This window comes from Sorghum bicolor, chromosome 9 (assembly GCF_000003195.3).
Source record: "Sorghum bicolor cultivar BTx623 chromosome 9, Sorghum_bicolor_NCBIv3, whole genome shotgun sequence".
Taxonomy (NCBI): Eukaryota; Viridiplantae; Streptophyta; class Magnoliopsida; order Poales; family Poaceae; genus Sorghum; species Sorghum bicolor.
Window position 1 is genome coordinate 49,179,476 of NC_012878.2, and position 72,089 is coordinate 49,251,564.

Here is a 72,089-nt window from a genome sequence, read left to right on the forward strand (position 1 = left end):
ACACTTCAGTTCAGTTTCGAAAAGAAAGAGCCGTCACTGTAGTGCAGCAAACGAAGGCACACGTTAATGAATTATTCATTAGTTCACCAAACAGTCCATCTGTTCAGCGATATTTCCGGAAGAAGTTCTAGTATGCAGCAGAACAATTCGGAGTGAATTTTCCTTCCTATATGTAGCCTCCGAATTATGGAGAGCAGTTGAGAGTAACTTACTCAGGAAAGATGTTAAACCTTACAGAAAAAGGAGTACCACGTTATAAAGCAAAGGAAATTAAAATTGACAAATGAACCAATATGAATGACTCAAGGAGTAAGTTATCTCAGAGAAGACGAAGGAAAGGGCAGAAAAGGGAGGTAAGGAAGGAACAGTGCGTGACTACTACTGCCATCTTTCATCCGGAGATGTCCATGTCACTTGAATAATCGCATATCTGTACAGATGCGACAAAAACTTGAAGAGCAACATGCATCAGAGAGAAAACAAAATTTCACTCATGCAGTGCTCTCATCAGAGATTAGTTGACTTGAGGTACTAATTTAGATGTAAATTTAGAGGTTACTTTATGTATTTTTCATTATAACAAATGTTGGTGATTCTTTAAAAAAAAATCAGGATATAGAATTAAAAGCAAGATATTTCTGAATTTGTGAGCAATTTTAGTATTTTTTTAATTTTGTGAGCAATTTTAGTATTTTTCTAGCGCGTCTTGTGAGAATTAATATGGAGGCTTCATTGAAAATCTCCAATTATTAATAATTTTTAAAAGATGGTGATGATTTGAGCCTACTAAATTGATGGCTGATTTTTTTCTCTTTAGGGATTCTTTTAATACGCCTCTTGAGGATTAATGTATAGTCTTGTCTAAGCCTCCACTCACTGGTTTTATTTGCTTGCCCACATGGATTGAGATGTTTTCCTTTTTTTTTTTGCGACTTACATAGTACATTCGCCCTGATGTACACTTCTTTTAGGCGAATAGGCCCGACCATATGCAAAGTGCACACCGTACTGTCCGCTCATCACCTCACTGGGCTTTAGTTCAGCTAGTAATACACCTTCCATGCATTTCAGCACCATGCATCGCGAAGAACCTACACAAGCTACTGGCTTTATCATGTCCTTATAGCTTGGATTGGATACACTCACAATGCCACGACATGATGATTGTGCAACACAAATGACGAATCAAATCCTGTCCCTCATCTGCCTCCACCAACCTTTGCTTCGCTCTCTGTTGTCCTTGGTGAACACAACTGATGGACGGGTGGATCGTCTGTTCGTCTCCTTTGCATCTCTGCCTTGCCGCTTTCCGGTTCCGCTGTTTGAGCTCAGGAACACGAGCGCATTTTTGCTGCAACTTTATTCAACTTTGTGGCGAGTCCTAAATAAAAACTTTGTGCTAAAGGATGTCGATCGCCCACATTGTCGTCATGGACGCCTTGATTGCTCGATCGCTCAAGAAGGTAGGCGCCAAAGGTAGCTAGACAGGTAATATTCAGATCCGTGGTCAGAGATTCATCTTTGTCTTGGATCTTTATGCTCAATCAGACGCCCACTCATACTCCAGCTTTCATGGTGCTCTCCCTTTTGTCTAAACTAACTCCATGCACTCTCACTGGCACAGAGACAGCTAGGCAGGAACTGAAAGGAAATAAAATTCCAAGGTTTTGCATGTGCCATTAGCATCCTTGGATTGGATGCATATGCATTCTGAATTCTGAACAGCATTCGCATCGCATCCTCTAGTTTGCTGAACAAGTCTTCAGTTACAACAGCCTCTGAGCTAACCTAGGTCTAATGTCCAAAAAAATTGTAAAAGAAAGGGCTTTATTTTCAGTGGAGCTTGCTTCTTGCTTCGATCAGCAACACCACGGCGGTCCTTATAAAAAAAACCCACAGTGAGTGGTCCATGGATCTACAGGTGCCGGTCCAACACTAGCCAGGCCTAGTAGTAAAGGAAAAGCGTCTGTAGCCCATCAGACAAAAGAAGTGGTAGCCAAAGGGCTCATTGCATTGGCTCCTTTGATTCCATTTGAGATAATCTACTAAGCTAAAACTTTCTTTATTTCCTTGTCATAGAAAAGACTCGTGAATGGCCTTGACTGAAAATGTTTAGTCGTTTGTTGTCAGTAATTATACAAAGTGCAGACAGTGGCATTTGATCAACTTATAAGAATATTTGCCTGCGATATGGACTCAGACTGCCCCTGCATCCTCAGTGTATTGCTGTGGAGCTGCGTTTGGTAGTTGAAGATGAAAGCATGCATGTAACTGCTATATAGAGACGGGGTTGTACTTTTCTTGCAAGCAAATAGTACTCCCTACATTCTAAATTATAAGATATTACAAAAATCTTAGAAAGTCAAAGTATCTCAAGTTTAACTAAAATTATATGATACTCCCTCCGTCCTATAATATAGTTCATTTTAGCATTCAAAATTTGTACTCAAATATAATACATTCTAGAAGATAAAACCTAATTTTACATTAAATATTTTCATTTATCAGCCAATCACCATTAATCAAATTGATTATAGGGTCTTATTAGGAAATAAAGCAAGGTGGCGACGGTTGGGCCATTGTTGGACATCCCCTATCATTAGAACTCATATCCAGAACCTTCAAAGCAGAATTGTTGGGAAGTAGCGCACTGCACTCCCCAGCAACACAGTGAAACGAGAACCTTCTCACTCGGTGCCGTGAGAGGCTGAACAGTAACGAACAGTGAGCTCAACAGTAGGTGGAAATAATGAATGCTCCCTCTCTTTAATGACGGTATCACACCCTTTATATAGGGCTCGAAAACCGACCTAAGACAATTACAGAAATGTCCCGTGACGGTGGGGGAATATCCCAGCATATTCTCAAGTTACAGTCTACTGACCCTAAGTCAATTGTGTAATTTCACACTTCGAACTCTGCGTGTGTCCCCCGTCTAGGGCTTCAGCTGGTCGGAGGCTTGGATCCTCCGCTCGGCCGCCGATCCTTCGACGCTTCATATGTCGGAGGTTCCTCGGCCTGGACGCGTCGGAGGTTCCTCGGCCCGGCTACTCTGGAGGTTCCTCAGCCCGCTCGGCCGCCGATCCTTCGACGCTTCTCCATCGGAGGTTCCTCAGCTTGGACGCATCGGAGGTCCCTCCCCTCCGCCGCGTCCCCAGCCATCCCCAGACTTGGGAGGGTCGGAGGTTCCCCCCTTTCTCTGCTTGCGGGCCTCCGCCGGTGTCTCAGTCCCTGCACACACTTAGCATGACAAGACGAGTCGTCAACGTTAGTCTTTCTCAGGATCCTTCGCATGCATTTGCACGGAGGCTCATTGGGTGAAGGATGTCCTTCGACGCTTCATACGTCGGAGGTTCCTCGGGTGAAGGATATCCTTCGACGCTACCAGGGGGAAGGATGCGGCCATTCCCCAACAGTTCCCCCCTTTTTGGGCTAATGGCACTCCTGCGGTCCATGTGCTCAAAAACATGCCACGCTGCGGAGGCTGCGAGCATGGTTGTTGCCTTCCCCCCTGGTACGCAGGATGTGTTTGTTAGCGGTGTCGGAAAAATGTTTCTTGTACTTAGCCATAAATTTTCTTGGTTTGTTTGTTTTTCCAGGATCCTCCGATCATTGTTGTTCTGGGAGCTTGCTATCCTTCGCGCATTAGATTGCGGAGGATATCGAGTTGTCGTTGAAACTGCGCGTCTAGCCATTGGAGTTAGCCGTTAGTGTTGGGGAATCACAACGGTCAGGCCGAGTCCTCCGCTTTTAGCCGTTGGGCGCGGGGAATCGCAACGGCCGCGCGGCCGTAGGCTCCCTCCCTATAAAAGGGGGTGCGGGGGAGCTCTGGGCTCTCACCCCTGCTGCTTATTGCCTGCATATTTTCCTTCGCCACATCTCACTTGCTCTCTGAGCTGCTCGTGTGCGTTCTCGTTGTGTTTAGTTCCTAAGTGTTTGCGGAGGATCTAAGGTGGCTCATTTTCCTTCGCCCCGTCCTTCGAGGTCAGATTTTTCTGGTCCTTTGCGTAATTTGCTTAGCGTGAGGTTCGGAGGTTGGCTGCGGAGGTTTGAAGATTGGATGCTTGAGGTGGCCGCAGCTCAAGATCTGGAGGAGACGCTGTCTGACGTCGAAGCTTCCGTTGGGGATCTTATCAGCGCGAAGGAGTTTGACTCAATGGCGGGGATTACCTTTGAGTTTGGGGAGTCGACTGTTAGGCCGGAGGATATCGCCGATATGGTTGAGGTTGGGTTCTTCAAGGATGGTCGCGCGAAGGCTCCTCCTGCTGGCCAAACAGTTCCTGCGCCTGAGGAGGGGTATGCGGTGGTTTTCAAGGATTTTTTCACCTGCGGACTCCGGATGCCTCCGTATCACTTCCTCCGCGAGGTGATGGAGACTTTTAATGTGGAGCTACAGCAGTTTAGCCCTAATGGGATTCTGACCCTTAGCAAATTTGCGTGGGCATGCGAATCCTATGGAGCCGTGCCCCACATCGACACTTTCTGCTCCTACTTTGAGCTCCAGCGTCAGCCTAAGAAGGTGAAGGATGCCGAAGGAGTGGAGTGCATTGCGCAGTTTGGAAGCTGCGCGTTCATGCCGCGCCGCACGATGCTTGGAGCAAGGTGCGAGATCTCCTTTTGCCAAAAGGGCAAGTGGGAGAAGGATTGGATGAAGGCTTGGTTCTATGTGAGGACCCCCGCTGCGTCGAAGACTATGGATGATGGTCGGGTTGACAAGCTTTACCCGTACGCATCTAAGATGAAGGAGTTGAAGCCTTTTTCGAAGGTTCATCCTTCGTCGCCGATGTCGGAGGAACGCTTGGCTTGCGACAAGGCCTTCGCGCTGGCCTGCTGCTACTCTAGAGGTCGCGATTTGGTTGAGGAGATGGTCGCTGCCGACTACTGGCCCCTTGGCCGCAGGACCGACGAGTTCACCATTGAAATGGTGCAAGTGCCGGTGTTTGGTCCTTCGGAGGGGTTGTCGTTTCCCCGGTTCCGCGCGGGTTTGCCGGTGGGAGAGACGAAGGAACCCTTTCTTGACCGCGTGGAGGTTTCTGCCCGGAGGATCGTTGGAAAAATTTCGGAGGAGTATCTACAGCGGAAATCTGCGCTGGGGACAATGCCGCATTTCAATCGCGTCTTTGAAGAGTTGGGCATTGAGTACAATGATTATGTCATTCCTCCGAACGTGCTGCTCGGCTTGGAGAAGAAAGACTCTTCGAAGGCTGTTGCTGCGGTCGAGTCGAAGAAGAGGAAGGGGGTGGTGCTGTGAAGGTACTGGCGAAGAAGCGCAAGGCGGAGGTTCTTTTGGAGGCTCCGGTGGAGTCTTCATCCGCCCGATCCTCCGCGGCCGAGTCTAACTCGATGGACTCTGCGCCTGCGGGGGATGCGAAGGCTGTGTCTGCTGCTGGGGGCCTGGCCTCCCGCGCGGTCTCGTCTATGCGTGCGCCTTTTGCGTCGCTTCTTGGGGAGGAGTCTTCCAACGCGGAGGCTTCTAAGGCGAGTCCTGTGCGGGAAGCGAGTCCTGCGCGGGAAGCATCTGCAGGAGGAGGATCTCCGCCGAAGGAGAGGCAGGGGGAGTTCAGCGATGAAGCTGAGTCCGCCTCTGTTCGGAGGATCAAGAGGGCTGATGATCCTCCACAGCCATCCAGCGGTGGGATGAATTCGCTGTACATGTGTAAGAATTTTTCTTTTGTCTTGTTGTGGATTTCATGTATGTCTTGATTGATTGAGTTTTATGTTGTATATATTTTTCAGAGGATGTGATTGGGGGCCTGGCTAGCGCGGAGGAACTCGCTAAGGGGGGCAGCATTGCGCAGGAAGGGCTTGCTGTTCCTCCGCCCCGCTTTCCTGCGCCATCTGCGTTGGCCAGCAGGCCTTCGCCTGCTAATGTTACTGGTCCTGGTGAGTTTTGAAAATCTCATTTTTCTATTCTTGGTTGAGTTGTTTGTCTTTTGTTTGTGTTGACTGTTCCTTGATTGCGCACAGGGGCCTCTGATCCTTCGATCACAGGTTGGGCCGATACCTTGCACGAAGTTCATGCACTTGTCGGAGGTTTGTTTTTGGTCCTCCGTCCGTTATGTTTTTAGTTTTATCTCGTGTTTTCCTTACTTTCCTTTGCTTCTTAGATCGTTTCCGACAAAAATGTCGCGAGATGGATTACGCGACGTTGCTTCGCGTGCAGTTTGAGCATCATAGCCTTGTATGTTTCAAGTTGGTTTTACCTTTCTTCGCCATTTTTTTTATTCGGAGGTTTGATGTATGATGTTTTTGGGCAGGGTCATCATATGGCTGCTGCCTTAGAGGAGTGATGCTCCCGAGAGGTTATTTGCCGTGATGAAGCCATCGAGGCTTTGAAACGGGAAAATAAAACCTTGGAGGCCGAGAAGGCTCGCCTGTCGGAGGAGGTCAAGGGATTTTCTTCCATCCGGCTGGAGGTTGAGTCTTTGAGGAAGGAGAGGGATGATTACAAGTCTGGGTCGGAGGTTCTGAGGAAGGAGAAAGAGGACGCCGAAGCTTCGGCCGCTGTCCTTCGCACGAGTGCCACTGATGCGAGGAGGGCTAGGGACTTAGCCGTGCAGCGGGCTGAGAAAGCCGAGGACATTGCTGACCGCCTCTGCAAGGAGCTTGATGCTGAGCGTGCGTCTGCGGCTGCGATGTAGACTCGTATGCAGAAGGTGGACGCGGAGGCTGCGGCTGTCGTTGGGCTCTACTCTGACTCGCTGGCACAGTTCGGAGGTAGCACCTCTGGTCCTCCGCCCAGCGGCGACGTTAGGGCTAGCCTCGCATGGCTAAAGTCTCATATCCGCATGCTCCCTGACTTTGTCGGGGGTGCTGTTGATTTTGGGGCTTTGGCTGCGGTTAGTTCCTTCGCCAGGCTTTTGCGCCGCGGAGGTTACTCCCACGCCGAGGGTGTTGTGAAGGAGAAGTTTGCCTCGGCGGAGGATGTTGGGGAAGGAACCTCCGGCCTGCGCAAATCTGTCCGGAACTTTATCAGTTCGTTCTGGATTAGGTTTGGGCGGGCTAAGGCGAAGAAAATGGTTGAGGCTCGCCGCGCTGAGGTAAGCATTTTTTCGTTACCCTTTTGGTGTTGTGTTTGTTTTTCATTGTTTTAAGGGTTGGTTTCTGTAGGACCTTGCTAAAAAGAAGGCGAAGGCTGACAAGGCTGGTCCTTCGCGCCCTCCGGCTTGGACTAGCGCGGAGGATCCTGCCAAAGCTCCGGAGGGATCCAGCGCCAAGGCTCCGGAGGAACCCGAAGCTCCTGCCCCTCCTCCGCCCCAGGTGTGAGGGTTTTTAGTTTGTAGGTTTTTCTTAGTTTCTGCGTCCGCTTCCCATGCGACGCATTTTGTAAGATGGCTGGATGTTCTTTTGATTAGCATGTAAAGACTTGTTGGCGGTGTAATATATTGGGTTGGTTTTGGATGAATGTTTGTTTTACACTTTTATCCTGCGCAGGTCTCTAGCGGAGGACCTGTGCAGGATCCTTGCGAGGCTCCGCTTTCAATTTTCTATGATAGAATTTATGTTTCTGGCGAGTTATGGGAATATTGGCGAACTGCCTTCCCTGACATGAGCGTGGTGGATATGTTTAAGTTTGTTGAGTTTGATATTGACGATTTGCAATCTGATTTCCTCCGGTCGCTTGCGTACCGAGGATCTTGGCCTCCGGCTTAGGTAGTTATTTGCTCCTTCGCTTTTTGCATTTGGTTATGTTGCTTTCATGTTCTAATTTGGTTTGTTGTGTTCCTGCAGTCATCGTACCCGATCCTTCGCTATTTGGCGAGGATGATGGTATATGTTGGCTACCGGAGGATCCTGCTGCTATGGCTGAGCGCTATCTTCCTGGGCGCCGGGAGGTTCGAAGGCTAGATCCTATGTCTTAGTCTTATCCTTCACTTGGGCAATGTTAAAAATTGTTTCAACTTTTTGCGCAGGTTGCTAGATCTCCTCTGAGGCATGATGTCCTTCCTTCGAATTTTGTCGAAGGAAGCTACGTTACCCCGGTGACATTCAAGCGCAGGGATCTGTATGCAAGGGGCTGGCTAATTGACTGGTGGCACCATATGTGTCCTACGCGTAACGTTGACGACTTAGTTGATTTTCTTGCTCGTGATTACTGTGATGTGTTTAGGTTTGTACCGGATTCATATTTAAGAATTGTGCGAGAGTCTTAGAACCTTCGACTTTTAGCGGTCGAAGGATGTTTTGTTAGTTCTTTGTTTTCCTTTTTGGCTGTAAACTGTTGTTTTGCAATAATTTTTTTATCATTAATAAAGATCAGAAGTTTGTGTGAAGACTCTTGTTACAACCTTCGCATTCTTAGCGACTTTTTTATTATAACCTTCGCGCTATTCTACGCCGTGATTGTTTTTGTTTGCTGAATACATCGCAACGTCACAGTGGTGTTGATCCTAAGGATCTTTGTGTTGCTGTAGCGCGTGCGTACTTGATGTTCGATGTTGCGAAGGCGTTGGTGGCCGTTTTGCGTGCGCAGGATTGCTGCTCCTTGATCTTAGGGCCTTCGCTTGCCTTGGTGCGAAGGAGCCTCTACTGAATTGTGCTCATATTTGCCTTTGCTCAACTCCCGTGGAGTGTTGTCAAAGGTAACCTTCGGGTATGTGAGTCGGAGGTTCTGAAGGGATGTTACGAGACTTCGTGCGACGCCCTTTAGAAACCTCTGATACTGGCTTGCGGTGCTTTTATTGTGGTTGTACATGACTCTGTGGTCGATGTTCATCACAATGCCGCAGCTGTAGCATTACGAAGCTTCGTGCAATACCAATTTTTTGTGCTGCTATGAGGCTAACCCCTGCCTCCATGGTGGCCTAGGTTTTTTCCTTTGTGAGTGCTAGGCTTGCACTGGCTGTTTGGATCTGTGTGTGTTGGTCCTGACTGAGGGTGGGGGCAAGGTGAGCCTGGTTTTATAGGCTTTCATGCATTTATTGCATGTACTTTGTTAGGTTTGAATTTATTATCAAGTTATTATTGGTTGTTGTGATTGTTGTAGTAGTTGGTCCTGCTTTGCTTGACTGAGGATGATTGTAAGCTTTGCTTTATTTTCACACTTTGTGTGTTAGAGGCCTGCTTGGATTAGCAGGATACCTTCGACCTTATCTTGGCGAAGGTTATATAATTGTTGTTGAGGTTTACCTTGTGAATGTGAAACCTTCGCTGCCTTTTGGCAGAAGTTGTATAGCCCCTGATGCCTGATTGTCTTCAGGTCTTTGTCAGGTTTGAAGATTTTGTCCCTTCTGGCCATGTTGTGATGCCTGAGGAGGACAGGGCTTTTTCACTTTTGGCCATGCTGTTCTTGCTGCCCGGCTCTTGGCTAGGTCTTTTGCTAAGGATTTGGTGTTTTTCCACCATTGAGGACGTTCCGAGCTTTCTTAGCCTTTGATTGAAAGCTGCGAAGGGTCCTTGTAATCACGTGATGTTTTGTCGAATGCTATAGCCTCGTTGCTGGCTGTTTTTTCGACTTTTGAGTTTTGCTTCTGGGGTGGATTCCTCTTTATATCTCAGAGGTTTTTACATAGGTTCTACCTCGTTGAAAACCTCACCTCCTGGTAGGAGTACCCCTATGAGGAAAAGAGTGCAGACCTTGGATTGCAAAAAAGGTAGAGAGAAAAGAAAATAAGTGTATCTAAAGACATGGATGCCGCCGCTTATTTTGCGGGGGTCATCCTTACACTCAAATGTAAAACCTTCGTAGATTGTCGATGTTCCACGTGTGGGTGGAGGTTCTGCCTTCGAGGTCTTTCAGGTAGAAGGATCCCGACCTTCGCGCTTGTATTGCTGTATAAGGTCCTTCCCACTTGGGTTGCAATTTACCAGCGTTTGGGTGATCTCCTTTTTTCCTGAGTACCAGGTCCCCATCTTGTATGTCTTTTCGTACTACCTTGCGGTCTCTCCATTTTTTGGTTTCTTGTTGGTACTTGGTAATGTTCTCCACTGCCTCCAGTCTTATTGATTCCAGAGTTTCCTTGCAGTACTCTTCATCTTCAGTCAACTGCTGCTTCATGGAACGCAGGCTTTGGTGTTTGATTTCTTCGAGCAACATTGCCTCTTCCCCATACAAGAGCTTAAATGGAGTGAACCCAGTTGCTCTTGAGACTGTTGTGTTATGAGACCACACAACTCTGGGTAGCTCGTCAACCCATTTCCCCTTTCGTAGGTTGAGTAAGGTCTTGGAGATTGCAGAGAATATTATTCTGTTTGCTCTCTCCACTGCCTCGTTTGACTCTGGGTGGTAGACAGACGCGAAAGCAATTTTGGTTCCTATGTGATGGCAGAATTCCTTGAACCTGTCTGAATCAAACTGCTTCCTGTTGTCAACTGTGAGTAGGCTTGGAACTCCGAATCTGCAGACTATGTTCTGCCAGAAAAATTTCCTGATTGTTTCAGAGGTTATGGTTGCCAGTGGCTTAGCTTCGATCCATCTTGTGAAGTATTCGATGGCTACGACTGCGAACTTGTTTCCCCCCTGGGCAGTTGGCATCGGCCCTACCAGGTCCATTCCCCATCTTTGCAACAACCATGATGCTGATATGAGCTGAGTTGGTGCTGAAGGTCGTGACTGTATTGGTGAGAAGGTTTGGCAGGCTTTGCATGTCTTCACTATCTCTTCAACATTTTTGATGTGAGTTGGCAAGTAGAAGCCTTGTCTCAATGCTTTGGCGGACAACGCGCGGGGGCCGATGTGTGACCCGCACATCCCAGAATGTATCTCTTGTAGTAGTTCTCTACCCTCGGTTTGTGATATGCATCTCAGCAAAGGTTGGACTACACCTTTCTTGTATAAGTTTCCGTCAATGATGGTGTAATTCCTTGCTCTTGCTTCCATTCTCTTGGTTAATGCTTCGTCATCTATGGTTGCCTTGCCGTTGAGGGAGTCTGCTATCGCCTGTCTCCAATCTTCGCCTTCCGTCAGCAGGACTGAGCGGAAAGCTTTTGGCAACGATTCGGTTGCTGGTGCTTCAATGGTTTGGTAGAAGGTTCCTTCTGGCAGGGTGGTGTTGTTGGCTGCTGCCTTGGCTAGCTCATCTGCCTCGCAGTTTTCAGATCTTGGAGTGTACTGCAGAGTGAACCCCTTGAACCTTCTCTCCATCCCCCTTACGACGGCCAAATATCTTGCCAGCTCGGGGTTGTGTGCCAAGTATTCCTTCTCCACTTGTCCTGCCACCACCTCGGAGTCAGTTTTGATGAGCAGGGTTTTGGCTCCCGAAGCCTTGGCTTTGTTCAGCCCGAGGATGAGTCCTTCATACTCAGCTATGTTGTTTGTTGCTTTGAATTCGAGTCTCGCAGCATATTTTAGCTTGAGACCGGATGGTGCGATCAGAACAGCTGCTGCTCCCGCTCCTGATTGCCCCCAGGCGCCATCTGTATACAGTGTCCATGGCTGGTCGACTACCTTCTCCTCTTCTTTGTTCGAAGGTGTCCAGTCTGCCATGAAGTCAGCCAGGGCCTAAGACTTGATGGAGGTTCTGGGGACATAGGTGATGTCAAACTGTGATAGCTCAGCCGCCCATTTCTCTATACGTCCGGAGGCCTCCTTGTTCCTAAGGATATCACCCAAGGGCTGTGAAGTGGGTACTTTGATCTCATGGCTTTGGAAGTAATGCTTGAGCTTCCTTGATGCGCACAAGACTGCGTACGCAATTTTCTCTATCTCCGTGTAGTTCAACTTTGCTCCTGACAGAGCTTTGGACACATAGTAGACGGGTCTTTGCACTGTTCCATTACTATCGCTTGCCTCGTGCACCAAGATAGCACTGACAGCGTGCTCGGAGGCAGCCACATACAATAGTAGGGGAGTGTCCGGCTCGGGCACAGTTACCACCAGATTCGTCGTAATGTAGCTTTTGAGCTGCCTGAAGGCCTCCGATTGTTCCGGGCCCCATTCTGTTTTGTCTCCTCCTCTTAGCACTTTGAAGAACGGAAGGCTTCGTTCAGCGGACCTTGAAATGAATCTGTTGAGAGCTGCTATTCGACCTGTCAACCTTTGCACTTCTTTCTTGCTCGAAGGTTCTGCCATTGACATGATTGCCTTTGTCTTGTCTGGGTTAGCTCTGATTCCTTCGGAGCTAATGATGTACCCCAACATTTTTCCCTTGCTGAACCCGAACACACATTTTTCTGGGTTAAGTTTCAGCCCGGCAGATCTGAGGTTGGCAAAGGTTTCCTGCAGGTCCCTGATATGATCCTCTTTGCGCCTGCTTATGACGACAACGCCGTCGACGTAGGCTATGATGTTTCTCTGTAGCTGACTTCCTAGAACCTTCCCCATCATTCTGGAGAAGGTTGCTCCAGCGTTCTTGAGACCCTCTGGCATTCTGGTAAAGCAATACGTGCCGCACAGAGTCGTGAAGCTTGCCTTTTCCTCGTCTTCCTTCTTAAGCCAAATTTGGTGGTACCCGGAAAAGCAATCCAGCAGTGAAAATATCTGGCAGCCGGCGGCTTTGTCGACAGAGGTATCTATCCTTGGCAAGGGGAAGGAGTCTTTGACACAAGCTTTGTTGAGATCTGTGAAATCTATGCACATTCTCATTTTGCCATTCTTCTTGGGGACCAGGACCACATTTGCCAGCCATTCTGGGTACATGATCTCTCTGATGACATTTGCATCCAGAAGTCTCTGGACCTCTACCTTCGCCGCTAAGGTTCTTTCTTCAGACATCTTCCTCTGCCTTTGTTTCTTCGGCCTTATTCTTGGGTCGATGTCCAGTGAATGCTCTATGATGTCTCTGCTAACTCCCTGTAGGTCAGTGGCACTCCAGGCAAAGATATCCTGATTCTTCTGTAGCATGTCCAGCAGCTCAAGCTCCTCCTCTATGCTAAGGGTAGCGGATATGGTGACTTTCCTATCTGGTACTGCCTGCTGTAGAGGGACACATTTCGTTACCTCCTGATCGGCCAGGTCTGTCTTCCCCCTTGGCATGTCTGGTGGCTGGCAAGCTTCTTCTTGCGTGGAGTCCACAGAGTTTATGTTCCAGAAAGACTTGTAGATTGCTTTCTCCATGTTCCTTGCCTCTTTCTGACTTCTGTGAAGAGTGATCACCCCGTGCAGAGCCGGTATTTTCATGCACAGGTATCCCATATTAGCAGCCGCATTGAATTTGTTCAAGAACCCCCGCCCGAATATGGCATTGTATGGGTAATGCGGGTCTACCACGTCGAAGGTGATATATTCTGTTCTTGCGTTTTCTGAAGTGCCAAAGGATACAAGTAGGGCAACCTTACCCAAAGCATGTATCTGCTTTCCTTCGAACCCGATGAAAGGTGATTCCGAAGGTTGGAGCTGGCTTCTGCTGAGTTTCATTTGGTCGAAGGTTCTGGCGAATATTATGTCTGCGGAACTTCCTGAGTCTACTAAGATTCTGCTGACTCCCCAACCCGCAACATTCGTTGTTATGACCATTGCATCCATATGTGGGTAGCTTTCTAACCTTAGATCTTCCTCGGTGAAGGTTATTAGGGTTCTGGACCAATTGGTGCAGCGGACCGGTCCCTAAACTGCAACATTGTTGACGAGCCGAAGGTGATCCTTCTTCTGCTTCTTTGTCTGGAACTCCATCGAGGACCCTCCGGCTATTGGCAAGATCATCCCAATCGTGGACAGCGGTGTATGGGGGCCGATCTGATTGTTAGGGTGGGGTTCTGGTTTTGGGGGAGGTGGAGCTTGGATTAGCTGCAGTGGGTTTGGTGGAGGGGGTAGCGATTGCTGGTGGGGCTGCGGGTTTCAATGTATGTAATCTGCGGGGGTCGGGGTGGAGCATAGGTTAGCTGCAGGTTGTGCTCTACGGGCTGCTGTGCTGGGCGCCAAGCTGGTAGGAAGCTGGGATAGTAAGTGGAGGCTAGCGCGCTAGGCTGAATTGGAGCTGGGTGCTGCTGGCCCGATCCTCCGACATATGATTGGTAGAAGGTATGTGGGAATGTGTGATTCACCTCCCGAGGCTGAGCGACCGATAGAGGAGGTTGCGGAGCCGACCTGCTCTTGATCCTCTCCTGAGTTTCTTTTGCGTCCGGGCAATCTCTCGTCGAGTGACCCTTCTCCTCCCTATGGAAGAAACAATATTGCTTCCGCTGCCACTGCTTCTGATTCTTTTGCCATCCTTTGTTCTGACCTCCTCCTTCGGCTTGATTGGGTCCGCGTTCCGAGTTTCGCGGTTCTGCCGGTGGACGGTTATGCTCTGACTTGTCATTCCTTGGTTGCTCAATATTCATCATCTGCCCACCAGCCTCTCGCTGTGGACGGCGCTAATCTTGGCTAAGGTTCTTCTTCTGCGAGTTTCTGTCATTGCCCTGCTTCTTCTGAGAGTTCTGGTCTTCCAACCTCTTGCGGTAGTCGTTGTCCGACCTGCAATACTTTTCGAACTCATGGTACAGCTCGTGCATGGATGCTGGCTTTTCTCTGGCCAAGTGAGCTGCAAAGGGCCCTATGCGAAGGCCTTTGATGGCTGCCTCAATGGCAACCTCCTCCGGCACGCCGGGTGCTCTCGCCTTAGTCTGCACGAACCTTTGGAAGTATTCCCGCAGTGCTTCTCCTTGACTCTGGCGACACTGGATCAGGTCCGTGGAGGTTAGTGACTCAATAGCGAATCCTTGGAAATTTGCCAAAATCTTGTCATGAAGGTTCTCCCATGAATAGATCGACCCGGGCCTGAGCATCGAGTACCATGCCAAGGCATCTCCTTCGGCCGTGATCACAAAGGATTTCGCCATTACAGTTTCATTCCTCCTAGCCGAAGCCACAGCTGCCTCGAAACTCATCAGGAATTGGCAGGGGTCCGTTTTTCCGTTGAACTTGGGGAGCGTGATCGGCTTGTAGGTTGCCGGCCAGGGTGAGGTCTGCAATCCTTCGGACAGAGGGGAACGAAGGTCCAATGTGCTCCGCAGCGTGCCACCGTAGCTTGCCGGCTGCACATTTGCCGTTGGACCGACGCTGAGTGGAACAGCGGGCTGGATCATCGGCTGGGGTGGAGGTTGCATGCTAAGGATCTCTGCTTGCAAGATTGAGAGCTGCTGCCTGATCTCAGTTGCTTGCGCTGCTGCCAGCGCTGCCTCCTGGCTGGCGGCGTAGGCGGCAGCGATCCGGTCTCGCTCTTGCAGAAGGTTCTGCAGCTGCGCTTGCAACAGTTGAAGCTCTTGCATGGCCATGGGTTGCGCCGGCCCCGCGGCGGGAGGAGGCTCCTGGCCGGTCTCTTGCTGCACATTCTCCGGCTGCTCGTCCTCAGGGCCCTCCTCCTCCGCGGTCGCATACGCACTCCGCAAGGCCCTCCTCGGCCTTCCTCTTCTGGAGGACTCCGCCCGAGGTCTTGTGGTGCTTGATCTCTTTCTAGCCATCGTAGGTGATCCTTCGGGCCCCACGGTGGGCGCCAATGTTGGGAAGTAGCGCACTGCACTCCCCAGCAACACAGTAAAACGAGAACCTTCTCACTCGGTGCCGTGAGAGGCTGAACAGTAACGAACAGTGAGCTCAACAGTAGGTGGAAACAATGAATGCTCCCTCTCTTTAATGACGGTATCACACCCCTTATATAGGGCTCGGAAACCGACCTAAGACAATTACAGAAATGCCCTGTGACGGTGGGGGAATATCCCAGCATATTCTCAAGTTACAGTCTACTGACCCTAAATCACTTGTGTAATTTCACACTTCAAACTCTGCATGTGTCCCCCGTCTAGGGCTTCAGCTGGTCGGAGGCTTGGATCCTCCGCTCGGCCGCCGATCCTTCGACGCTTCATATGTCGGAGGTTCCTCGGCCTGGACGCGTCGAAGGTTCATCGGCCCGGCTACTCTGGAGGTTCCTCAGCCCGCTCGGCCGCCGATCCTTCGAAGCTTCTCCATCGGAGGTTCCTCAGCTTGGACGCATCAGAGGTCCCTCCCCTCCGCCGCGTCCCCAGCCATCCTCGGACTTGGGAGGGTCGGAGGTTCCCCCCTTTCTCTGCTTGCGGGCCTCCGCCGGTGTCTCAGTCCCTGCACACACTTAGCATGACAAGACGAGTCGTCAACGTTGGTCTTTCTCAGGATCCTTCGCATGCATTTGCTCGGAGGCTCGTTAGGTGAAGGATGTCCTTTGACGCTTCATACGTCGGAGGTTCCTCGGGTGAAGGATATCCTTCGACGCTACCAGGGGAAGGATGCGGCCATTCCCCAACAAGAATCTCTGTTGCGTGCTTCATCTCCTAGTATTCTCACATATGAAAATAGTAGCTGGCGATCCAATTCCAGCAAACCTTGAGGCGGGATAGGACATAGCAAATATGGAATAAAAGATGTCTATATTTGAAGATCCAATTAATAAAAAGACTGTTAGATGGTATTTTTTTATTCTAAATCTTTATATTCTTATAAATTAGAAATGATATAAAGAGTCTCTTAGAGATACTCTTAGATCTCCAAATATTTTCATCCTCTATTCTGGTTTTCTCGCTGACTAAAGAAGCTGAGCGGGGTTGACTCTCTCAAATAAGATATAGAAAAGTTGTTAGAGGATGAAAAGATATAGAAAATGATTTTTATTCAATTAACTCTCTAAATGATGATTTAGAAGTGAGTTTAATAAAAGACTTTTGGAGATGCTATAAGATGCTGGAATATTGGGAGTTCTGTGATTGGAACATATATGACTATCGTCCGATAAACGTCCGCACATGCTCTTTTTACCTGATACTGATACACGGTGAGGCTATCTCTTAGTGCATCATCTGTCAGCAAAGAGTTCACCACGACAGTTGGGAAAGACCGAAAGAACGGTTGTTCAGTCTGCAAGCTCGACGAGACAGTGACCAATATATGCGATAAAAAGTGACAAACCACAGGAGAGATAAATTTTGGTTAACGAAAACTACATGGCGAAAACCACTCCGTCGATCGATCGATCCTGGAAGCATAATATAAACACGCAATTATACACGCGACTTTTGGCAAAAGAAGTATGGGGAAAAAGCGCAAATAACCCTGAAAAAAGAGAGAAAACGTGCAATTAATAATTGGACGATAGAGAAACAAGTAGACGCATATATATGCATGTATGCATCTTTGTGCTTTCCTACGATGCATATGCAGGCGTACAACAACTGACGACGTCGACCGTGGGTCTTCGTCTTCAGTAAAGGACGACAACCAGGGAGTGCCCAGTGTGTGTCATGTTGGAGTTGGACGACGAACGAGACAGCCCGAGCAGCAGCACGCACGGGCACGGCACCGGTGGACGCGGTGACGCCGGGCCGCCGAAGGACAGGGACGGCACGGCACGGCACTGCTTCTTATCCCGGCATATGCATGTAAAGTGCTGCACTGATGCTGCTGCCATTACCAAAGTGATCAGCGAGTGAAGAGCTTTCTCTGCTTCTCGGGCCGGGGACGGAATAACGACGGATGGTATGTGTGAACCTAGACTCGACTCGAGATGACATCGGGTACCCATCCGACGGGTTTTATCTGATAAAGAGGCGGGTATGGAATATAGCGGGTACGGTTGTGAGTGTTCAATACCCATACCCGTCTACCCGCGGGTAAAAAATACCCGTCAAAATAACTAGTCATCCTTGTCATTTTAGCCTATATAACACATGAATTTGGTCTAAATTCAACTAAACTCTCCTAATATATATGTATATGAATTTAATATTGTCATATGAATATTAGTTTTTAACTTGTTGGAGGCTTAGTATGATTTTCTTCGTGTAAATATATAATATTTATATGTAATTTTCGGGTATACTAGCGGGTGTGGGTTACCCGTCGGGTAGAAATTACCCGCGGGTGCGAGTATGGAATTATTTTCCTACTCGTGTGCGGATACAGGTAACCTGACGGGTAAAATTTAGACTTCGCGGGTGTAGAAATTTAGACTTCGCGGGTGCGGATACGGGTGGCCACTACCCGTCGAGTACATACCCGTTGCCATCTCTAACCTAGACGCTGTTGAGCTCAAGGGAGAGGATGATAAATAGTTAAATACACACTAGCTAGTCTCTGATGTTGCATGGTCAGTACTGCATGAAGGTAGCCAGCCCAGCGGCCAGGCCTAGACCAGCCATAGCCAGGTTAACCCGGTGCAAGCTCCTTGTTTGGTGGTAAAAGTCAATTCCAATAGAGACCGTGTTTGTTTGTTGACCCAAATGGGAGGTGAGAGGATAAGAAGGTTGCCTGTTCCCTCCATCGGGCCACACGACTACTCAATCTAGCCCGGCTTTGGAAAAAAGAATGCCCCTATCACGTTACTAGGGCCTGGCCCAAGTGCTTTAAGCTCCGTGTAGGATGGACTTCAAGGCTGGGCCAGTGACACCAAACACGGGCTGCAGCAGCTGGGGAGCTCGAGCCACCCTCAGCGCCCACTAGCAAACACGCCCACAAAGACTCACACTTTGTTGCCAGCATGGCAGCATCAACGTTTGACGGGATAGGATTTGGACCCTTTAGCACTTTCGTTTGTATTTGACAATTATTTTATCCAATCATAGACTAACTAGGCTTAAAAGATTTGTCTCCCAAGTTACAGATAGCTGTGTAATTAGTTATTTTTATCTATATTGAATACTTTATATATGCATCCAAAGATTTAATGTAACGGAAAATTTTATAATTTTTTGGTATTTTAAAGGCATCTAAATAGGCCCTTTGTCGACGCTGTATTGTTTCTATCTACTATATTTGTACACGTTTCGTTCAATAAAAATGAAACTGGTATGTACATATTATTCCCTTTTTTAGGAGATATACACATTTTTTTTGTGTTATACACGAGTGCTTAGGACGTGTTTGAGATTGCTTCAAGAATTTTGATGCACAAATTTCACCATAGAACAATTAAAAAAACTAAAGTTTATGGAATATCTCTTTAGGTGCTCTTATAACTTCACTTTTTTTCGAATAGAGTGTATAAAGCTAAAGCTATTTGGCTAAAAAAATATAGAGCGAAGCTAAAAAAAATAATGGCCCTGTTTAGTTTACTCCAACAACTAAAAACTTTTTAAGATTTCCCGTCACATCGAATCTTACGACACATGTATGAAGCATTAAATATAGACAAAAACAAAAACTAATTGTACAGTTTGCCTGTAAATCGCGAGATAAATTTTTTGAGCATAGTTAGAGCATCCCCAACCGTTTTGCATAATTGGTTTGGCAAATGAGGGAGTTTGCCAAGTCTTAAAAAAATATGGCAAAGGTAAAAAGAGGCAATCTCCAACGGTTTGGCATTAATCACTTGGCAAAAAAGAAAATTATAGACCCACACAATTTTTTTGCCGAGCTTTTCTCCTCCCCACGCGTCGTGTGAATGTTCGCGGCAAATTTATTCCTGCCGAGGCGCTGAGGTTGCGGCGTTTGTGCATGGCCGCTCGGAGTTTGGCGGCTGGAGTCTTTGTCGGCAAAAACAATCCGAAGGGCATCGATGGAGTACCTAGCGTTGATGGAAGACCGATAGGCAAAAACACAAACAATTGGGAGGGCATCGATGGAGTATCTGGCGTTGATGGAAGACCGATGGGCAGTTCGTAGGAAAGTAGCGGCGGGATGTCGCCAAATTCGCGCGACCTCAACTCGCAGCCGCGCGCGGACTTCATGCCAGTTTCCCAATGCCAAGTGTGAACAGGCTTGGCATATATGCCAATTCTTCCCCTATTTTTGCCAAGTTAACAAAATTGCAAAGTCCAAATGCCAAACCGTTGGATAGGTGTTTTTAAGACTTTTTTGCAAATATATGAATGCAAAGGCTATTTACAAAACGGTTGAGATACTCTTAGTCCACAATTAAATAATAATTATTAAATAAAAATAAAAATATTACAGTACTCAAAACAAAAAAAAAATCATAATTAAACAAGACCGAAGTTTCCAAATTCAGACCACTCAAAATTGGATTGAAAGAGTCCGAAAACTCCGGAGGAACGAACCCCCGGAAGGCAAGAAGACAAACGACCCAACAGGGAAGATAACTCATGTCCAAGCTGTCCAATTTGAGAATTTCAAGGCCTGGCAGACTTAGCAGGCCTCTCCTCTTCTAAAAAAATAGCAGGCCTGAAATCACCAGCCGATAATGGCCCCATGTGAACAGGACCTCCGTTCGAGCGTTCTCAAAGATGAAGATTAGGAGGAAAAAGTCTTTTGTTCCCTTCCCGAAAAAGAGGAAAGAGGGTAGGAGAAGGCTGTCTCTCTATCTCGGTTCCTCCACCATGCAGAGCGTTTTTTGCCCTAGCGCCACCGCCGCAGCTCTTGTCGTCCACCGCCGCTGATCTCCCTCACTTCCTCTTCGGTATCTCGTCGGAGGGTTGAAGAGAGTGAGAATTCATTATTTCTAATAAGTTTTTCTTTAGTAGATCAAGTCTAGGGTTATTGTCTCTTCATATCAAATTTTTTGGTGTTGGAGTTTTATCTTCTCCTTCTCCTCTCCGGCGACCGTGAAAGAGAGAGGTGGAATCGGCTTCTCCATGACGACTCCGTTGAAGATAAGGACGACAGCTTTAGCGTCAGCATCTTCATCGACATGACGACATGGATATTTTTGTTTCCGGACGGCGGCATCAAGACGGAGATGATGTCGTCACCATAGAATAATTTTCTCCAATCTCTTCTCTGTTTTATTGTGGTAGATCTAGCCACAATGAAGGACTAGGGAGAATAATTTTTAGATTAGTCATCCTCACTCTTTGGTGGCAGAAAGAAGAAGGACGACACTAGAAAGAAGAAGTTCCTCAATTTCGCCTACTGAAATGTTGGCCGTCATTCGTTGGACATTTGTTCTCAGGCCATTTGCCAAGTATTTGCCTATGCGGTCATCTATACTGCAAAGCATCTAGCAGGTTAGGTTTTGAGTTGTATTTTACACAGCGTGAGCACTATATTATAATCCAAAGTGTATGTAACGTGTTTGATATAGTCAGTTATCATATAATATAATTCTTTTTTCATCGCAAAAAAGAGGAAAGAGTCTTTTGGCACAGATTTTGGTCCCTTCTTCTCAACTTAAAACCGTTTGTTTTTTTTCACCCTATACGTTTTAGACAGCAGTTTCGTCCAACGGCCATGCTAGCTATGAATAGTTACATACATCAGACTATGTCGATAGTTAAGGGGTGAAATCGGGTTACAAATAAGTTTTCTTCAAAAAATATCTATTCTTTTCTTATAAAGAACTATACAATTAAAAATCTAAATTTTGGTTTAATTTTTAAGTATCTGTTTTAGCATGGAAAAACAAAACAAAACCAGTTTTAGAGTTTTTCTAAAGCAATGCTCTATCTTCTAATGCATAGTTTGAGTTTGAGTCTTTTGTGGCCCTATTTTGGTGTTTGTTTTCGAATAGATGCTCTCATTATCTGTTAGAAATTATGATTAGTAGTTGTGGACGAACCGAAACTATGTAGATGGCCGAGTGACTTCGATCACAATATAAGCTTCTTACAATCTAATCAATCTAAATATGTTTTGAAAGCTTTACACAACAAAAGCATGAGGTACAACTAGCTAGCATGAATGTATTCAGCATTTAAATGTATGTTATCTTTTTGTTGCATCTCATATTTTTGTTATGAAAAATTTTGAAAGTTTATTTAACGGTAATGCTTAGTTACAGACAGGACGGCCGGACCAATCTTTGCGCGGATTACGAGTAATAATTAAAAAAGTAACGTGTATTAGAAATCTGTCCCATCTTCCGTATCAAAGCGCGTGCGTGTGCGTCCACTGGTTCTTTAGGTGTGCATGTGGCGCAGAGTGATCAAGCTACTAGCTACATTACTGTTGGTTGGACCAGCCCACTAGGGCTAGCCGCATATGCCTGCCCTACCTCTCTCCTTTTCCTATTTTCCGCGCCACGCCAAACTGCCTCTGCCACGTTGCTGCTTTGGCTGATCCACTGGCATGCAGATCCACATCTATATGGCAGTTGAGGACGTTTATAATAGTAATTTATAAATAGCTAACTAAATAAGACAAAAAAATAAATAAAATAAAAATACTACAGTGGAACGTTATAGAGGTGTTTCTAGGAGATCATGCTACATTAGCTATTTGGAAGTTCTAGCTATTTGATCTCTCTCTTTGATAGACAACGAAATTCTTTGTATACTAGCTATTTTGGGAAGTATGGGACGCCCTGAGTGTTGTTGCAAATTTTTCCATCCTTCCATAGCATCTAGCATGTCTCCTGCGTTTTAGATGTAGGTACTGTATTTTATTTGGATGTTGTTGTATTTTTTTGCAATGGTAGCTATATACTATGTTGCAAGTGTATGTTTTGAATGTTCCAGCTGGTTCAAATGTATATTATAATTTTGTTATCTGATGTTGCAAGTGTTGCAATGGCTATACATGTCTAGCAAGTGTATGTTTTAATTGTTTTTAAATGTATGTTGTAAGTGTTTCATCTAGATATTATATATGTTGCAGTGGCTATATACGTATGTTGCAACTCTGTATTCGAAATGTTTGAGCCGTTTCATCTGAATGTTGTATGTTTTCATCCGGATGTTGTAGATGTTGCAACAACTATACATGTATGTTGCAAGTGTATATTCTAAATGTTTCACCTATTTCAGAGATATGTTGCAATTATTTCATCTCAATATTAAATATGTTGCAGTAATATTACACATATGTTGCACACATATTTTTTAATTGTTTCATCCGATTTTCAGCATATTTTATTGCAACAAGTGTTGCTCCCCCACGCTCTAGCAGACCAACACCCAACGAAAGTAGAACCAGGCGCCCCTGCACCACTACGATTGGTCCCCACAAGGGTACTGTACACCTCCTGCACCACTAGGTTTGGTCCCCACAGTACACTGTAGCATACAGGAGTCAACATAGATAACGCCTTGTGCTTCTTTTGGGTGAGCCCATGCGCATGCAGGGGTAGCATTAACATCAACACACTTGGGGCACTGGGAGCAACAAGTACAACAGTAGCACGCGCGCAACAGAACAGCGCGGGGCACGAAGCCTACCGGCAACAGCAGCAGCATGCGAGCGAAGTGGCAATTAGCGCGGGGCGCGAAATCTGCTGACAAGAGCAGCGGCGTGCGAGTGGGGCATAAGAATAATTTATGTAAGTTTAAAAAAACTAGGAGAAATAACGTATTAATTAATTTAGATGAAAACGGGAAGCAGGCACCAACGTCGGGACGCGTCTCGCGCGCCGGACGTCTGGGCGTTAGGATAATCATTTATTTAAACATCAATTATAAATGTATGGAAATTTTTAGATTTTTCAAGAGATAAATATAACTTTGAAAGCTAACCAAGATATTTTCATGAACTCTAATTATTTTATTTGGGTTTCCTTGTATCCCAATCTGTCTCAAAGACATTTTTTATGGAATTTTTAGAAGCTTAGAGATTTCTCCAAGTTCAAACCTTGTCATGTATTTTTAACTAAGCAAAGGATTAAACCATCTTAAAAATCACTTTAAACCAGGTAGAGAGTTAATTTCAACAATTTTGAACGTAAACTCTCTGATTTTAGAGTTTGTAAAAAAAAGAAAAAAATACAATAATTTGGAAGGTAAAATAGTTTTTTTTTTCAGTAAAACTCAGGCCTCAAACAGCGAGCGACTCCACGCTCCCAGTCCCAGCCCATGAGCTCAATCTCACAGTCCAGGCCCACTTCTTCTTCGTCGCTAACGCGTAGCTCCCTCCTCCTCCCTGTCCCGCGGCAGGCGACACGGCGGTCCCTGGTGCGTTGCTACTTGCCAGCACCCAGCGGGCAATCGCTAACCGCGCCGGATGCCGGATGCCGCCTGCCCCAGCCACCACGCTTGCCTCCTTCAACTCCCTCCTCGCGTCGCTAGCGCGCTCCGGCCGCCCCGCGCAGGCGCTCTGCACGTTCCGGGACATGCTTGCGCGGGGCGTCCGGCCGGACCAATTCACCTTGCCCCCCGTGCTCCGCTCCTGCACGCTCACAGGCGACGCGGGCCTAGCCTCCACCTCCCACGCGCTCGTCGTCAAGCTCGGCGCCCAGGAAAACCTCTTCGTGGCGTCTGCGCTCGTGCTCTGTTACGCGGGCCTGTCGAACCTCCCGGACGCCCGGAGGCTGTTCGACGGAATGCGCGAGCGGGACGCGGTCCTGTGGACTTCCATGCTGTCCGCCTACGCGCAGGGAGGGGAACCAGACGCGGCGCTGCGGTTCTTTGGTAGCATGGTGGCAGCAGGGATGGAGCTGGACGCGGTGGTCATGGTCAGCCTGCTGCTCGCTTGTGGGCAGCTCGGGTGGCGCCGCCATGGAAGAAGTGTGCACGCCTGCTGTGTTCGGAGGTTCCTAGGGATGCCACTGTCCCTTGGCAACGCACTTGTGGACATGTACGTCAAGTGTGGGGACTTTGCATTCGCCGAGAGGGTGTTTGCTGGGATGCCTAGACGGGATGTTATCTCGTGGAGTGCTCTGATCCTTGGTCATGGTTTGAATGGGCATTCTGATGTTGCATTGAGATTCTTCGATAGAATGGAAGCTGAAGGAATCCGACCGAACTCAGTTACTTTTCTTGGGGCATTGTCAGCTTGTGCACATTCAGGCATGGTGGACAAAGCGTATGCAATCTTAAAGGGGATGAAACTGTGGGGTATTGAGCCTGAACTGAAACACTACTCTTGTATGGCTGACACGCTTGGGAGAGCAGGGCATGTTGTCGAGGCTGTGAAGCTCATAGAGGAAATGCCTTTTGAGCCTGATGAGGCCATTCTTGGAGGTGTACTGGCAGCCTGCCGAGTGCATGGAGAAATGGAGTCTGCTGAATGGGTTTCAAAGAGATTGATGGACATGTCTCCTGGAAAGAGTGGCTACTATATGAGCTTGGCAAACATATATTCAGATGCTGGGAGGTATAGTGATGCAGAGAGAATAAGAGGCTTGATGAAAGAAGTTAAAGTCAACAAGCTTCCTGGACATAGTTCAGTAGAATTAGATGCTGATAGGTTCCATATAATGAGCAATTGAGTCTGAAGTGCTTGAACAAAATCTACTCTGTTGGGGCACACACCTCACTACTGCAGTGTATGCATTAAGTTAAAGGGTAAAGAGAAAAGAGTACGTCATACAATAGTGGAAGAAAGAGGGAATGAGATGCATTGGCAACTCAGTGCGAGTATACACTATACAATAGTTAGGCTCAGTGTTTCGTGTTACTGTATTGTGCTAAAATGTGAGGAAGCCACTTCTTGAGATGATATGGATAGGTTGATAGAGATAAAGCATTATGGTCACAAATTGAAATCACACAATCTTTCAGTGTCTTTAAGAAAGGAGAAAGGGACTGTCCACTATGTGTGGTTTGGAGGTTATCACAGCTTTTGAAACTGACATATGGCCTCCAGGTCTGTGGACACATGAGCAGAAATGTTTGGTCATGAGTCAAGACTCACTCTATGTTCACAAGTGGATGCCACTGTTGTGGGTTTCTTTGCTGATCTGTTCTCTGTCACAAACCTTGTCTTACTATAGGACACGAGATGGTAAAATCTAAAATGATAGCTAAAGAGGGTTCTATTGACTAAGTTCGTCACTTAGTCTTATATGTAGTAGCTAATAGACATCTCAAGCACTTAGTCTTATATTGACTAAGATGGCCTCAATTTTTCTGGTGTATTAAGTTTCTGCATTGATTCTTGAATACTGCACAGTTCCTTGATACAACTATTACATGAACCGAGAAGTATCTGCAATGTGATAATATCTGTACATGAACTCGTGAGGCAAAAGGTATTGACTTTCTTTTTCACAATAGTTTTCTCTGCATTGACACCTTTTGTTTACCCACCTAGAAATGGCTTTTCTTCCATTCATTCACATTAAGCAGAAATAGGGGTGATTACTCAGTTTGAGAACTTTGATGGCAATGCTGGTATAGTAGTCACATGATTTTGAGTAAGTTCATTTGTAATTGGATAAATTCACATTTGAGACTCCCTGCCTAACAGGGAGATATGGCATGATGTTATACTATTTATTTATTCACCTAAAACTGTGTCAACTGCCATCTTGGGGTAAATAGGCTATCAGCATGGCTGCGATCTTCCAAAGATTGCTTGACGAAATAACAAGTTATTTTAAGGGTTTTATTACTTGTGCTAGAAACACAATACAGCTTCCACCCTAATAGTAGACACTCATATAACTACTAACTCAGTCCACCTTTTCTACTTATCCAATTCCCTCATCTTTGCTGAGAAAGTTCAGGTCAATACAACAATGTTTTCTCTAGATGTTCACGATTAAATATTCTCAAGGGCTAGGACTCATATTTCTCTTGAAATTGCATAAGCAATAATGCAGACAACAAGAATTTAGCTTTCTAAATGCCACTATGAAATGTCTGGAAAAGCATGGGAGCATTTGTCAAGAGTTGTCTACCTAGACAATTCACTTTCATATCTTTTCAAATCGTGAATTGTCTACCTAGATGATAATTATGAGACTATATCAAAATAAAGTTGAGCGCTGATATTTCGGGTTTCGGGTACAAGCTGCCAAGCTGATGCATCTTGTGGATGCAACTGAGCTGAGAGGCGAGCATTCGCCTTCACAAACTGTAGAGTGATTTTGTTTCAAGTGCGCTGGTATCATCAAGGTCCCAAGGAGCTACAGAGAGATTATGGAAAATGTGCAAGAAATCATGAACCACAAATATCAGTTCTAACTCGTAGTAACACCAGGATCCAAACAAAATGCAAATATTTTTTTTTTCTGAAGAAACTGGTATTTGTTTATTTTTCTTGTGCTAAATTTGTGAAGTATATTTCTTATTATCCATGCATATCTTATGCTATTGGAAAACAAGCTATGTTCTATGTACTCCCTCTAGGCAGCTTTATAAGGCATAGTCAAAAAAAAAACATGGCACGATCACCCAAATTACAAATGGATCATTCATTTTATTCTATATTATAATTTTTATGATTATAAAATTATGATCATTGGATAGTATATTTGATCATGAATCTAACCATATCAAGTTTGTATTACAATAGTTAAAAATTGTTCACCAAATTATTGGTCAAAGATTGTGAAGTTTGAATTTTGTTTTGCGTATTCGCCTTATAAAGCTGCCTGGAGGAAGTATAATCTAATGTGATAATGTGAAGATTTTTGCTGACAACTTCTAGTCCAAGCAGATGTCTAATATATCTCTGCACACATGTTAGTCCATGTAATTGGGTTGTCATCAAGATCACCAAAACTACACAATGAATATGGCTTGTCAGCACCACCATAAATTGAGGGTCAAAAGTGAATGGTTTTATACTTACAAATTGAAGTCTAGACTCATACCATAGTTGGAGGATGTAAAATGGAATTTTCTCAACAAAGGATATAGTTATTGCATTGTTTAGGATTTCACATTTATTTTTCTACGGACCTATGAACAAACCTAGTAAAGCGATGACATTATTATCTTTTGTGTTCCATCAACATCTTGGGAAGTCTTAATCGATTTGATTAGAGTAAGTAGTTTATCAACTTGGGTTAAGGCTAGGACTTTACAGTATATTTGGTTCATAGGATGAGGTAGGATGTGATCATCCCATTCTAGTTTTCATGTGTGGTTGGTAGATGAGAAGGTATGGAATAACTCCAAAAGAGAATATTTCTATAGATGTTGGATGAAATCATCCTAGAAAGTTTCTAGAATGCTGCCATCCTACTCGTGGCATGAGAATGATAATAGGTCTGATGTCATAAAGTGGGATAGATCCATCCTATTTTAAAAACTAGGATGGAACCATCCCATTCCTAAAAAACAGACTGGAACGGAGCCATCCTATCTCACGTCACTCTTTGACAAGTGTCACCTTAATTTCCCATTATGTGAATCCAAGGAAGGACCTTAGTTCAGCATATTGCAATATCCAAGTCTTAATTAAGGTGCTAACCATGATTGTCATCACCTAATTCACACGTCTTTTGTACTTCCTTAGGTAAGGCTACTAATGCAATGATCTCTTTGCTCTAAATATCATATGTTTAGGTTTTGGTCCTATATCAAACTTTTATAACTTTAACTTTATAGAAAATATACCAATATCTATAATGCCAAATAAATGCACTATCAAATATATTTCATGGTGGATTTAATGAAGCTAACTGATGTGTTTAGATATGGTGAATTTTTATAAACTTGATCAAAGTTTTAGAGAAGGTTAACTTGGAACATACTAAAGCATCTTACATTACGGAATGGAGGGAGCATGTTACTTTCTAACCACACTTTGCTAATGAGGACATGTCTAACCAAGTTATATAACTGCTTGGCTGGTAGCAATATATATGTCAAGTTTCTTTGTAATTTTTCATGAGCTTAATACTGTGTTGTATGAAGATTCTTTGTTCATTCTATAGATTTTGAGAAATTTCCTTCAAAGCCATTCACAACTATAACCATCTCTTGTGTTCCATAAAAACTATGGATTTCCTTGGTTGTCATTGATTTAGATTTTTCTTTCTTATATGCCACTACAGTCAATTTGAACTGTACACAAGCAACCATCCTCACAGAGATGAAACTGGAAGCTCCGGATGATGTCGCCATTGATGTAGCAATAGAACTTGGGTACAGGTACTTGGCAGGCCATGTAGCTGATTTCTTCAGTCTCAAACTCATACTTGAACTAAAATCTTCTTTAATTTTAGATTGAACCTTAGCTTTTGTTTCAAATTTCTTCAATTTCAGTCTCCAATTTGAACTCAAATCGTTTGATATGTCTTTAATGTACAGATCTTTCTCACTTTCCACGTTTGCTTTAGCTCTTCTTGGATTTGTATACATTCTTTGTTCACTTTGTTGGCTGGATGCACTTGAAATATGTTGCTTGATTTAGGATTGACCATGCCCGATGTAGCCATTGCGGTAAACTGCATATGTGATGAGGGTTGTGGATCGGTTGGTTCGGGATCTAGATTGAGGCAGTGAGCCCATGGTTGTGTTGTGGCATTTCTTTTACCCGAGGAGAACCCCATTTCCATTCAACCAGAACATAAATACAAACATCTCAATGAGTTTATAGTGAAGAATAAAGAACAGCTTGACACGAAGGCTATAAGAATCAAAGGAAATACAGGACGTAAATTACTTTGGAGTTCAAATCAGGCAAAGTCCTTACTTACTCTGCTGTTAGGCTACCTACACCTACAACATAATTGCATTGATCAAGTTCAAGACCCCAAAAGTCTTCGTAGACCTCTTTCCGATGAAAAATCTTTTTTATGTAATTCTAAATGTGAAGCAAGTCTCTGTATCTTATTGGTGAAACTGATATCGAAAGAATTTTGAAATCTAACGATTAGAAGAGCGGTGGATAATAAGGATCCACACAAATGAGTTGCATAGCTTAGCCTCTGTCTTACTGTGGCTGTTGGATAGAGTTAGTCGATGCTTATTTCTCAGATACCATCATTGTTTCTTCTCCGAGAAAAGAAGACCAGGAACTCTCAAAATCAAAGGTTGCTACATTACTTATCTAAGTATCGAAGAGGGCGCTTAACCGCTAGCACAAGTGGAAGCCATAGTTCGGCTATCCCTGCCAAAAAAACTAACAAAACCTTGCCCAACGGGCACAACAATAGGATCGTAAACAACCACCACAACAAAAGTTCAACTAGGAAAACTATTGCTAACATGCAGTATTCAAGACTAAAAAAACCAGCAACCAGATGTTGTCACTGCTCTTGCACTCCCCGTCATCTTGTGTTTCTTCATTCACCGTTGAGATGTCCTCCGTCTTGTTGCAACTCTTGGACGTCATAATCTCCATAGCTACCTTCAGCATAGTGTTGACTCCATCAACTAGAGTCTAATTGTCCATTTCCACAAACAAACCTGTCCAATAATGCATCAGCACACATGCATGACATATAATTTCAATAGGATTTTTAATAAGTTTTTTTTGTGAAACAAGCTTCCTGGCTTTCCACATGGCCCAACAAATTATAGCTACCCCCCAAACATGTACTTTCTTTCATTGCGGGAGCCATTTGACACATCATGACCAACAATGAGACAAATCAGAGTGTATCATTGGCCCCCAAACATTTTTGCAATACATGCCAAAGAACTCTTGCTATAGGACAAGAAAAAAAACAAATGCTCAATTGATTCATTACAGTCACGGAAATATCATTCAGGGCTCACAACCCAATTCCTCTTGACCAAGTTATATTTTGTTAGCAAGGCCCCATTTTCCATGAGCCACATAAAGAATTTATGCTTTGTTGGGTTTTTTCCCATTCCAAATGTGTTTAAAATGTAAATCTGTTTCATTCTCAGTTAAGGCATTGTATACAGATTTGACAGAAAATCTTCTATTTTTTCTAGTTTCCATATAGTGCTTATCTGGGTTGTCATTAAACTGAAACAACACTTTTCCCAAATCTTATCCCACATATTCTTGAGGTCATCCACTAACCATCTTTCAAAAGTGAGCAGGACCTCACTAGTTTTAACCTTTGACACACTTACTTCCTACTTATTACATAACTCATAAAACACTAGTATAACTATGCATAGTGGCTCATCATCCACCCAATTGTCCTCCAAAAACCTAGTATGTAGCCCATTTTCCAATCTTAATGCGTCTGCCCTGCAGGTACACTGCTTAACTTTGATTAAGTGATACCACATGGAAGAATCATTCAATTTATGAGTAGCTGTAGGAATAGAGTAATTTGTCATATATCTGGCTTTAGCAATTTCTTGCCATAAACCATCTTCTCATTATAATTTCTACCACCATTTATAGAGCAAGCCTATATTAAGCTTTTTAAGACCCTTTATGTGAACACCTCCTTTCTTCTTGCTTTTTCTAAGCTTAGTCCATTTTACTAGATGATATTTCCTTTTTGTGCCACCTCCTTGTGAAATGAAAGTTCTTCTAATCTTGTCAATTTCCTTTATAGTTGTTTTGGGCAACATATAAACTGACATATGGTAGAAAGGTGAGTAGTTAAGGTTGGCACAAATCGAATCGCAAAAAAAGGTTGGCACAAATCAGGGTAGTCCTCCTAGCCATAGACATGCTTCCCCTATTCCACACATCTAGAATTTTATTGCTAGGGCAATGAATCAGGAATATGTAGTCTACTAGGACTAACTGAAACACCAAGATATTTAACTAGGAGAAACCCACTTGATAGTTGAACAAATCAACATATTTTTTATCCCACTCCTCTTCTTTGGTCATAAAGATGTCACTCTTCTTGAAATTAATTTTCAAACCAGCAAGCAACTCAAACATATGTAAGAGCATCTTCATATTTCTAGACCCATCCAAATTATGTTTCAAACAAATGATTGTATCATCTGCATTGGAATTATGTGGTCCACTAGTGACTAGCCCAGTGATAAGACCATTGCATTGATCTTGATTCACCACTTTAGTCAAATAATCAGCAACAAAATTAAAAAAGAATCGGGGACAAAAGGTCACCATGCTTGATACCTTTGTAACTTTTGATATAAGGCCCAACCTGTTCAATCCAGCTAACCGTTTGGTACTATAACCTCTCATTCTCAAGCATTCAAACAACAACCTCCAATTCACCTTGCCATAAGACATTTCAAAATCAATTTTCAATATAATTCCCATTTTCTTTTGTGCTTTGGTTTCATGAAGATCCCATCAAGACACATAATGCCTGATGTGATGTTTTTCCCTTTCATAAGTTGTGTGGCCAATTGCTTTATAGTTTTTTCTAACTTGAATACAACCAAAAACATTTGTTGGGAAATTTTTCACAACTGGGTGTGTGCCCGTTTTTCATTAAGACCAAGAGAAATTCAAGTACACAACCGAGCGTGAAGGCGAGCAGCCTAGAAGAATACCAAAAGGAGGCCTAACATCTACTGGATCCTTAGCTAAATGATTACATGGCATCGATGTTTTGCGACCGCCAATGGTGCAAACCCAGCTCGCGCCCACTCCTCGCCCTCTGTGAAGAAGTATGTATGACATCCTGGACTATCGATGGTGTCTGTCCAAACACCCGTGCATTCCTCTCCTTCCATAACAACCAGGCTAGGAGCAGCAAGAGGGAGTCGAATAGCGGTCTGCAAGCCCCATCCAACCTCCATCACTGTCGGATCCACCAATCGCCCAGGTCATGGTCACCGACCGGCGCGAGGGCTTGCAAATCCATCCTGGTCAATAACACATACCACACCTGCCGTGACAAAACACATCCAATGATCAAACGTGAACACGTTTCAGTCTCTTGGCTGCATAGGGCGCACGTGTCGTCCTCGTGCAGCACATGGCGCTTGCGACGATCGGTTGTCCATAGTCACCGATAAAGTGCAAGCCAGAAGAACATCTTGACTTTAGGGGGAGCCTTGGTCCGCCATAGCTCCTTGGCTCCGAGTAGCTTGGTCGATCCCACGAAGAAAGCACAATATGTATGAAGTACTTCCTAGACGATGACCACTTCTAGATGAAGCGGTCTGACTGCAGAGGTTGCAGAACGACAAACTGTAGAATCTGCCATACTCGGAGGTTGTCGCAAAGCACCTGCATCGTTAGAGCTCTGGTGATGTCCTGCGCCCAGCGTTTACCCTACAAGGCATCACGCAATAGACACTTTTCCCAGTGTGTCCACAACCTTGCTGATGCCCATCCCCGATGACGACTGATAGGCTTGCCGCCCACATCGTAGCAACACACTTCTCAATTTTAGACGACAAGTTTGTCCATCATTGTCCTGGCTCTGAAAGCGTCAACCGTTCCTAGCGCAGCCGTAGTGCATAACCAAAGAAATGAAGGTCTGTGATGTCGAGGCCGCCTAGGTCCGTAGGCCGGCAGACATGGGCCAGGCCACACGACATTAGCCTTCGGAGCATGATTCCGTCCTCGCCCATATGAAGGCATGCCTCTGTTTGTCAATCTAAGCAATCACCCAACTTGAGAGGCAACAAGCGATGCTAATGTGAACTGGGATGACTGATAGCATTGATTTAGCAAGGGTCGTGCGCCCGACATCGGTGAGTAGGTCGTCCTTCCAGGTAGGGATCCTAGATGCGACCACATCGATCAATGACTGCTTGTCCGCCCGTCTCAGTCCTCTAAGCGATACGGGGATTCCCTGGCGACACAGCGCACGTGAACACCTACTGAACGGCCACGATCGCGTCGTCGTCACAGTGAATGGGCGTGATCAAGCACTTCTCCTGGTTGGTGACAAGGCCCGAGGCACCTACGAAGAGCTCCAAGATCTCGGCCAAGCAATTGAAATCACTTGTTGCTGGCGCCAGCAGAACGACGAGATCGTTCACGTACAACAAAGCACGGGGAACGACAACCTGTACAGGCAGCAACATAAGCACCACCTGATCGATCAACCTCCTTTATGAGAGAGTTGAGGACTTGCATCACCAAGATGAAGAGCATCGGCGAGATGGGGTCGCCCTGTCGTAGCCCCCTGTCGTGTGCAATCCGGCGCCCCGGTCTCCCATTGATGAGGGCCCTTGTGCTCGCCGTCGACAACAAGATAGTGATCCAGTTAGTCCATCAACGCGAGAAGCCGATGTGCTAAAGCACCTCCAATAAGAACGGCCATGCCACTGAATCGAAAGCCTTTGCAATGTCCACCTTAAGAAGCAAGGAGGGGAAATGCTTGGAGTTCAACCATCTTCATGCGTGCTGCATGGTGCTGAAGTTATAGTGTATGGCCCGGCCTTTGATGAAAGTGCTCTGGTTGAGAGCCACCACCTCTGGTAGTCTTGGTGCAAGGCGCCTGGCCAATCACTTGGCAAAAGAGCTTGCTGAAGCAGTGAATGAGCACGATTGGTCATTGCGGTGTTCTTCCTGAGTAGGACCATCAAGTGACCACAACAGTTTAGCGTGTTCATCACATCAGATTTGATGATGGGCCATGCGACCTTATCGAATAGGCCGTTGAATCCATCTAGCCCTGGCGCTCGATCACTAGGCAGTTCCTTACCGTTTCCCAGACCTCTTGCTCAGAGAAGCATGCGTCAAGGCCGGAGAGGTCTAGCTGGGGCAGCAGATCAGTGAGCACGATGCTGTGCTGGCGTTGAAACGGCTTCCGGAGAATCTCATTGAAGTAGTTGTAGATCACCTCTGACTTTGCCTGATTGACAGAGAACCGGATTCCATCGTGCATGATTGGTGGGATGGCTTTCTTGCGGCTCTTGTGACACGCTTGCAAGTGAAAAAAAGGTCGCATGGTTTGTTGGGAAATTACATTGTCCAAGAAGGTCCTAAGAGTATACTTGTCTGAAATCCACCATCATTTCATTTGGCAGAAATGTAACTGATATGCAACTATGGTGGCACATAAGGGACATGTTATAAAATTGAAATTGATGGCTGTGAAGGAAACTGTAATTTTCTCATTGATTTTTTCTCCGGTCATGTCCCACATGTGACTTGACTTAAAAAGGTATAGCCCAATTGGCCAATTCGTCGTTGCTTGCCGGAGGTCTCAATTTTTTTTAATATTTTTTTTGTTACATCAAATCTTTATACGTATATATAGAACATTAAATATAAATAAAAAAGTTAACTAATTGTATGGTTTATTTGTAATTTACGAGATGAATCTTTTGAGTCTAGTAGTTTATAATTAAATAATAATTATCAAATATAAACAAAAATACTATAATAGCCCAACACATGAAAAAATGCTAAAAACAAGGCTGGCTGGCGAGTGGCGTCACCGAAACTGTGGCTGGCGAGTGGCAGACTACTGCAGAGTCTTTCACCGTTTCGGGTCTTGTTTAGTTCACCTAGAAACCAAAAACTTTTTCAAGATTTCTCGTCACATCGAATCTTGCGACACATGCATGGAGCACTAAATATAGACGAAAATAAAAACTATTTGTACAGTTTATCTATAAATTACAAGATGAATCTTTTAAGCCTAGTTACTCCATAATTAAACAATGTTTGTCAAATAAAAACGAAAGTGCTACAAAAAGTTTTTGGAACGGTTTTCGTTCACACTGTCTGCCTGAAACAGAATTGCGCTCTGGCAGTCTGTGCAGTGCACCCACCCTTCGTTGCCGCTTGGCCCGCTTGCCTATATAAAAGCCGAAAGCTCTGCTGGCCCTCTCGCGTCCATCTCCACCTCCCTCATACAACGCCGCGCGCACTTGCCAGAACACGCGTGCCCTAGTGCCAGTGGAGAGATTGCACCAGCGCAGCGAGCCCGCGGTACAACAGTAAGTAATGGCCAATGCCACTGTCCCCGAGTCGCAGCCGCCGGCGCAAGCGGCGGGTGGCCGCCGCAAGGTGGTGGACGAGGTGTCCGGCTGGCTGCGTGTGCTGGACGACGGCAGCGTGGACCGCACGTGGACCGGCCCACCCGAGGTCCTCCCGATGATGCAGCCCGTGCCGCCGTACGCCGTGCCCCGCGACGGGCACACGCTGCACGACCTCCCTGGGGACCCCAGTTTCCGGATCTACCTCCCCGAGCCCGAGGTCGTCGTCGACGGCGACCGCAAGGGCGGGCGCCTGCCCGTCATCGTGCACTTCCACGGCGGCGGCTTCTGCTTCTCCCACCCGTCCTGGGTCATGTACCACCACTTCTACTCGCGCCTCGCGTGCGCCGTCCCCGCCGTCGTCGTCTCTGTCGAGCTCCCGCTCGCGCCCGAGCGCCGCCTGCCTGCGCACATCGACACGGGCGTCGCCGCGCTCCGCCGGCTCCGCTCCATCATCGCGCTGTCGGAGGACGGAGCTCTTGATGACAAGGCAGCTGCTAAGCTCCTCCGTCAGGCCGCAGACATCTCCCGGGTGTTCCTCGTCGGGGACAGCTCTGGCGCTAACATCAGCCACTTCGCCGCCGCGCGTGTGGGCGCCGACGGCGCTGGCATCTGGGCGCCGCTGTGCGTCGCCGGTTGCGTTCTGATCCAGCCAGGATTCATGCGCGCAACAAGGAGCCGATCGGAGCTGGAGGTGGGAGAGTCGGTGTTCTTTACGCTGGACATGCTGGACAAGTGCAACGCCATGGCGCTGCCGGTTGGCGCCACCAAGGAGCACCCGTTCACGTGCCCCATGGGTCCGCAGGCGCCGCCGCTGGAGTCCGTGCCGCTCCCGCCGATGCTGGTGGCCGTCGCCGAAAACGACCTCGTCCGCGACACAGACCTCGAGTACTGCGACGCGCTGCGCGCCGCCGGTAAGGAGGTGGAGGTGCTGCTCAGCCGCGGCATGAGCCATGCATTCTACCTCAACAAGTTCGCCGTTGACATGGACCCCAGCACAGGGGAGCGGACGCAGGGGCTGATTGACGCCATCGTGAGCTTCATCGCTTGCCACTGAACGCTGAAGTGCAAGAACAATGTAATTTGCCTGTGCTACGCGTGTCCACTATAGACTGAAGGTCAACAAATATGTGTCAGCGTCACGTGTCGCCTGCACGTGTAACTTGCGTTTGCCCCCCTTACCCATGTGAATGTTATTGCTCCTTCCAACTACTACAATTCTCATTTTTTTAAATTAAACAATTTAAATTATCTAAATTATATTAAAAATATTAACAATTATAGTACAAAATAAGAACCATTAAATCAATTATGGAATATATTTTTATAGTAAATTTAGTTGGAGATATAAATGATAATGTTGGGCGTATTTGGTTTGGAGGTGAGATAGGGACAAGCTCAATTATCTCAGTTTATCCAGTGTTTAGTCGGTGACATACGGGAACGAGGTCATCCCTAGAGGAATTTTTCCTCTAACATCTTGGTTGGATGTAGTCGGATTAATATCAATCTACATATATTAAAGTGAATTAGAGTGAAACTTGAACTATATTCTAGCTCAATCCACCAATGTATGTTGATTGAGGTGAATCCGATAATGTCCAAACAAAACCTAAATCAGGGACAGCTGGTAACCAAAAATTGAGGGGGTGAAGTGGGACGAGCAGGGACGAGTCGACGGCTAGGGCGCGAGGAAGTCGTAAGCGCGGCGGGCGCGGGGTCGCCGGCTCTGGGCACGGCAGCCTTGGACGTAGCGGCCATGAACTTGACGACTTCGTATGCGATGGTCGCGGGCTTGATGGCTTCAGATGCGGCAATCTCAGGTGCGCGGCCCTAGATGCGGGTGAAAGCCCTAGTTTGGTTTTGGATAATTGATGAAACCCTAGTACTAACCTCTATGCTAAGTGTGTGTAGACTTAATGAGGTCGGTACATGCCAAGTGATGGAGCAAGTGATGATCATGGTGATGATGGTGATGACCACAAGGTGATCAAGTGCTCAACTCGGAAAAGAAGAAAGAGAAAAACAAAACCCTATGGAGATCAAGGCAAAGGTATTGCTTAGGGTTTTGGTTTTGGTGATCAAGACACCATAGAGGGTGTGATCACATTTAGGATAGATAGCCGTACTATAAAGAGGGGAATTCTTTGGCTAAGCGGTTATCAAGTGCCACTAGGTGTCATTGTTCATGTGCATGCATTTAGAACCTAGTGAGCTAACTCAACTCTTTCAAAGAAAATGATTGTGAAAATGCTAACACACGTGCACTTGTTGGTTTACACGTTGTGGTGTTGGCACGCTTTGAGAAGGAGGTGGAGTTTGAAGAGTAGAGAGAGGATGGGTTCCTCTCTCCCTCCCACCGAGCTTGCTAGGCGAGATTCGGCGCTTTTCGAGAAAATGAAGTGCATATTTTCTATTGCGCCGGTGGGAAATTTGGAGAAGTCGCGGGAGTGTTTCTCGCTGAGAAAACACTCACCGGACGCTGGCTTCTGGAGCACCGGACGCTGGTGTTGAGCGTCCGGTGCAGACAGTGCCTGGCCCAGCTAGGGTAAGGCACCGGACGATAGGCACCGGACGCTGGCTTGAGCGTCCGGTGGTGCGCGTCCGGTGTGCGGGCGTTTTGCGACCCTCTCTGCGCATGGGTCCGGTGTGCACCGGACGCTCAGGGTGCGTCCGGTGGCTTGCGTCCGGTGACCCTGCGAGTTTGCGGAGCTCTCTGCGCATGAGTCCGGTGTGCACCGGACGCGTCCGGTGCCAACCTGCTCAGGGTCCGGTGCTCTGCAGGTTACCGTTAGACTCTGACACGCGACTGACGTTGGAGCACCGGACGCAGGTGTTGAGCGTCCGGTGCCCCTTTAAGAGCGTCCGGTGACCCCGTGTTTTGCCCAGTGAAAGAGCCAACGGCTCTATTTGTTTGAGGGGCTATAAATACGTGTTTGGCCGGCTTGGGGCTCAATCTCTTGGCATTCTTGACTACTAGACATCCTTGTGAGCCTAAACAAACACCTCCCACTCATCTCCTTCATAGATTATACATCTTTGTGAGATTGGGAGTGATTCCAAGTGCATTTGCTTGAGTGATTGCATTTAGTGGCACTTGGGGATCGTTCTAGCTGCGGTTTTCTTGTTACTCTTGGTGGTTGCCGCCACCTAGATGGCTTGGAGCAGCGGAGGAGGATTGACACGAGTTGGTGATTGTTCGTGGCCATCTCCCGGTGATTGTGAGAGGTTTGTGCCTACCTCGGCGGAGAGCCAAAGGCAACATTAGTGGATTGCTCGTGTCATTGAGCTACCTCACTTGTGGGTAGGTTCTTGTGGTGTCCTAGTGAGGACGAGGTTCGTGCTACACCTCTTAGCCACCGAACCACCAAGTGTTGGTCGACACAACGGGGACGTAGCGTGCCGGCAAGCACGTGAACCTTGGGAGAAAAATTACTTGTCTCCATTGTGTTTGTTCATTTGATTTCTCCCGGTGATTGGACTTCATTTTATTGATTGGTTCATCCCCTCTACGCGGTGGTATAAAGATCAAACCTTCTCTCTTACATTCCCGCAAACTAGAGTAGCTTACTTACTTATATAAAAACTTTAGGTAGCTCTCTAGTGTAAGTAGTGACATAGCTCTTGTGTGCCTAGTGATCTTAACAACTAGAATTGTTGGATAGGTGGCTTGCAAACACCCCTTTTAGAGCTAGAGCAAAAAGCTTCGCTTTGTTATTTACTAACCTCTTGCTCTAGTGAGTTTGTAGAATTTTTAAATAGGCTATTCACCCCCCCTCTAGCCATATTAGGACCTTTCAAGTGGTATCGGAGCCGTGGTCACCGTTTGTGAAGGCTTAACAACCTCGGTGCTCAAATTATGGCTCAAATAGTGTTCAACCATGTTGGGGGCAAACCACCATTCTTTGATGGGACAAGTTCATTTGACTATTGGAAGAGAAAAATGAAGATGTACCTTGGATCAATAAATGATAGAGTGTGGGAAGTCACCGAAAATGACTTTGTGATTCTTGATCCCGCTAACCCCACCGACAATGAGAGAGCCAACAAGTAATGCAATACTATGGCTCTCAACACAATCTATAATGGCATTGATTCAAAGGTGTTTGAACAAGTCAAAGATCTTGAAAAGGCTAGTGAAGTGTGGACAATACTAGAAGAAACATATGAGGGCACTACAACGGTAAAAAGTGCAAAATTGTATATGCTCAAGGACAAGCTATCCAACTTCAAGATGAAGGATGATGAGTCCATACCGGAGATGTTCTATTGGCTCTAAGTCATCATCAATGATCTCAAGGGCCTTGGTGAGAAAGTAAAAGATGAGGACTTCATTCACAAGTTCTTGATGTGCTTGCCCAAGAGGTTCAAGACATTGAGAACAATCATCTTTAGAGGTGGATTGACGGGAGTATCTCCCAATGAGGTACTTGGAGATGTCATTACCGAAGATCAATATAATGACAATGATGATGATGAGGTCATGAAGAAGGATGATGATGACAAGAAGAAGAAGAGTGTAGCATTCAAAGCTAGCTCTTTATCCAAAAGCAAGAACAAGGGCAAGGCCAAGAAGGAAGAATCAAGTGATGAGGAGTGCTCCAATGATGATAGTGATGATGAAGCACTAGCACTCTTTGTCCGCAAGTTTGGCAAGATGATGAAGAAGAAGGGCTATCACACAAGAAAGAGAAGAGATCACTTCAAGAACAAGGAGCATGTGAGGCTATGCTACAAGTGCAAAAGCCCCGATCATATTGTGGTGGATTGTCCTTACAATAGTGACAATGATGAGCATGACAAGAAGAACAAGAAGGAGAAGAAAGAAAAGAAAGAAAAGAAGATGGTCTTCAAGAAGAAGAAGAAAGGTGGATCCTATGTTGTGACATGGGATAGTGATGCTTCTTCGGATGATGATTCTAGTGATGATGACAAGACATCTAAGAAGAAGGCTCTTGCAAGCATTGCTATCAACAAGCCATCACTCTTCGACACTCCTTCATGCTTCATGGCCAAGGGCCACAAGGTACAATATGGTGAGAGTGAAAGTGAACATGAACATGATAGTGATAGTGATGATGAAAATGAATTCACTAATGAACAACTCATGGACATGTTAGAACAAGCCTACTCTCTTATTCAATCTAAAAACAAGAAGTGCAAAGAATTGGCCAAGAAGTTGAAAGCTCTTGAGCAATCCTTTGATGAGCTCAATGCTAATCATGAGAGGCTAGTGGAAGCCCATGAGAAGCTTGGCAAGGCTCACACCAAGCTTGAGAAAGCTCACTCCTTGTTGTTAGAAGAGAACAAGGAAAAGGTTGTTGTATCATGTGATGTGGGCACAACATGTGACTTAATTAAAGAATCACCCAACCTACCTATTGTTGTTGCCACTAACTCTTCTTGTAGGTCTTCATCCACCACCACCAACCCTACCTCCACTTCTAGTGTTAGTGTCACTTGTGATGCTTCACTAAAGGTTGAGAATGAGACTCTCAAGAGAGAGGTGGATGAGTTCACTCACGCCCTAGGCAAGGCCTATGGTGGTGAGGCCCGCTTGCTAAAGTGCTTGGGTAGCCAAAGGTTTTCTCTCAACAAAGAGGGATTAGGCTATACCCCCAAGAAGGGCAAGAAAGCTTTTGCAACTCACAAGCCTAGCTTTGTGAAGAGCAATGGTCGGTATTGCAACAAATGCAAGCAAGTTGGGCACCTAGAGCTTAATTGCAATAAAATGAACAAGAACAAGAAAAATGCTAATGTACCTTACATTCCTTTTTATTCTTGTTATGTGCTTACCAAGGGTGAGAAGGGTGTGCATGCTAAGTTTGTTGGTACACCAATTGTGGGTCCAAAGAAGAAGGCCATTTGGGTACCAAAGAGCTTAGTCACTAACCTCCAAGGACCCAAGCAAGTATGGGTACCTAAGAAACATTGATTTGTTTTGTAGGTAAACTATAAAGCCGGAGGAAGGCACTGGGTGCTTGATAGTGGGTGCACACAACACATGACCGGTGATTCAAGAATGTTCAATTCAATCAATCTAAATGATGACAATGGTGTTGATAGTATCACATTTGGTGACAATGGCAAAGGCAAGGTCAAAGGGCTTGGTAAAATTGCTATATCCAATGATTTGAGCATTTCCAATGTGCTACTAGTAGAGAGCTTGAACTTCAACTTGCTATCCGTAGCTCAACTTTGTGATCTTGGTTTCAAATGCATATTTAGAGTTGATGATGTAGAGATCATAAGTGTAGATGGCTCAAACTTGATATTCAAAGGCTTTAGATATGAGAATCTATACTTGGTTGATTTCAATGCTAGTGAAGCCCAATTATCAACATGCTTGCTCACTAAGTCTAGCATGGGTTGGTTATGGCATAGAAGGCTTGGTCATGTTAGAATGAAACAATTGAACAAGTTAGTCAAACATGATCTTGTTAGAGGCTTGAAAGATGTCACATTTGAGAAAGACAAGCTTTGTAGTGCATGTCAAGCCGGAAAACAAGTTGGCAACACTCATCCAAAGAAGAGCATCATGAGTACATGCAAGGCATTTGAGTTATTGCACATGGACTTGTTTGGACCAACCACATACACAAGCATTGGTGGAAACAAATATGGATTTGTGATAGTGGATGATTTCACAAGATACACATGGGTATTCTTTCTTAGTGACAAGAGTGATGCTTTTGCAACCTTCAAATCATTTGTCAAGAGAATACACAATGAGTTTGAAACAACCATCAAGAAAGTGAGAAGTGACAATGGAAGTGAATTCAAGAATACAAGAGTTGATGAGCTTTGTGATGAATTTGGCATTAGGCATCAATTCTCGGCCAAGTACACTCCACAATCAAATGGTCTTGTTGAGAGGAAGAATAGAACCTTGATTGACATGGCAAGATCAATGTTGAGTGAGTACAATGTGAGTCATTCTTTTTGGGCCGAAGCAATCAACATGGCTTGCTACTATAGCAATCGACTCTATTGTCACCCAATGATGGAGAAGACACCATATGAGCTCTTGAATGGAAGAAAGCCCAACATTGCATACTTTCGGGTTTTTGGTTGCAAATGCTACATATTGAAGAAAGGCTCTAGATTGAGTAAATTTGAAAAGAAATGTGATGAAGGATTCTTGCTTGGTTACTCTACTACTAGCAAAGCTTATAGAGTGTGGAATTTGGCTTGTGGTACTCTTGAAGAAGTGCATGATGTTGAATTTGATGAAACCAATGGCTCTCAAGAGGAAGATGAGAATCTAGATGATGTGAGAGGCACTCAATTGGCCGATGCAATGAAGAATATGGACATTGGTGATTTAAGGCCTAGAGAGGTGATTGATGTTGAAGATGACAAAGATCAAGTGCTTCCTACCTCTAATGTGCAAGCTAGTGGTTCTCATGATCAAAATAAAGCTAATACAAGTGGTACTCAAGTGCAAGATCAACAAGCCAGTACATCATCTCATGATCAACCAAGTGCAAGCAATCAAGTGCAAATACTCCAACCAACAAACATTGCAAGAGATCATCCATTGGATCATATCATTGGTGATATTCAAAAAGGAGTGCAAACTAGATCAAGATTAGCATCATTTTGTGAGCATTTCTCCTTTGTGTCTCACATTGAGCCAAAGAAGATTGATGAAGCATTGAGAGATGTTGATTGGGTTAATGCTATGCATGAAGAGCTTAACAATTTCAAGAGAAATCAAGTATGGGAATTAGTTGAAAGGCCTAGTGATCACAATGTCATTGGTACTAGATGGGTCTTTCGCAACAAGCAAGATCAAGATGGGATAGTTGTAAGGAACAAAGCAAGATTGGTAGCACAAGGCTATACTCAAGTTGAAGGTCTTGACTTTGGTGAAACATATGCCCCGGTTGCAAGATTGGAAGCAATTAGGATCTTGTTGGCCTATGCTTGTGCCCATAACATCAAGCTATACCAAATGGATGTCAAGAGTGCTTTTCTCAATGGCTATATCAATGAAGAAGTTTATGTTGAGCAACCTCCCGATTTTGAGGATGACAAGAAACCCAACCATGTTTACAAGCTAAGAAAGGCATTGTATGGTTTGAAGCAAGCACCAAGAGCATGGTATGAGAGATTGAGAGATTTCTTACTCTCTAAAGGTTTCAAGATGGGCAAGGTTGACACCACTCTCTTCACCAAGAAGATTGGCAAAGACTTGTTTGTGTTGCAAATATATATTGATGATATCATATTTGGATCAACCACCCAAGAATTTTGTGAGGAGTTTGGAAACATGATGGCTAATGAGTTTGAGATGTCAATGATTGGAGAGCTTAGTTACTTCCTTGGTCTTCAAATCAAGCAATTGAAGAATGGCACTTTTGTGAGTCAAGGCAAGTACATAAAAGACATGCTCAAGAAGTTTGGTATGGATGATGCAAAATCAATTAGCACACCAATGGGAACAAATGGAAGCCTAGATAGTGATACAAGTGGAAATATGGTGGATCAAAAGTTGTATCGGTCTATGATTGGAAGCCTACTCTATGTGACCGCATCAAGACCGGATGTCATGTTTAGTGTATGCATGTGTGCAAGATTCTAAGCCTCACCAAGAGAAAGTCATTTAAAGGCAACAAAGAGAATATTGAGGTACTTGAAGCATACACAAAATGTTGGTTTGTGGTATCCCAAAGGTGCAAAGTTTGAACTTGTTGGATATTCCGATTCGGACTATGCGGGATGCAAAGTTGAGAGAAGAAGCACATCGGGCACATGTCAACTATTGGGTAGATCACTTGTCTCATGGTCATCCAAGAAGCAAAATAGTGTTGCACTATCAACCGCTGAAGCGGAGTACATTGCCGCCGGTAGTTGTTGTGCACAAATCCTATGGATGAAGGCAACTTTGAAGGATTTTGGAATCAACTTCAAGCAAGTGCCATTGCTATGTGACAATGAAAGTGCCGTGAAGCTCACCAACAATCCAGTTCAACACTCAAGAACAAAGCATATAGATGTCCGCCATCATTTCATAAGAGATCACCAACAAAAAGGGGACATTTGCATTGAGAGTATAGGCACTGATGATCAACTTGCCGATATATTCACCAAGCCACTTGATGAGAAGAGGTTTTGCAAGCTAAGGAATGAATTGAACATACTTGACTTCTCAAATATGTGTTGATGCACCCCCACTATATGACATGCCTCTCCTTCGAGCAAAGCAAGGTAAAATTGATTGACATGTCATCCATCTTTGCTAAGGACTTGTTTAGTGCATCTAGCCATTCCTTACATGTCTTAGGCTCATTCATGAAAATCAAATGAATTTGATGCTTATATGGTACCACTATTGATTCTTTGCTTGACTTGATCTAGTGGTAGCATATGACATGTTTTTGGGCTTGCAATCCTAGTGTTTGATCTAGAATATGAGCTATAAGTGTTTAACTCAACATGGTACAAGATAACCCTCATTTGGAGGTGTGAAGAAGCTTGTCCTTGGATCAAACCGAGTTAAATATCTTAGGCAAGTAATCTAGATTGGACCAATTTGGGAAAATGATCTCACTTCACATGGTTTCACACTAACCTATCTAAAATTTGAGCTCACCTTTTGTGGTCTTTGATGACAAAGGGGGAGAGAATTTCCCAAGATTTAAGATAGGGGAGTAACATGATAAAAGAAGGGGATCAATTAAAATTTTGAAGCACACAAGTAGGGGGAGCAAGCTCATAAACTTGTATGTTGCATTTGTATGGGCATCACATATGGTTGCTTGCATTTGCATTAGCTTTAGAAGCTTTCTCTCCAATGTCTTGCTTGTGTGGTGTATGCTAGTTGTAGGTTTGATTGTTGAAATGAAGAACTAGCATGCATAGGTAGTGTAACTAGACTTTTATTTGTTTTCACAAGTCGTACTAGAACCTTGTTTATAATGTTGATCTCACGGGGTGTTCTAGTTTTGTGAATGTCTAGTTACTAATGGTGCTAAGGATGGTGTATATTGGCAACTCCAATTGGTATCACGCTTCAAAGGTCCACTCTTTACACCTTAGCATCATTTGGTAGAAATTGACTCCTATATTTCCTATTCAAGCATATGTGCAAGCTTTCAAATCCAAACTCTTAGCACATATGTAGGGGTTGCAATTGCTACCAATTCGGGTTTATGAAACTTGTCCATAATCTTTGCACATGGTAAAATGCTTGGGCAAGCAACATGAATCCAAGAAAATTTTATTGAAAATCTTTGTAAAAAGGGTTGTCATCAATTACCAAAAAAGGGGAGATTGAAAGCCCTAGTTTGGTTTTGGATAATTGATGAAACCCTAGTACTAACCTCTATGCTAAGTGTGTGTAGACTTAATGAGGTCGGTACATGCCAAGTGATGGAGCAAGTGATGATCATGGTGATGATGGTGATGACCACAAGGTGATCAAGTGCTCAACTCAGAAAAGAAGAAAGAGAAAAACAAAACCCTATGGAGATCAAGGCAAAGGTATTGCTTAGGGTTTTGGTTTTGGTGATCAAGACACCATAGAGGGTGTGATCACATTTAGGATAGATAGCCGTACTATAAAGAGGGGAATTCATTGGCTAAGCGGTTATCAAGTGCCACTAGGTGTCATTGTTCATGTGCATGCATTTAGAACCTAGTGAGCTAACTCAACTCTTTCAAAGAAAATGATTGTGAAAATGCTAACACACGTGCACTTGTTGGTTTACACGTTGTGGTGTTGGCACGCTTTGAGAATGAGGTGGAGTTTGAAGAGTAGAGAGAGGATGGGTTCCTCTCTCCCTCCCATCGAGCTTGCGAGGCGGGTTCGGCGCTTTTCGAGAAAATGAAGTGCATATTTTCTATTGCGCCGGTGGGAAATTTGGAGAAGTCGCGGGAGTGTTTCTTGCTGAGAAAACACTCACCGGACGCTGGCTTCTGGAGCACCGGACGCTGGTGTTGAGCGTCCGGTGTAGACAGTGCCTGGCCCAGCTAGGGTAAGGCACCGGACGATAGGCACCGGACGCTGGCTTGAGCATCCGGTGGTGCGCGTCCGGTGTGCGGGCGTTTTGCGACCCTCTCTGCGCATGGGTCCGGTGTGCACCGGACGCTCAGGGTGCGTCCGGTGGCTTGCGTCCGGTGACCCTGTGAGTTTGCGGAGCTCTCTGCGCATGAGTCCGGTGTGCACCGGACGCGTCCGGTGCCAACCTGCTCAGCGTCCGGTGCTCTGCAGGTTACCATTAGACTCTGACACGCGACTGACGTTGGAGCACCGGACGCAGGTGTTGAGCGTCCGGTGCCCCTTTAAGAGCGTCCGGTGACCCCGTGTTTTGCCCAGTGAAAGAGCCAACGGCTCTATTTGTTTGAGGGGCTATAAATACGTGTTTGGCCGGCTTGGGGCTCAATCTCTTGGCATTCTTGACTACTAGACATCCTTGTGAGCCTAAGCAAACACCTCCCTCTCATCTCCTTCATAGATTATACATCTTTGTGAGATTGGGAGTGATTCCAAGTGCATTTGCTTGAGTGATTGCATTTAGTGGCACTTGGGGATCGTTCTAGCTGCGGTTTTCTTGTTACTCTTGGTGGTTGCCGCCACCTAGACGGCTTGGAGCAGCGGAGGAGGATTGGCACGAGTTGGTGATTGTTCGTGGCCATCTCCCGGTGATTGTGAGAGGTTTGTGCCTACCTCGGCGGAGAGCCAAAGGCAACATTAGTGGATTGCTCGTGTCATTGAGCTACCTCACTTGTGGGTAGGTTCTTGTGGTGTCCTAGTGAGGACGAGGTTTGTGCTACACCTCTTAGCCACCGAACCACCAAGTGTTGGTCGACACAACGGGGACGTAGCGTGCCGGCAAGCACGTGAACCTCGGGAGAAAAATTGCTTGTCTCCATTGTGTTTGTTCATTGGATTTCTCCCGGTGATTGGACTTCATTTTATTGATTGGTTCATCCCCTCTACGCGGTGGTATAAAGATCAAACCTTCTCTCTTACATTCCCGCAAACTAGAGTAGCTTACTTACTTATATAGAAACTTTAGGTAGCTCTCTAGTGTAAGTAGTGACATAGCTCTTGTGTGCCTAGTGATCTTAACAACTAGAATTGTTGGATAGGTGGCTTGCAAACACCCCTTTTAGAGCTAGAGCAAAAAGCTTCACTTTGTTATTTACTAACCTCTTGCTCTAGTGAGTTTGTAGAATTTTTAAATAGGCTATTCACCCCCCCTCTAGCCATATTAGGACCTTTCAGCGGACTCACCGACATCGGACGCAGGCGCACTAGCCGTGGGCATAGCGGCCACGGGTGCATTGGCCATGATCGCGGCAGCCTCAGGCATGCCAGCAGCAGGCGTCGGCTACGGGAAGAAGAAATGTGTGTTGATTCTTTTCTATTAACGAGAGAAAGAGATCTGCAAATTGGATGACAGGTAGGCTCCACTTGTCAGAAACTTCCATTCCAGTTTTAATGTTCTCCAACCAAACATAGGTCAGGGACGAATCCATCCCCCTAGCCACACAATGAGGTGGGATGATCCCGCTCCCCAAATCAAGGATGGGGCAATCCCATCCCACCATGTCTTGAAACCAAACACAATCACTATTCACTATAAATTGATCAAAGTTAAGTTAGTTTGACTTGCATAAATTCTATAATTGATTTTTTTACGGAGAAAGTACATCATTAATAAATTAATAATTGATGATGTGAAGCTAATAAAGACTCCTTGAACCCTGTTATATATGGGAAATATTCTTGTGCTCCATTACAATTAGGTCATCAGAAGCTAACTTATATAAAAAATTACCCAAGTGATTTGACAAATTTGATCTCCACTTGCAGTATTGCCTATAAATAGGTAGCCTCACTTCTTTTTTCGTATAATGTACACCCTCTGTGCACAAATGTAATTATATGATTTTAATTTAGAATAGCTTAAAGAGGAAGAGAGACAGTGATATCTCTCATTTCTTCCTTGTTTTCCCCATTCTCCATGACAATATGGAATATTAGACTCTACCATCTGTTAGTGTTTGTCATCCAGACTTCTCACGCCAGCGTAGCTAGATGGATGGTATACCAAAATATAGATTAAATTAATATGCTTGACACTTAATAATGAATTCAAAATATGTATAGGTAAAAAGTAAGCTATGCAGACCAACACATGTTATGCAATATATCTTCCAGAAAAAAAAGAAAGGGGTAGTTACTATGGGGCCGTGCTATTGGGAGAGATATAACTCCTCCTTTATCTGAGGGGATGAGGAGTTTTTTATGGTCAACAAAAAAAAGATAGTGTTATTGGTAATGATAGGTGATGTTGGGGCCTGCTACTGATACGTCTATGAGTTGCTAAGTCTAAGTAAATGACAAGAGGGTCAAAATCGAGAAGCCTAGCTCTTGAACCAGGGTTAGGTATAGATGGACAAATAGGTCGCCTAGTTTGGCATGGGCCGATAGATCCCCTAAGGCACGACCCGTTAGGTATCGGGCCAGCATGGCACACCTTGCTTAGCAAGTTGTGTCGTGCACGTCCACAAGCTACACCTTAGGCATGGGCACCACCCTTTAAGGCTCGGTTTGTATTGGCACAGCCCATCGGCCTGGCATGCCCTTGCACCTATCAACTTCTATAGCTCTGCATCGCTGCCACTACCTTGCATCTTGCGTCAGAACTCACGCAGCTGATGGGGGAAGCTAAGTGGCTAGGGTCTAGGAGAATAGGAATAGAGACGCATTTCTATAGTTGGGGTTACTAATCGGGTCGGGCCAGGCTGGCATGTTATACCAAGGGAGTGACCTAGGCACAGTCGTCCTCTCGTCAGGTTGGGTCGGCACGGGCACAATAGCCATCTATCTAGCCTATGCTGGGAAAAATCATCAGGCCATATGACCATCTATTGGTTTGGAATATATCATGTTGTTGATATTTACTACAACAAAAGGTATTTAGAGCATCTCCAGCAGGAGCCCTCAAAACAAAGTCCCTATTTTTTATTTGGGTGCTCCTCTCACTTTTTGGTGCCTTGTTTTCTCGACTGAACTCCAGTAGAAGCCACTAAAACAGAGCCCCGTAATTCTTGCCAACAGCCTATGACACCTTGGGCCCACTGGTCATATCCTTCATACATGCTCGCATCTTGCCTTCCAGGCTTCTAGCGGGCTCTGTCGTGAGGAAGGGGATGGAACACCCTTCCAGTTGGCTCCATCGTGAGGAAGAGAAGGCACCGTAGGACAGCCGCACCCCGGCCAGAGTCCCAAAGGAGCCGAGCAACGGTGGGGAGTCGCACAAAGGGCAGATCCATGCAGCCGTGCCTCCGGAGAGGAGCCTGAGCACCGGGCGAGACCAGTGGGAGGGACGAACAGCGTGAGAAGAAGCCTGAGCTACGGGGAGGAAGATTCTACCACTGGGTCTACCGAGGAAGAAGGCACAGGCCGCATAGAGGGGGATCCGTGGGCCGCACCTCTGGCTGGCTGTGTAGGCCCTGCGCCGCCACGCCCACGGGGAAGAAACCGATGCCGGATTGAGAGATTCGCGTCGCCGCTGCTGGGTTCCGTGGGAGCGCGCGCGGAAGAAACGCCCCCAACGAGGGGATGGGGGCTTGGTCTAGACCCAATAGGAATCAGAGCTGGGGGAGGTTTTTGTTGGGCCAACAAATTTGGGGTCCGTAGTAGGGGCCCTGCTAGAGTTTGATTTTTTTATCTAGGCATCCATATTTGGCTATTGGGGCTTGTTTGGCATTCTTAACGTCACTACCAAAAGTAGACTTAGTTTTCTAATTCTGATAACGGCGCCAAAAATGCCAAATCTATCCCTCATGCCACTTAAGCCAAGTTGTCATCCCCAGCATGACATGAGAGACGCAGTATTGAAATATGCAATTGCTCTTCTGAATAAATAATAAAATAAGATCTGCAAGCGCACAGATTAATACCGATGTAGCATTTTAACCGGGAAGTATTCCAGGTATCGTTATTTATATTTTTACCACTAGAAAGGGATTGCTAAACATCAATGTTGATTATGGAATGGAATATAGGACTGAGTATCTATCATTGCATGTATAATTGAGAGCATTCATCTATCTCTTTCATACAAGGATAAGTGTCACATAAAAGATAGATAAAGTATGAATGATGATAAAGATAATTAATCTGATCAGCATAACTAGCCACATATAAATATGATAAGCACCTCAAATGATGAACGATTGAAGAACAATAGAGGAATTACCAAGAATCCTCTTGACAGATCCAGAAACCAATCAAAAATTGACTCCTTCTAGTTCTAATCCTATGTAGCTATGCTAAACTAGAGATCTATTGATGTGGTGGCTCTAGGGCTTGATCAGAGGCTTCTTCTCCCGAGATGGATAAATGAATTAGGGTTTCAGAGAGATAGATGTGCTCTCCTCCAGGGGCTAGGGGGTCTGCTTATATAGTGCTTCCAAATGAATGTGGGCCGTCGGATCAAACCGACATTAATCACACGGTTTTTCATGATCTCTTAGGTCGGTGGAGCATGATCCGCGAAGTTGAACGTGATTGGTTGCCTGGCCAGGGCGGGCGCCCAAGGGGGGATGGCGGGCGCCCTGCCCCCGGGCCCGTCCGATCTCCCGTTCGTTCCCGTGGCTTCTGAACTCTTCTAGATGTTAGATAATTGCGCGGCACATTAATATCTCTATGTAAACCCGACGTGTGGGCCTTTCTTCCATAATTCCTGATAACCCCCTGCAGAAATAGACAAACACCGAAACTCGTAGAATTCTGTTAGATAAAACCCTAAGTCTGGGTGTTGGTTGCATTTGGATCCTTTTCTTTGTTTATTTGTTAATTATATTTGATACTTAAGGACCGTCAACAAACTCCCCCAAGCTTACCTCTTGCTCGTCCCTGAGCAAGGATAATCTCAGTGATGGATCAGAAGTTGTTGTAATGCCTTTAAAAGTTGACGGTACACATGCTTTCAAATAAGGTCTCATCTCTGAGTTAGAGTAAACTGTCAAGACTTAAAACTTACTCATTTTACCTTTCACCATGGGACTTGTAACCGTTACTTCTGTCTTGAGGAGTTAAAAGATAGAACGGTCTAATCAAGCGCCATGTCTCTTATTCTTGATCAGCTATAGCTCTGGAGTTTTTGCAGATTTTCAAATAAAACTTAGAGATTTCTTGTATGACTCTCTCAGATCTCTCTTTTATGGTATTTATGGATTCTTACCAAGGCAGTGATGGTATATGCCTTTTCTCAAAGTATGTAGTATTTGTGGTATAAGGCATAGTGACATTGCCTTCTCTCTCATCCTACTCTAATAAGGCTTTTGATATCTGGGGCTCATAGGTGGGAGATAAAGTATACATACTTACAAGACATTTATTGCATAGTCAAACTATGGATCCAGAGAAACAAGTCAATAAGTCAAATCAAGATATGCATGTGTGGCGAATGAATGGTGTATGGTGATGATGGTGATAACAATGGTGAAAGTCTAATTCTACTTGTGCTCTTTTGAGGGAATACATACCTTTCTTGCTCTTTTGAAACTTTTTGAGGAGAATGAGATGCTCTATATTTTCTTTTTCTTTCCTCTCAGGTGGGTATCTTGTACCCTTTTTTCTAGTGTCGGACACTTGTCTATTTTTACCTCTCGTCTCACTTTTTCTTTCTTTCGAGGTTCCGGGCACTTGCCCCTTTTTATTTCCTCGTATTTTTTTCTCTTCTTTTTTTTAGAGCACTCATATCCTGAAATAATATAGCAAGTGGTAGTAACCAAGATAACTTGAGCATTTATTCCACAGAGAAAAACAGAAATAGGAAAATGTTTTTGGCTATTCTCTCCCGGATTAGGAGTAGAATACTTTTGGGTGGTTCTGGAGATAGAAATGGGTGGATATATGTGGATGCGTACTTCCGGAGTAGAAGTAGCATGTGTGAGTGAACGTGCAAGTGAATCTTGATTTAACCACATGACAAGCTCCTAAGGGTCTACACAGCTTTGACCACACTCAATGCTCATAAGCAGTAAAAAGTAAATGTGTGGCTCAAAGTCTAGCAAGCATGTATATATAGCTGTGGTAGGAATTTAAACTCTCATCATACAGGAACTCATCATGTGATATTTTAAAGATTTTCAAAGATAAAATTCTCCAGATTTCTAGCATCTCTAGGAATAGATAAACAACAGCTCAACCTTCCCATATCATAGCCATTAACAACTTAGACTTCAGATCAAGTTCTCTTCCCACAAGTTCAGGTTTAGAGCAAGCTTTAAATTATAACAGTTATGTCTGAACTAGAGAGAGAACTTCAAATTTAAAAATTAGGCAGAGCAACTATTCATCATATCCATACTAGAGTTTTATTATTAAGATTCAGTTTAGCATAGCCACTTTATTTATTTATTAATCACACTAATCAAAAGATATATTTATATAAGCACAAAATCTTTATTTGGTTTTTCATGGTTATGTATATTTTTATTTTAATATAGTATAAGTATATAGATAGATAGAAATACTTAGCGGGATAAATGGGGGTGCTCTCCCCCAAGCTGAATTTTGACGTAATTTCTTCTGATGTAGCTAGCAGGTGGCATAGGTGTATTTGAATGTCGGCAGCACCCTGACAACGATTAGGATGTCCTCCGTCTACTAGTCTCCCTGATTCTTGAATTCTATGGAGCTCAAATAGACAACAGAGCTTTGTGGAACTGATTAGGTATTAGCATAAATATCTAGCCTTTATCATGTTGAGTCTCCTCAATAAATGTTACTTTCTATTTTTATATTTTCATTTTATAGAGCAGAAAAAATTATTTATTTTATTTTTATGCCACCACAATGAATGTACTTATGGGTTTTATGCCACTCATATACTTACATGGGGCTTACTGTTTTTTAACATTTTTATTTGCTTTTTAGCATAGTATGAACATGATTAACTAAGCAAACGATTTTGAATAATTGAAAGAAAAAGATAACTACCAAGTTTACCTCTTGGTGTTTGGTCGAAAACCGGGCGAAGACATATAAAAATAATGTAATGCAAGGGAGACACATGCACACATATTCGAGAACCACATATTTCATTAATTCTTTCTTGAATATACAAAATATATGATCAACAAAAAAAATTGTCTTCTTCCGTCTTCAGCGTCATGCTTAAGGAGAGGTCTGACTTGTAGAGAAAATTGCGTAGTTCGCCGATTCCCGGGGCCTATGGGCGCGTCCGGTTAATTACATCCGCAAGACGAGCTTGCGAAAAACCTCCGATTAAGCTGCGCTTTATGGTCGTCAAATATTTAATCGATCGCCTTCATAACCGTATGCGATATATGGCACAATAATTATGGGTGGCTTTATGTCGCCGAAACTCGGTCGTGACATCGTCATCGCCACGTCGGAGTAATAAACGGAATATGTTAATAAAGGGGGTGACTTTCGCCTCGTCGGAGCCCAGTCATGTACGCCGGCCTTCATTAACACGGACATGTGTGAGTTGCTTTTGCCTCGTCGGTGCCCAGCAACAATGTATCCGATCCAGTTAATTGGGACGTGTAGACGGACTAGTGACCTCGCCTCGTCGGCACTTGGCCAGAGTTCCGCCTAGCCTCGTCGGTACTAGACGCAAATAGTAGAAATCCGCCAAAAATCAATTAGCGGCAAAGTATTGCTTGAACGATGCTTTCTCATCACAAGATCAAATCGACAGCCTCCCAGCATCAATATTTTATAACGAAACGAGGTATTCTCATCTCGTGTCTTGCCCTCTCATTATTGCGACAAGCGGAGGTTTCCCGTCTTGCGCGTTGCGATTAGCGGATTTTCCGTCTCGCATGCTTGTAACGAGCAGGGCGTTCCCGTCTCGTGTGTCTTGTACCAAATATTTGATAGGAGCGATGGTTAGCTCGAACTCATGATCAGGCACTTTGCTATCCAGGTCGAACATATTGTTGAAGGCAAGACAGTTTTGTAGATGCACGGCATGGCAGTGTTGCCATCCGGCGTGACGAGCAGCTCGGCGGAGTTGCCGTCCAGCGAGAGCGTGCCAGCCTATCGATACAGCAACTCGAGCGTCCAGCATGGAGGGCATCGGCATCTATATTTGGTACATGGCCTCTGGAGCCTTAGCAGCCGCCGCCATTTATTCTTGACAAGGCATCCTATACGCAAGGAGCAGATGCCGGCGTGTATATGTTGTATGTGGGAGCAACAGGGCTCTGGGTAAGTATGCGTGCGTGAGATACCGCCCCTCTTTTACCACAATTTCCGTCTCGCATGCTGCAACGAGCGGGGTGTTCCCGTCCCGTGCGTCTTGCACCTTTATTTTATATAGCTTGGCTTTATCATCAGCAATTCGACAAACGACCTCGCGCGGCGAGGGTTCCGATGTCATCAAGTTGCTGGCTCTCTTCTCACGATAGTAGATCTGCCACCGTGGGAATAATAGAGCTAAAAAAACTCAGAGTAGATATATCTCATGAGCGATTACTCATGTACCTAGACTTGCATTGGATCATATGTTTGCCAAAAAAACGTAACAGTGGACATGACCGGAGTTGGAAACTCGGCGAGAGCGCCCAGCAGCAGGGCCTTCGGAGCGAGTACGTGGACCGCATATAGATGCAGGCGTACAGTCGATATGGCAGAATTGCCATCCGGCGAGACTTGCACGGACATTGGGTTTTTTTACAGCATACAGCTCGATCACGTGTATATACATGTATGGTTCGGAGCAACTAGCAGGCCCCGTCCCGTCATCTATTCTTAATACACCATCCTCTTGCAGAACGCCGGCACGTTTATGTCTACTACACGGAAGCCTGTCTAAGGCGTCTTGGTCTTTTTATTGCTTGAATTCATCATCAGCAACTTGACAACGACCTCGCGCGGCGAGGGTTCTGATGTTATCAAAGTCGCTGGTCTTCTCACAATAATAGATCAAAAGAATCGACAACTCTTGGCATAATATAATATTCATATGAATCTATTAGCAACTCAGATTGATTGCTCACCCAGAAACGTGGCAACCGGCACGGATGACATGGTTGAAGATGTTATCGAGTTGATGGACGTGAGCTCCTTCGATGTCGCAACAGGGACCGGTGACTTGCTGGCGCGGGCTTGCTTCTCGGCGACTCGCTGCTTGCAGGCAGTAGCTTCAATTTGTAGAGAACGTGCAGCAACAGGAGATGACCACAATGCCGTCGGCGGACGTGCCTATGGCAGCTGGGGGCTTTGGCGTGTATTTTGGCAGGGGTTTATCGGAAACCGAGAGCAGAAGCCTGGCGGCGTGTATGCGTCAAAAGGATCAGGGCCCTCCCTGTTGGCTGCGGCTGATTTATATAGGGGGCAGATACGGGGTGATTGGCCTCCTCGCCAAGAAACCTTGTTTGTTTAGATTAGATAGAAACATAATCAACCGACACCACGAGTCATGAATCGTATCCAACCAGGCCTAAAACCAGCTGGTATATATACGTGCATATACTCATACACAATCTCTTTTTAACCAACCGACCGTGAATCATATATATGGACAACATCGTCTTAGCGTATATACACGTATACGCATGTACGGTATTAATATTTGCTCATAAATTGCTATATATTAAAAATATCCATGCACTTTCCGACGATGGGACTTCATTAGTAAGCATGGCCCATATGTCATAAGCTTTTCCATAATTAACAACTTTATAAGCATGGGCTTATGGTAGTTCAATATGACAATACGTATTCCATCGAGACTCATATGCGCCATGACATGGGATCCATACATGCGTATGCATATATTATTTAGAAAGCTAGCTAGTTAAGAAACTAACTATATATATATACATACTCGTGATGTATGTATGCATGCAAGGAGCTCCAATAAACTTTTAGCATCTCGTCATGGGACCTGACAAAATTCAGATCCATGGGTCGATCCAGAGATCATTGAACGTACGAACTTAATTAGCACCATATAATTTCTAATAAGTCATAGCATATGCCTATTCATTATATACCTCCAAATATTAGAGCCGTACATAAAAAATATTGCACGGGTCACTCTCTGCTGGCAGCCCGTGTTACTTGGCACAGGGAATATTATATTCCAAAAATTTATCATACACTTGGCAAGGTGTTCGGTGTTTTTAAGTCCTCCGAACGGGACTCTCCATTTTCTCAGTCGTCTTGGGATTCATTGGATGGCGTAGTCGATGGTTCCGGCGGCGCCTCCTCTTCGTGTATAACTATCTTCTCTCTCCACACCTTACTCGGTGCTACAGTCTCCTCAGGAAGTCAGGATAGTTATGTTCAAGCTGTATGTCTTCAGACCTTACCACTTCTCCTTCGTAGTCTGCCCATCCGTCCTTGATGATTTGCCTCTTCTGGTTGCGGTTACGTCGTCTTTTTCTTGTCCTGACCTGCTTAGAGTCTTCAATTATATAGTTAGGGTCAGTAAAATAGCGGCGTACCTTCTCAGAGGGAAAGTGCATATGGACTTCTCCGGTTCCAATGTAAATGATTGCTTTAACGGTGCTGAGAAACGGTCTCCCAAGGATGATGGGTGGATCGTACTCGTCTTCTCCCATGTCAATAACCTAAAAGTCTGTATGGACAAAATGATCGTCTATTTTGACAAGGACGTCAGTTACTATACCTTCAACCATTTGGAATGTCTGATCTGCCATCTGGAGCTGAATGTATGTCGATTTTAGGGGCATGGTCCCGAATAGGAGCTGATAGGTGACTGCGGCCATTATGTTGACGCCCGATCCGGTGTCGCAAAGTGTCTTGTAGAAGTTGTATCCATTAATGGAGCAATAGATGCTTGGCATACCTGGGTCGTCCTTCTTGGTTAAGAACGGTGACTTAAGTCGATGATCTTGACCTCCATGAACTGCAGTGACCATCTTAGCTGACTCGGTCCACACTTGCTTGTTCATGTTCCTGCTGTTGGTCCTCTTCCATGGTTCATGTCGGGGTTGCTCTGGGATTTGTGCAGTCTTGTTCTTGAAGGAAAACGTCTCGTTCCTCCCTTTTATATAGAAACTGATCTTGGCAGCACTAGCGTAGATGACAGCTCCTGAGGTGTTCAGGAATGGCCTCCCTAAGATGACGGGTGCCCTCTCATCATTTCCGGTCTCTATCACCACGAAGTCTGCTGGAGCGTACAAGGTACCAACTCGGACACAGAGGTTCTTCAATATTCCCTTTGGGAAACTTAACGTCTGATCTGCAAACTACAAACACATGGTTGTTTCTAATAAAGGATATGTAAAGAATTTTTCATAGAGTACGCTGGGCATAATGTTCACACTAGAGCCAAAGTCGCAGAGTGCTTTTGGGAAGTCCACCATGCTGATGGAGATAGGGATGACGGGGCATCCTAGATCGCCTCTCTTGACCGGCAGAAGGTCAGTAGTAACTTCCGCAACGGGGTTACTCTACTAGTTACCTGTATCAAACATGTCTACAAGATTTGCAGATTCTAATCCTTCCAGTTGTAATGGTATACCGGGGTTAGTAGCAGGAACAACAGCAGCTATTTGATTTAACTAAGATTCAATCATTTTATTAAAGCTAATTTGATTCTTGATGGCAGTAGAGAAATTATCCATTCTATTATTTATATTTTCTAATATTTTATCATTAGATGCCAATTTCTTAGATAGGTTATCCATTAGCTTTCCTTGATTAGACACTAACTCTCTCAGAGGTGGAAAATTATTATTATTATTGTAAGAATTATTACCTTGATAGTTACATGAGTAGTTAGGCCTCTGTTGATTCCAACCTTGATTTTGTTGAGGACGGTTGTAATAGTTGTTGTTGTTGATGATGATGATGTAGTTCACATCCTCAAGCATCTCAGGGCAGTGATTGCCTGAGTGTCCAGTATCTCCACACTCTTCACAAGTCATGTGAGAGTCGTAGATGTGCATGACTTCTTTCTTATCTCCAGTTCTATCATCGAGCTTCTTCATGAGCAGGTCTAGCTTGGCAGACACCATGTCTACTTCCTTGAGTTGGTGCATACCACCATCTCTCTTGCATGTCTGGGTCCTTTCTTCATTCCAGCCTTGGTTGGACGCCATCTTCTCCACAAAAGCTGTGGCTTGTGGTATGGTGAGTGATAGGAATGCTCCTCCAGCTGCAGCATCCATGGTCTCTCAGACACTATTGCCGATCCCATGATAAAATGTCTGCATCAGTAGCCAACTCTCCATTCCATGATGGGGACATTCTAGGATGTAGTCTTGGAAGCACTCCCATGCTTCTGGAACGGATTCATCATGTTGTTGCTGAAAACTTGTAATTTTCCCACGGAGAGCATTGGTCTTGCCCATGGGAAAGAACTTAGCCAAAAAATTCGTGGAGCAGAGTGCCCACGTAGTATTCTTCTCCTTTGTAGCGTAGAACCACTGCTTCGCTCTCCCCAACAGTGAGAATGGGAAGAGGCGAAGTAGTATAGCATCTTTGCGGATTCCTGTTCTGGTGAATGTGCTGCAAATCTCCAGAAAGTGTTGGAGATGAGCTCTAGCATCTTCGTGTGCCTTCCCATAGAACTGGTTGGATTGCACCATGTTGATAAGTCCAGGCTTGAGCTTAAAGTTGTCGTCGATCTTTGCAGCAGGTCCAGTACGAATGTTGTCCGTAGTGGGAGCTGAGAACTCGTGTATCGATTTGTTCGCCATGACTTCGAACTCTGAAGACAAGTTCCGGGTGAAACTTCGGTGATCTTCTTGATTGGATGAAGCTTCGTGCTGAAGTGTTGATGATCTCTTCTTGAGCTTGGCTCTTCTTTTTCTGAATAATGCTTCGGGATTGTCAACAAAATTTCCTGAAAGATGTCTTCTATTCATACATTACCCTGCAAAAAATAAAATAGAAAAATAACGAGTAAAACTGTATGAGAGAATTGATAATCTCAATCATATTAGTGATGTGAATGATGACTCAAAATTCCATATTCATTCCTCATTAGTAATCAACCTTCCCCGGCAACGGCGCCAAAAATGCTTGTTGGGCATTCTTAACGTCACTACCAAAAGTAGACTTAGTTTTCTAATTCTGATAACGGCGCCAAAAATATCAAACCTATCCCTCATGCCACTTAAGCCAAGTTGTCATCCCCAGCATGACATGAGAGACGCGGTATTGAAATATGCAATTGCTCTTCTGAATAAATAATAAAATAAGATCTGCAAGCGCACAGATTAATACCGATGTAGCATTTTAACCGGGAAGTATTCCAGCCCATGCATAGTGATATTATCAAGGAAGATGAGAAACATAGCAATCACTCCCCTGTAATAATGTTGCTCTGCCAGCCCTATACACGAGAGGGGGACTATATAAGAATCAATGGAGCTGTCACTACCACGAACTACCCAGCGATCTGACATATAGGGTACAATCGCAGATAAATACAGTATAGACACCACGTCTACACAATACTTATCATTTACCCACTGTACACATGGATAAACGCTATACGATCCTAAACATATATATAATTCCAATCTAACTAAGCCAAGCATATAACTATGATAAACTAAGAACAATATAATTGCAAATATAAACAAGTAGAGCAAAGTCATAATCAATATATTGAAGTAGAACAAAGTCATATTCATAATATTGAAGAACAATGATGAACGATTGAAGAACAGTAGAGGAATTATCAAGAATCCTCTTGACAGATCCGGAAACCAATCGAAGATTGACTCCTTCTAGTTCTAATCCTATGTAGCTATGCTAAACTAGAGATCTATTGATGTGGTGGCTCTAGGGCTTGATCAGAGGCTTCTTCTCCCAAGATGGATAAATGAATTAGGGTTTCAGAGAGATAGATGTGCTCTCCTCCAGGGGCCAGGGGGTCTGCTTATATAGTGCTTCCAAATGAATGTGGGCCGTCGGATCAAACCGACATTAATCACACGGTTTTCCTTGATCTCTTAGGTCGGTGGAGCATGATCCGCGAAGTTGAACGTGATTGGTTGCCTGGCCAGGGCGGGCGCCCTGCCCCCTGGCCCGTCCGGTCTCCCATTCGTTCCCGTGGCTTCTGGACTCTTCTAGATGTTAGATAATTGCGCAGCACGTTAATATCTCTATGTACCCGACGTGTGGGCCTTTCTTCCATAATTCCTGATAACCCCCTGCAGAAATAGACAAACACCGAAACTCGTGGAATTCTGTTAGATAAAACCCTAAGTCTGGGTGTTGGTTGCATTTGGATCCTTTTCTTTGTTTATTTGTTAATTATATTTGATACTTAAGGACCGTCAACAGGGCTCAAGCAGAGCCCTGCTGGAGTTGCTCTTAGAGATGTCTTCTTTTTTAATAGGGCGGCTTAATCTAAAACTCTCTAAAAATAATTCCCAAAATAAGCGGTCTCTAGGAATGCATTTGTTGGGGCAGCCACTATTTTTGGTCGCCTCTACCAATGCCTCTATTTTTAGGGGCGGCTCTGATCCAACCGCCCCTACAAATGGATTTATAGAGACGGTTAGATCTAGAGCCATCTCTAAATATGGGTGCCACGCAATAAAAGCCATAGTTTTTCAAACAAAGTCACATGAAGACAAAATTTATATCAAATTTGTATGTCTCAAAGAGATACATGACTTTGTAGTTGGCAACTTTTTTATTTGCAACCATTTAGATCCAACAAATTAGTTTGAAGTTCTTACAATTTGAAGCTTTGAACTTCCCAAACAACTTGTGAGAGAATCGATCAAAACCAAAGTTATAGCTCGAGAAACAACCAAAACAAAAGTTGTATTTCTAAAAAAGTCATACTCCCTCCATCCTAAATTATAAGTCATTCTAAGAATCTTGGAGAGTAGTTATAGCACCGGAAACAACCAAATCAAAAGTTGTAGTTCTAAAAAAAATCACACTCCCTCCATCCCAAATTATAAGTCATTCTAAGAATCTTGGAGAATCAAATCATCTCAAGTTTGACCAAATCTATATGATAGGATAACAACATTTGTGATACCAACTAAGTATCATTAGGTTCTTCATTAATTATATTTTTATAGTATATGATTTTTATGTTATAAATCTTGTAACTTTTTCTATAATTTTGGTTAAACTTAAGATGTTTTAACTCTCCAAGATTTTTGGAATAACTTATAATTTGGGATGGAGGGAGTAACATTTTGTAGTTGATAACATTTTTATTTAAAATCATCTATCAAAGAAAAATTATGTTTAAATTTCTCACGTTTAGACTTATGGCCTGAATTTATGATATTTGAAAAATGATTTGTAGAGATAGCTTATATTTTTAGATGCTCTAAAACATCGTTGATTTCTAGAGACAAATGATTAGAAGCAGCTGGCCAATAGCCTCTACAAACCACGTGTAGCCGCTCCTAAAAATCCTGTCTGTAGCAGTGATCGTCTCCATGGCCGGACCATTCAGTGAACCTCCAATGTCAAGCTCAGCTGCTCATCAAGACCCCTCAGATGTTAACAGCTGACATGAATCTCATGTGCAATGTACTGCACACTGCCATTTGCACATGACCGACTTGGTGTCCTGATCAAAGTAGCCTGATCACACACGATTGATATTGCCCAATTAGTAGCAACCGGTGTTCCTAATCCTAAAATTTCTAAAAGTTTATTCCACTCGTTTTGTTTGCAAGGAAATTAAATAGCTTATCCCTTGACGTGACTGACCGGAGACTAGCTAGAAGTGTTCTCTAGTCCTCGCCCGCCGGTCAGAATCCCAAGTTCATACTTGCTGCCCCACCTGGCACCTGCTCGGAAATTGCAGCAAGAAGGCGGATTCCCGGCGTCAAGTCTTGTTTAATTTGTGTTACATACCCAACTGCATCCAGCAGGTTCAGTCTAGCCCGTCCACACGTACGGCACACGGGTCCTCCGGCCCGGCGTCGCGCTGCTGCGGCTCTTCCCACGCGCTTGGTTGCTCCGACGACCCAGCCACGTCGCGAAACCCGCAATTCTGATCGAAATCGCCCTGTCATTCTCCGTGAAAGTTCCCTGCGAAGCAGCGGCAAAGCACCACCACAATTCCCACGCAAGTACGCAACCTCCTGGCCTCTCGAGTCATCTCGACCACTGCCTATAAAACCCGGGGCTCCCGCATCCGCTCTGTGCAAATCAAATCCAACCACCGCACGCGTCGTGTCATACGTGCTCTCATACAACGCCACCTTCGCCCTCAGTGCACAGCACACACTACCCCACCCAGAGCAACACCGACGATGGCTCCCCCTGCCAATGCCCAGGAGCAGCCGCAGCCGCAGGTGCAGCTGGTGGGTGGCCGCAAGGTGGTGGACGAGGTTTCCGGCTGGCTGCGCGTGCTGGACGACGGCAGCGTCGACCGCACCTGGACCGGGCCACCGGAGGCCCTCCCGCTGATGGAGCCGGTGGCGCCGTACGCGGTGCCGCGAGACGGGCACACGCTCCACGACCTGCCCGGAGAGCCGAACCTGCGCGTGTACCTCCCCGAGGCGAAGGGGGAGACCGCCGGCGCGCGCCTGCCCGTCATCCTGCAGCTCCACGGCGGCGGCTTCTGCATCTCCCACCCGTCGTGGCTCATGTACCACCACTTCTACGCGCGCCTCGCGTGCGCCGTCCCCGCCGTGGTGGTCGCCGTCGAGCTCCCGCTCGCGCCCGAGCGCCGCCTCCCCGCGCACATCGACACGGGCGTCGCCGCGCTCCGCAGGCTCCGCTCCATCGCGCTGTCGGCCGAGGACGGCGCCCTCGATGACCCGGCGGCGGCCGCGCTCCTCCGTGAGGCCGCCGACGTGTCCCGGGTGTTCCTCATCGGGGACAGCTCGGGTGGCAACCTCGTCCACCTCGTCGCCGCCCGCGTGGGCCAGGAATTAGCAGACACGGGCAATAATTGGGCTCCACTCCGCGTCGCCGGCGGCATCCCGATCCACCCGGGGTTCGTGCGCGCCACGAGGAGCAGGTCGGAGCTGGAGACGAAGGCGGAGTCGGTGTTCTTCACGCTGGACATGCTGGACAAGTTCCTCGCCCTCGCGCTGCCGGAGGGCGCGACCAAGGACCACCCCTTCACCTGCCCGATGGGTCCGCAGGCGCCGCCGCTGGAGTCCGTGCCGCTGCCGCCGATGCTTGTGTCCGTGGCCGAGAACGACCTCATCCGCGACACTAACCTCGAGTACTGCAACGCGCTGCGCGCCGCCGGCAAGGAGGTGGAGGTGCTGATCAACCACGGCATGAGCCACTCCTTCTACCTCAACAAGTACGCCGTCGACATGGATCCCACCACTGGGGAACGAGCCCAAGAGCTCATCGACGCCATCAGGAGCTTCATCTCGCGCCACTGAAGTGCAAGAACATACAATTCCGCACGTGCCGATACCGATCATACAATTCTGCATGTATTATATATGTGTTACATGCGTTCGTTTTCAGCAGTCCTACACCGCTCATGTCAGTCTACGTGCGAGTGTTTACACCCATATACGTTCGTCTAGCTGCTTTAATTCGTGCCGATGGAAATGATATATCAACTTCAATAATAATGAGGTGATACACCTACATATACAGTCCTTTACACCATTATATTGGATGGCACTGACACGCTGTACATGCATGTCTGTCTATCGTTGTTTTGTAGCATTCCCTAATTGCATTCAAAAGTTTATATGTATTGCATAGTTGAGACTCAATAATCAATGGGTAACCAATGCAGTATGTTTGCGTAAATGTTGGTGTTGAACCACGGGAATTTAGATAGGTATTGAAAATGTCTGCAAATTTTGGTCCAATGCAATTGTACAAGGTGCTATGGTAGTGACTACTGAATACTGAATAGTTGAGCTGTTAGTGGACTTTTTTTTCGTGATTCAACAGTCATACAACTATGTGTGTGAAATGTATTCATTTGTGAACAATGTGCAATATATACTACTTTGTTAAAATTATTTGAATTTATGCATTGATTATGTACCAAATCATGTTGTCATGCAACTTTATAGATTTCCCTAACCAAGTTTAGCTATTATTACATTTATTATTCTATGATAATGCAACAAAGTAATTGCAATAATAACTAAATCTATTCAGATAATTCTGTAAATTGATACAACAACATATTTTGGGTCCATAAGCATTCCACAAAAAGATCAAGCAATTTTAGTGTAGGACTATACATCCTTTAAAAATAAAAACATCTCTTGCTTAGTCATATGATGTATTTATTTGTGAACAATATGGAATACCACTTTGTTAAAAATATTTAAATTTTTTATGCAAAGATTATACTCCAAAGTCATGTTGTCATGCAAGTTTGTGTATTTTCCTAACCAAGTTCAGATATTATTACATTTGAATTTAATATATGAGAACTTCAAATATAATTTTAGGACCATAAATGAATTCAAATAAAAAATCGTCAACTACAAAGTTTTAGACCTCATCAAGATTTATAATTTTGGATTATATCATTTCCCCATATGTGGTCATTTGAATAATTCAAAATTTTGAATTTCAAATTATGAGAAATTTAAATAAAAATTTTAGACAATAAATGATTTCAAATGGAAAAGTGATCAACTAGAGATTTTTAAAACTCATCTAGGTCTATAACTTTTGTTTTGGTCGTTTCTTCGTTCAAGTTTGTTTGAATAATTCAAAATTTTAAACTTCAAAATATGGCAAGCTTTTCATCAAATTTGGAGTCCGGATATAAAATTCACAAATCAAAACACCAAAGTCATAGAGTTTACTGCAGCACATGAGCATGAGGTACACCCACACAGAAATCAGCATCGATCGTCAAATCAAATATCGGTAGCAGCAACAAGCCGTTGTCCATGCATGCACAACAGAGCAGCAGCAATGGCTAACTCCACATCAGTAATCATGGCAGAATCAGCAGCCATGGCCTTGGCGGCGGACATATGCTTAGCCCTGAACCTGCAATCTCTTGTCTTCCTCAAAGACAATCAACAATTGTGACTCAATAGTGCAAAGCACAGCACTCCTCCAAGTTGGGATATGAAGCCATTCACTCACAAATTCATTGCCTGACAACTTAGAGCCTTTATGGGACAGCTCCACAGCTCCAGATCCACGAAATTCAGATCCAAAAAAGTTTACCAAATACCTTCAGCTCCACTAGTGGCCTGCTCCACCAAATTGGTGGATCTGCTCCGGATTCACTAAATTGGTGGATCTCCTCATGGGGTGCTCCACTAGATCCAACTTTGGTGGAGTTGGAAAAAGTACTCACTATGTCATTGATTACACAAAAGAAAACCATTCGTTTTGTTCTATCTCACCTCACCCGTCATCACTGTCGCGACCATCCCCACTCGGCGAGGCCCTGGCTCCTCCGCCGCACCTTCCTCGCCCCCATCATCGCCGGCTCGCTCCTCGCCCCCATTGCTGTCGACGAACTGCCCCAGCCCAATAAGCACGCTCCGGCGAGGGCCCAAGGCCCAATGCTCAAGCCCTGCTCCGGTCCTGCTCCAGCCCTGTACCTGCCTCGTCCCAATGTCGTTCACCCTAGGCCCGAGCTCCGGCCCTGCGCCTTCACGAGTGCAACCCCGACCGCCCCAACACCATCCTCTGTGAATCTTGCCTGCTCGGTCGTGCCCCCGCTCCTCCCCCCTCCCCCTCTGTTATGGGCCCGCGGCAACCCCATGGCCGTCTGCCGCGCCCGCATGAGGCCGACTGCCACGCTAGGGCGCTCCGGTTGCCCCCGCACTCCGAAGCCAAAGGAGGAAGAAAGGCCCTTGATTTTTTTTCATTTTACCCCCTGATGCATGGGACCCATATGGAAGTGAGATGGAGGTGGAGCTGTCCCAAACACTTCTAGCTCCATAAGCTCCATCGTGGATCTGCTCCACGAGTGAATCCTAGATCCATATTCACTTTTTGAGTTAGTGGAGCTTTCCTAAACATACCCTTAATATCACTGCACATACTTTAGCTTGACAGGCCTTCCGATCTACTCTCTCTCTACAATGCATTTTTCCTGTAATAATCCAAGACATGTAAGCTGCCCTCTCCAAGAGGCGCTAAACTCTGTACCCTCGGGGAGTTTCTCCCTTATTGCAGCAGCTTGCTGCTAATCTATTTGCCTTTTATAAAAAAAAATAAAAAATAAATACATAAAAACAGAAGAGCAGCAGCTGATCCACGCAACGGCGTCCAAGCGAGCAGAGCTGCAGAAGGCCTCTTTTGTCCACAGTGCCAGCGGGAGCCCAAATGCCTCCCACGCAGATCAGCCCACTGGTGGCCGAGGTCCGAGGAGCCCAGCAGCACATCCCAGCCGCCCTGGAAACCCAGCAGAAAATTCAAAAAGGAAAAAACAGCAGGAACAACTAGCAGAAAAAAAGGAAACAGCATGGAATAAGCAGTCAGAACACACAGAAACTCTACAACTATAAATAAATGGTCTTGTAATCTAGTGGTTAACACTTGGGTTAATTTAAATGTTGTAGAGCGGGTTCGAACCCCACCTTCATTTGGTTGTTTATTCTTTTTGACAATTTTTCTTTGCGCACACCAGAATCAACTGGCTACGTGGCAGGCCATGTGGCAATTTTGGATCACTCCATGCTAATATGTGTTACTCAAAAACCGCACTAATCTAAAAAACACCAGCTTGTTCGCTTAAATTTGTTAGCCGAAATCTACCAATTATTTAGCAGTGTTTAATTTTTCTCTTCTAATAGCCAAATAAGCAAGACTTGGACACGTGGTTGCCGTAGAACAGCAATGCGGACCTTGAGGCTCGAGCTGATAAAGTTTTTGGCTGCAAACGAACGGACCCTTATAAATAAAAACAAACCACTAGAACAAAGAGTTTCCCTAGCTCATTGGTAAAGGCCTCCTAGGTTTGAGTCTTCGAAGGCTCTAGTTTTTGGTCAGAATTGCTTGCTGTATGTGTGTGTGAGTTTGGGTGGCGTCTGTGTGACCAATTAATTTGTTTTCTTTTTTACTTTCATTTTTTATTATATGCATCGATGTATATCTCTAGTTTTTATCTCTACAATTCTTTTTTTACATTATATAGTACAACAAACACTCATAACACATGCACGCTCACCCTTATGAACACAGGTATGCAAAACTTATTCCTATGAGCATCTTCAAAGGACTGAGTCGGCAGATCATAAGATTCACGAAGTGATTACAGACACTTCATTATCAAGGAGGACATTGCCTACAACTAAAAGTGGTGTACCGTTAAATTCTGAAATAAATACAGGAAAATATGAGGACTCATGCCAAGTCGAGCACTTAAACCCAGGTGGACAGATTCCACCATGAGGAACCAAACCAGTTGATCTATGATTCGTTCGCTCCACGTACCTTTTCTACATATCCTCTTCACATCACAAACCTATTGAGTTTAGAAACAAACAATTACACATGATCAAAAACCACTCAATGTTTTTTTATTATTTTATTAAAAAGTGAATTACGATGTTGGTCCTTAAACTTTTCTCCATTTCTTATCTAGGTCTATGAACTATTTTTTGCAGACCTAGGTCCATAAACATTGTTCACATTCTACCGTCATCCAAAGTAGGCTAGGTTGGACTCTACCACCCGATGTGGCATCTGATGTGGCGCTATAGTGGCGTGCAAGGAGCTGGGAACTGACTATGTTTTGATTTTTTAGATTCATAATTTTTTGTATGCATTTAGATATACACTACGTCTAGATGTATAGTAAAACTAATGTATGTAAAAAAAATCAAAATGTCTTATAACTGGAGGGAGCAACAATAAAATGGGGGAAAAAGGCTTTCTCTTTTATTGCAAGGAATCAAACAACTTCAAACTCAAGCGAATTCAAACAAATTTGAATCTATCTAAAGCTGCCGAGCTCTGCTATAATGTCGCTACACTAATAGAGCTGCGTTGGGCGGAGCCTGGCTCTAGCTTCTTTATCACCTATTTCTCTATAATATAATTAAATATTAATTTTTCTTCTATTAGCTTAGCAATTTTTACTAGATCTGATACAATAAAATATATACATATCAAATTCATACATATCAATATCATCTATGTATGTATGTATGTATGTATGTATGTATGTATGTATGTATGTATGTATGTATGTATGTATGTATGTATGTATGTATGTATGTATGTATGTATGTATGTATGTATGTATGTATGTATGTATGTATGTATGTATGTATGTATGTATGTATGTATGTATGTATGTATGTATGTATGTATGTATGTATGTATGTATGTATGTCTAAAAATTTAAGCAACCTATAAGCTCCAATTCAACCCCTTGTGCCTAGTGTGACTTAGAGAGCTACCGGATAAAAGTTTTGCAACCTAGTTCCAATCCTATTCTAGCATGGCAATTCTAAGAATGTAAAAGCACAAAGTAAATGCTAGAAAGTAAAGGAGTAGTGGAAGAAAATGCTCGGCGATGTTTTGCGAGGTATCGGAGAGTCGCCACTCTCCACTAGTCCTCGTTGGAGCACCCGCGCAAGGGTCTTGCTCTCCCTTGGTCCGCGCAAGGACCAAGTGCTCTCTACGGGCTGATTCTTCGACACTCTGTCGCGGTGAATCGCCCAAAACCGCTCACAAGCTTGACACGAGCCACCCACAAGAACTCCGGGTGATCTTCGTGCCTCCAATCACCACCGAACCGTCTAGGTGATGGCGATCACCAAGAGTAACAAGCAAAGAACTCTCACTTGACCCAAACAAGGCACTAGAGAGTGGTGGATGCACACTTGACTCTTGGAACTCACTAGAGGAGGATTCTCTCAAGAATTCACTCAAAACTCAATCCTCTCTAGGCTCTTGCAACTCTCTTGCTCCACAACAAGTTTCTCTGATGTTCAAATGGGCAAGAGAGATCTCACGGACGAGGTGGAGGAGTATAAATACTATCCACGAAGTCCAAAGGTCGGCCAACCGTTTTCCACTGAAAACGGGGTCACCGGACGCACATTATGTTGCACCGGATGCACTGCACCGAGCGTCCGGTGTGACATAACGGCTACCTGCACTTTTCTCTGACAGGTCACCGGACGCTAACTCCCAGCGTCCGGTGCACCGTCCGGTGCTCGGGGAAACTTTACATGTTCCCTGCGCATGGGACCGGACGCTACCCGGTGCGTCCGGTGCTAGCGTCCGGTGCTCAGGGGAACTTTGCAAGCTCCCTGGGTAAGGGACCGGACGCTACCCGGTGCGTCCGGTGCTAGCGTCCGGTGCCTAACCCTAAGCACGGCACTGTCCTAACGGCTAAGGACCTCACCGGACGCACTCACAGAGCGTCCGGTGCAGCGTCCGGTGCCCCTTTGGGCACCCAAACTTCGTCGAAACGCGAACGCTCCAAAACGAAGTTGGTTCCTCTCGATCTAAGGACTATCTCTGAGCTGCCTAGTGCTAGGTTTACCAAGTGTGCACCACACCTAAACCTAAAGCCTTGCCTAAGTCAAGCTACTAGATCAAAGCCCCTCTTAATAGTACGGTCAAAGGAAAACAAAGTCCTAAACTACTCTAAGTGCCCTTCTTCACAAAATGGCACTTAGACCTAGTCTAGTCTTGACGATGTCCATCCATCCTTTGAAAACCGAAACGATTTCCACTATTAAGTAGGCATGTACGTCCCTGTCCATCGAGTACCTATATACCATGACCTTACCTATGACTTTGCCTCTGCAAAACACACGTTAGTCATAGTAATCAATAATGTCATTAATCACCGAAACCACTAGGGGCCTAGATGCTCTTTCAATCTCCCCCTTTTTGGTGATTGATGACAACCTCTAATTATGAAAAGAGTTGAGGTTTTTAAAGTGACTTGGTTTCAATAAGCATATTACGATAAGAGCAAAGGGATTAGTAATGCTTATATCAACCAAGTCCAATACCCTGCATCCAAATATGTGAGTGGTATACGACAGGATATAAACACTAGGCTCATAAGAACAACGGAGTAAAACGCGGAAGCAAAAGGTAATATGAGCCAAAACACATGACATTAAGATATCACAATAACCATAAGTCATGTCTCACAACCATAGTATCTCACACAAGTGCAATGCATAAAAGTAAACGTGATGCATGATAAAGTAGCACACATAAAGAGTATCTCAAAAAAGAATAAACTTCTAACCACCCCTCTAGCTCCCCCTAACTCCCCTAACTCCTAACTCTCATATCTCTCCCCCTTTGGCATCAAGCGCCAAAAACCTAAGAAGCCGGTGGAGGAGGCGGAGCAGTGGAGTCCCTCGGCACGGCCACGAAGCGAGCTGTATCATCTGAAGTGTCGGCCGTCGAGGCAGAGGAAGTGGAGTGACCCTCTGAAGCTGCAGGAGCTGGAGAAGCAGTCCGGGTCTGCTCTGGAGCTGTCACAGGCTGTGCTGGCTGCTCGAGTCCGGCTGACGAAGCTGGCACGGACTCGGTCGCTGTAGCTGTCGTCTCTGGTACGGTAGAGGACGGTGCAAGCTGCTCGGACGACGCTACGGACGACGACAGAAGCTCTGTAGTGGTAACTGGCGCCGTAAAGACTGCAGGAGCCTGCAGAGGAGGAGGCATAGGGTCACCAGTCAGAGCACTGTAGGTGAAGCTGATGTGCGGATCTGTCTGCGAGTCCCACACAAGCTGTGACGCTGAAGCTGTCTGAGGGGTGAAACCTGAGCGGAGAGGGGTAAACTGCGGTACCTGCTCAAAGCCTGAAGAGATAGCACCCTGAGAGACCTGGTGCTGTGGCGTCGAAAACGGCTGACTCTGAGCTGGTAGCTGGAGCGGCTGCTGTGACGGGCTCTGAGTCTGGGGTACAGGAGTAGGGGGCCTGACGGACGACGTGCCTGGGAGCTGTATCTGCGGTAGCTGAATCCCGGAGGCGGTCATGAGAGCGGCCATCATCGCTGTCTGCTGGGCCTGGAAAGCAAGCTGCTGCTCCTGAAAGGTGAGAAGCTGACGCTGGAGCTCATCCTGCCTGGCCTGCATGGCTGCATTGATGGCAGCCTGATCCCTATCGCGCCTCACCTGCTCCTCAGCTGCACAGCGCTGATCTGCCCCTCATCCCCTCTAGAATAGCAAGCAGAGCGGGGTCTGAAGCACTCGAAGAACCGCCTGCCTCGTGGTCGTGAGCTCTGGGAGGAAGGTCAGTCACTGGCGGCTGATAGTCGTCATCTGAACTGTCTGAGGCGAAGTCAAACTCGCCCTCTGCCTCTGCATCTGCAAACGCCCCAATAGCTATATCCTGCTGCTCCTCTGTCTCTGCAACTGCTGCTGGACTGCGGGTGCCCCTAGGAGAAGGTGGGGGCACCGGTCCACGTGGAGCACGAGGAGGAGGGGCACCGCGAAGGTCGTGGTGCGCTCTCAACATCTGCCGGGGGTCGTAGTGGGGGAAGACGGTGTCCGACTCTGTCAACTCCCTCTACAAGGGAGCTGGCAGGGGCAGTGGCCTAGCACGAAGTATAAGCAGGGTGATCCAATGTGCGTAGGGCAACTGACGCCGGCCCCTGAAGCTCTCTGAGATGGTGTCCTCTATCTCTGAGACAATTCGATCCCATAAGTCAAACTCTGTCTGGGAGATGAGGTGAGCAACTAACCACTGCTGGATGCGAGTGAAACCGTCTCTGTATCCTGTCCTGGGGAGAAGGGTCTTCCTCAACACAAAGTCAAGGATCCTGGCTGGGCGTGTCAAGTCTCCCACTGTCCTGCTGGAGCCTTCCCCAAAAGGTGCACGGAAACAGGGAGCCACGAAGTCAACCGGTGGGATCTCACCACCGTGAGGACGACGAGGGGGATCCACGTTCCCGTAGCACAGCTGGTGAATCCTGGTGGGAGAGGCTCGCAGTCCAAGCACCTGTCTGGCCAACTGTGCTGTCACTCTGTAGTCGGTTCCTGCCAGTGCGTAGTGGATATAGCTGTGATCTGGAGAAATCCACACTGACGCATAGAACTC

The 72,089-nt window shown here is 45.3% G+C and overlaps 3 protein-coding genes across 3 annotated transcripts; all 3 read left to right on the top strand.

Annotated features, from left to right (window-relative positions):
- Positions 23,574 to 25,715, top strand: LOC8085129 (pentatricopeptide repeat-containing protein At4g14170). Its single transcript, XM_002439751.2, has one exon. It carries the CDS (start codon positions 23,718 to 23,720, stop codon positions 24,915 to 24,917), a length of 1,200 nt encoding a protein of 399 aa, XP_002439796.1. The 5' UTR covers positions 23,574 to 23,717; the 3' UTR covers positions 24,918 to 25,715.
- LOC8076951 (probable carboxylesterase 15) lies at positions 35,049 to 36,399 on the top strand. The gene has a single exon (XM_002439752.2). The coding sequence runs from the start codon at positions 35,156 to 35,158 to the stop codon at positions 36,242 to 36,244; it is 1,089 nt and encodes a 362-aa protein (XP_002439797.1). The 5' UTR covers positions 35,049 to 35,155; the 3' UTR covers positions 36,245 to 36,399.
- LOC8076952 (probable carboxylesterase 15) lies at positions 62,291 to 63,977 on the top strand. Its single transcript, XM_002439753.2, has one exon. It carries the CDS (start codon positions 62,410 to 62,412, stop codon positions 63,499 to 63,501), a length of 1,092 nt encoding a protein of 363 aa, XP_002439798.1. The 5' UTR covers positions 62,291 to 62,409; the 3' UTR covers positions 63,502 to 63,977.

What these genes read in the sequence shown, in the direction of transcription:
- LOC8076952 (XM_002439753.2), top strand. Translation starts at nt 62,410, where the DNA reads ATGGCTCCCCCTGCCAATGCCCAGGAGCAGCCGCAGCCGCAGGTGCAG.
- LOC8085129 (XM_002439751.2), top strand. Translation starts at nt 23,718, where the DNA reads ATGCCGCCTGCCCCAGCCACCACGCTTGCCTCCTTCAACTCCCTCCTC.
- LOC8076951 (XM_002439752.2), top strand. Translation starts at nt 35,156, where the DNA reads ATGGCCAATGCCACTGTCCCCGAGTCGCAGCCGCCGGCGCAAGCGGCG.